The 72,089-nt window shown below is 39.6% G+C and overlaps 2 non-coding genes across 2 annotated transcripts; one reads left to right on the top strand and one right to left on the bottom strand.

The window, feature by feature from the left end:
• Positions 1-60,589: 60,589 nt before the first annotated feature.
• On the bottom strand, positions 60,590-60,697 carry LOC148577893 (small nucleolar RNA R71). Its single transcript, XR_015904245.1, has one exon. It is a non-coding gene; the product is annotated as a small nucleolar RNA R71 (small nucleolar RNA).
• An 8,548-nt stretch (positions 60,698-69,245) lies between these two features.
• On the top strand, positions 69,246-69,349 carry LOC148577892 (small nucleolar RNA R71). The gene has a single exon (XR_015903792.1). It is a non-coding gene; the product is annotated as a small nucleolar RNA R71 (small nucleolar RNA).
• The last annotated feature ends 2,740 nt before the right edge of the window (positions 69,350-72,089 follow it).

Below are 72,089 nucleotides of genomic sequence, written 5' to 3'. Positions count from 1 at the left end.
AGAAGGAGAGGCTAACGTTGGAGCCAACGTTGGCCAATCAACGTTGAAGGCAATGTTCTGGAAGAAGAAATCATGGGTGCCAACGTTGGAGGGAACATTGGTGAACCAACGTTATCTCCAACGTCCTCGAAAATGATCAATTCTTGGGCTGAAGGATTTTTGAGAGACGCGTACGCGTCAATTGTGCGTGCACGTGGAAGAAGAAAAATTTTCAATCCACGCGTAAGCATGAGCTATGCGCACGCGTGAAATGGCAAAATGGACCATCCACGCATACGCGTGACTAAGCCAATGTTGGAGGGAACATTGTTGATCAAATGCTGCCTCCAACGTCTTTAACGAGAAGCCCAGAATTTGGAATTGAGAGACTTGAATCGACGCGCACGCGTCTATGGCGCGTACACGTAGAATGGAAAATTGGCAATGCACGCGTAAGCGTGGTGTACGCGCACGCGTGGAAGGGAAAAAACACAGCCTTCACGCATATGCGTGGTATACGCGGACGCGTGGATAAGCGAGCGTTGGTGCATGATGAATGGAAAATTGATGGTGAAGAATTTCACTAATGAAATCTCGTTGCAAGTATAGTTTCTAAACCAACAAATAATCCTTTCATACAAATATTTGGTTGTCGCTAAAACAAACCCCTATAAAAATAACCGAAGTATTCAAACCTGGGGTCGTTCTCCCTAGGAATTGCAATAGAGTGTTCTTGTTATTGGTTATGAAGTATGTTCCGGGTTTTTGAGGTATTAGACAAGAAATATAAATGGCAAAGGAAATAAACTAACAACTAACAAAGCTCTTGGCAAGGTATGAGAACTAGAAGTCCTATCCTAGCTATCCTTATCAATTGTGATGAGAATTGTCCATTGCTCCCACTTAGTTAACCTCTAACTATGAAGGAAAGTCAAGTGGATGAATTAACTTGATTCCACAAGTCCTAGCCTAATCATGATGAAGACTAGCTTTAGTGGCATTCAAGTCAATTAGCAACTTCTAATTATCAATCAACAAAGGAGTTTGATAACTCAAGAGTCACCAATTACTCTACCTAGGCCAAGAAGAACAAAATCTAACTCATAACTAAAAAAGGCATTTCATCAAACACATAAAAGGCAATAAAGGTAAACAACATGAATTGCAAGAATTAAAGAGAGATCTAACTACAATGGCAAGAGATCAATAATAGAAAACCAAATCAACATGAGAAGACATGGAAATCATAAATTGCATTGAAAAAGAAATAGAGATCTACATAAGAATTCATAAAGCGAAAGGAAAATTGAAGCAAGAGAAGAAGTAGATCTAGATCTAAGAAATTAACCTAAACCTAATCCTAATTCTAGAGAGAAGAAAGAGATTCTCTCTCTAGAAACCAACTTTTCCTCCCAAAACTAAATTAAAACTAAACTAATTTGATGTAATGTCTCATGTGTGTCAATTCCTCTTCATTCCTTGGGTTAAATAGCATCAGAAATAAGTTGGATTTGGGCATGGGAAGCCCAGAATTCGCCCCCAGCGTTTTGCCTTTAAGTGAGTCACGTGTGAACACCGACGCGTACGCGTACAGCACATGTACGCATCGCTTCACAAATTGCCATCCACGCGTACGTGTCATGTGCGCGTACGCGTCCCATGCGACTCCACAATCCACGCGTGCACGTCTGCTGCGCGTGCGCGTCGTTGATCTGATCCAAAATCCTTGCTTTTTCATGATTTCTCCACTTTGCATGCTTTTGTCTCCATTTCTTTTATCCATTCCTAGCCTTTTCAACCTGAAATCACTAACAAACATATCAAGGAATCTAGTAGAATCAAAGGTGAATCAAAATTAGCAATTAAGGGCCTAAAAAGCATATTTTCACACTTAAGCACAAATTAGGAGACAACCATGAAACCATGCTATTACATTGAATAAATGTGGGTAAAAGGTCATAAAATCCCCTAAATTAAGCACAAGATAAACCCTAAAAATGGGGTTTATCAACCTCCCCATACTTAAACCATAGCATGTCCTCATGCTAAATCAAGAAGGAAACAAAGGGTATCAACATTTATTCAATGCAAACTAACTAAATGCAACCTACCTAAATGCAACTATCTAAATAAATGCAACTACTTGGTCAAAATAAATCAATTCCCAAGAGAACATATATAGGCACAAGGGCTAAGGCAATAGCAAATCTAATCTACAATTGAATTAAGTTATTAAATATTTTTATAAACTTTCAAGAGGAGATGATCATAGGTGAAAACATGTAATTGAGCAATCGAACCCTCACCGGATGTGTATACGCTCTATTCGCTCAAGTGTATAGGGTCGATCCACTCAATTCTCCTCTAATCATGCTTTCCAAGATTTGTTTTTCATCTAACAATCAACATTTATTTCATGCATGCATACAATTATCATGAGGTCTTTCTCATAGGTTGTAATGGGGCTAGGGTCAAGGTAGGATTCATATTTGATCAAGTGAGCTTGAGATTTGAATCTTTGATAAGCTTAAACTTCCCATCTAACCTATATAGCAACCTATACAATTTCAATGCTAACTTAACTACGCATTTTTCACTTTTTTACATACTCATGCATTCTTTTCTTGATCACAACTCATATTCATTGATTGTTATTGCTTCACTTTGGGGCCTTTTGTCCCCTTTTTATTGCTTTTCTTTTTTTTTCTTCTTTTTTCTTGCGTTTTTTTTCTTTTCTTATATTTTTTTTCTTTTTATTTTCTCATCATTTTTCTTTTTTCTTTTTCTTTTTACAATAAAGGATATACAAAAGTACCAATGCTTATGGTTTTATATTTAATTAACACATGAGCATGTACCCAATTCCCAAATATAGAAGTACAAAACATCCTTTTATCCTATCCAATGTTCCAAGTTTTCCCATATTTGAATGACACACACACTAGCCTAAGCTAATCAAAGATCCAAATTAAGGACATTTATTGTTTTTCGCTTTAAGGCTTGTAATGTGCTAAAATTATGAACAAGTGGGTTAATCGTAGGCTCAAAGTTGGCTAACAATGGAAGATAAAAGGTAAGCTATGGGTAAGTGAGCTAGTGAAATGATGGCCTCAATCATATAAATGCATATTTACACAAAATAATGGACATAGAAAATCAAACAAATCAAAGATTACAATCATAGAGAGAGAATAATGCACACAAGAAGGGAAAATAAGTGGTTATAAGATGTAACCACACCATTAGGCTCAAAACTCACAAGCTTGTATTTTTAGCTCAAAACATGTTCCACAATATATATATAATTCAAGCAAGTTCAATGAAAAGTTTTCACTCAAATGAATTGGAATGTCAATGCCCTATAGATAATTTTCTCGAAAAATCTCATTATTTTGACTAAGCTTATTATGTATACATATGCAAAATAAGAAAATGCAACTAAGAATCCTAAAAGACCTAAAATGAAATGCACAAGTGTTGGGATTAGAAACTTGTCACCCAAAAAGGCCGAACGGTCGGATGACCTCCCCACACTTAAAAGTTTGCACCGTCCTCGGTGCATTCAAAGATGAGCAAGGGGTACGGCGACTTGCCGGATTGATACCTTCAACTGGTAGGTCAACCGGTTGCTGCGTGTTCTTTCTTCACTTCCATTTTTGCTCGTGGTGCATCATTCATGAAAAATGTAAAGTAACACCATAAGATGAGAAAATACAAAAGCAAGGAAGCTTAACTTGTTAGAATGAGGTAAGTCACTAGAATGAAGTGAGTGATCCAATGGGTGACATGGTGAAGAGTAAGTGTGCATTCTAAGATGCATGTGGTCTAGAACACACTCTAGTATAAAACGAACTATGTCACAGTTACACAAAGAAAGTATGTACCTCACTCATTCTAATGTGCTTGAGATGCTCTAAACTTGTAGGCTACGACAACCAAACAAGTGATAAAGAAGCATGAAAGCATTCAAGCAAATATATATGGATGCGTATAATCAAGAAGCAGAATTCATTAATATAAATGCACAACATCCATCAATCGATTGCCTAACTGAAGAAAAGGGTTCAAATCACATGGTGGCCAAATCATGCAATTCGAAAGAATTACAAGCTTATAGGCAATGTAAGATGTACTTGGTATTCACAAAAGTTAAGCATGAAAAATTCAAAACCAAGTAGCAAGTTATAACCTCAACAATAGAGTTCAACAATGATAATTAACAACAATGATGTTAAACTAACATCTCATCAATAATCAAGATTAATAATCCAACACGTATTATGAAAACAAAAATTAAACAAAAAGCTAGACAACTAACTAACTAGAAAGGGTGGTTATAAATGGTGTTTGGTAGTGTTGGATGAGGTATAGGAGAAGGGAAAGAGAAAGGGAAAGAAAAGAAATAGAAAGATGAGAAGAAAAGAAGATGGATGAAATAAGGGCATCCACACGTACGCGTATGTCACGCGTCCGCGTGGATTGAGGTGAAATGGACGCGACGCGTACGCGTGTATCATGTGTGCGCGTTGATGGGTTATTTAGAGAGCGACGCGTAAGCGTCATGTACGCGTACGCGTGAGTTCACTTGTGAGAAAAGCACAAGATGCGCACAGTGTAGGCGCAACTCTCTAGAATTTGGCTTAGGGGTGGAATTGTGGCATCCATGCGTACGCGTGTATGACACGCGCGCGTGGATGGTTGAAAATTCTTTATGCACGCGTACGCGTGAGGCACGCTTACGCGTGGGTTGGTGCTCTGTTTTTCAAAATTTTTCATATTTTTGCACCAAACCAAGCATTCCAAACCTCCGAACAGCTACCAAAATACCATAAAACGTTTTTAAACATACTAAACTATCAAATAAACTCAACAATTACAACAAAACATGAAATCAAACATATTTTACCAATATGTACAAAGAGAAAATAAGAGAGATGTTACCATGGTGGGGTGTCTCCCACGTAGCACTTTTGTTTATTATCCTTAAGTTGGACTTATGGGGAGCTCTTCATCAAGGTGGCTTGTGCTTGAAGCTATCCTTGAACATCCACCAATGCTTGAGTCTCCAATAAGCTTCATTCTTCAAATTTAAAAACTCCAAGCCTTGATGGAGTTCCTCACAAGCAATGAGCTCCCAAAGATGATCCTCACGTATTCCCGGATCCCATATCTTGTTTCTGTACCCATCCTTGAATTGATCATCATTAGTCCATCCGGGTGGCAGGTAAGGTGAATTCTCAATAAAGTGACCAACAATCCTCCTAGACCCATCTAGTTGAGCGCTACTCCAACCTTTATATTTCATGTTTTATGTATCAACCCTAATGAGCCTTGATTTGCAATGCCAACCACAAAACATTTTTCGCTTACGCTTCACACCACAAAGTTCCCTAAGTTGGCCATCCATTTCAAGCAAGCCATATTCAAGTGGGACGATAAAGCTAATAGAAATGAATTTTACCTGATGACATGTCACCAAGTCATGTTTTTCTATGCTTTTTCATACAATAAATTGATGATTTGTGCTTGAATATTAAATACTTTGGTGCTTAAATGGTATATTTTTTTAATCTTTTGATTTGATAAATTTTGTAGAAAATAAGAAGAAAAAGAAGCAAAGAAGCACAAAATAAGCTAAAAAGAAAAAAAAAAGAGTTTTGGGGCACACTTTGAAGTTGGAACACACTTTGGAGCCTTAGGCCACGCTTTTAAAAGCATGGCCCATGACCAAATCAAGGAAGCTTCACAATCAGCACTCACAAAGCTCAGTTCACTAAGTGAACTGAGCTTTGCCGTACAAGAAACTTAGCTTGGAAGCAAGAATTTTCGCTAAGTTAAAACTTGGGCGTTTACAGCATGACTATGCCTCCTTCAAAGAGCCATAACTTGAGCTACAGACGTCCAATTGATGTGCTTCCAGTTGCATTAGAAAGCTGACATTCAGAGCTTTCCAACGATATATGATAGTCCATATTTGGCATAAAATTGAGGCACAAGTGAAAGGCATCTTTAAGAACCAAAAACAAGAAAAAATAAACCAAAGTGGCTTCACCAAGGCTCGAAGGGGGAGACATAAGGAAAGCAAAAATTGGAAGGACAAGGCCCATGAAAACTCAGTTCACTTTCCTAACTGAGCTTTATCGGGCTCCCACTCAAGAAAATGCAAGGAAAAGGCTCATAAAAGTGCTTCCACCAAGGTTTGAACTCAAGACCTCACACTCAAAGGTGGAGCGCTACACAAGGAATATAAAGGGAGCTCAGTTAACTTTTCCAACTGAGCACTACTCCCCCATGCACTCCAACAACGTGACACAGGCAAGGATCAAAGGGGGCAGCAACAAGGAAGGCTTGGTGCGCAAAAATTGGCACGCCACAAGCACATGGAGAGCTCAGTTCACTTTCACAACTAAGTCGTGCCCTGGGAGTGTCTCATGGCATATTCTTGGTCCAAAAATCAAATTTAATTCAATTCCTCACCAATTGAACCAAGGCCAACTAGACCCATCTCTCTTCAAATCCAAAGCAAGTAAAGCCCACATCATCACTCAAAGGCACAAGAACAAGTTAGAATAGGAATTTCATTTAATTGTAATTTGTTTTCAATTTCAAATTCATTTTCATTTTGTAAAGCCCATATAAGGCATTATTTTCATCTTTATAAAGAGGAGTTCCATTAGAGAGTATAGGGGCTGGCTCCAAGAGGGAGCAAGTAGAATAGAGAACTCACTTTTACATTCTAGCTTGAATTGGAGAATTGGGAAGGAGAATTGATCTCTCTTCTTCCTTGTTCTTCCTTCTGCACTCTCTACTCTTTTGTTTTGCATCTTGGATTGAGAATTGAAGGAATTCTGTTTCAATCTTAATCTAAGATCTCTCTCTTATTTACTTGCTGCATAATTTGAAGGAATTGTGATTTGGATCTAAATTGTCTTTACTATTTTCTTCTCTATTTTCTTCTGCAATTATTCTTCTGCTGGATCAAGGAAGGGGTTGAGATCTAGACTTGTTTTGTAGTCTCGTTGATCCCCTGAGATCTTCACTTGTCTTTTTTGGAATTTGCAATTAAGTTGAGATATCTTGCTGTTTTGAATTTTTCAAGCAATTTCCCTTTTCGGTTTAGATCTGTTGCATGTTATTGCATCTTTTACTTCTCTATTTGATTGCTATTTATACTTTCCTGTTGAATTTTTATTCTCAGCACCCAACTCAATTTACTTTCAAGCCATTTAATTCTTCTGCTACTTTTACTTTACTGCAATTTCCTTTCCTACATTCTACAATTTCACATTTCCGTTCACATTTAGCTTGATTTAATTTCCTTTATATTTACATTCTCTGCAATTTAAATTCCCAATTGCTTGATCTATTGCTTTCTTTAATTTCCAGCACCCAATCCCCTTACATTTTTTGTCATTTAAGTTTTTGCAATTTACTTTCTTGCACTTTAATATTCTGTCCAATTCAGCTTCTATACTTTAAATTTTCTTGTCATTTACTCCCTGCTGCTTCAATTGTCACTCAAATCACTCAATGTTAGCTTGACTAAACTAATCACCCACTAAAGTTGCTTGATTCATCAATCCCTGTGGGATCGAGTTCACTCTAAGTGAGTTTTACTACTTGATGCGACCCGGTACACTTGCCGGTGAGTTTTGGGTGTTTGGAATTCATTTTCCAAAAAAATCCCATCAAGTTTTTAGCGCCGTTGCCGGGGATTGATTAGATCAACAATGATTAAGTGGGTGAAAAGTCTAGATCAAGCATTTTCTTTGTTTTTGTTCTCTGTTTTAAATTGATAGCAAGGTGTTTGAGCTATTGCCTCACTAAGAAATTCTTTCTCTGTGACATGAATTTCAATTTTCATTGATGTTTACAAAATACAAATGGAGTACAACTCATCTTATGGTCAAACAAAATTTTATGGGATATTACCCACCATCATCAATCTCTAATGGTGGTTGGAAATATCACCAAGAAACTTCAAATTCTGGGCACTCTAATTCATGGAGTTATGCTTCAGAACCACAAGATGAGAAAGAAAATCATATGGGATATTTCCCTCCACCACAAGATGATTCAAGTCATTATTCCAATGGTGGGTGGGAGTATTACCAAGAAACTGCAAATTCTGAGCATTCAACTCACATGAGAGATTGTCTAACCTCACCTCCCACTTCTACATTTGAAAATTCATCATCATCTAAATATGCGTCAACACAAACTTCCACGAGCCAAAGACTCTCAAAGCTTGAGTCCATGTTCAACAGAATTGTGGAGGAACAGCAACAATCCCGGAGAGAACTGGAAATCCTTTCTCAGGAGACGGATGAGCAATTGGAGGACACAGAAAAACGCTTAGAACTACTAAGCAAGGAAAATAAAGACCAATTGATGGATGTGAAGGATAAAATGGAAGAGCAAGATGAGGAGGCTACTGCATCAAGTGAACTTTCAATGAAGAATAAGGTGGTTAAAAATGAAACTGCACTTGAGGAACATGAGCATTCACAACCCTCACAAACTTCCCTTGAATCTGTGATCGAAAAATATGAAGAGGAGATGAAGAAATCTTGGGAAGAACAACAAACCTCCTCCATAAAAGAACTATTAAGTCAAATGTTGAGTGCAAAGAAAGGAGTGGAGGAACAAAAAAGTGAGGAATTCATTCAAGAAAATTCACACTCAAGTGGGGCAGAGAAGTACATGAAGGAAGAGCTCATTGAGCCACCAATTCAAAAGGCTCTGGATAAAGACAAAACTCCAATAATCACACAGCAACCAAGTCTTGAATCCAAAGGAGTGAAGGCAACTAGCAAGAGCACTAACCCTGTCCCTGATCCAGCAAGCAAGATCAATCAAGCCATTTGCAAAAGGAAACTTTGTGAGGAAAGGCCAAGACAAGGGACAGTAGCTGAATCTTCTCCCCCCTTAAGGTCATTCCTCTTAACAAACTGGAAAAAGAGGAAGAAAGTGAAGAACAACATGCCAACAGTAGGTATAATTTCTCTTCTCTGCTTTGTTTTCTCTCTTTGCTTTGTTTAAATTCAATAAATTTGCATATGGTTACATTCTAAGTTTGGTGTTGCCTTGCAACAAATTGTTTTCAATCTTTTTGGATGATTGCATCAAATGAAAAATGAAAGTGACACACCAAGATTCTAAGTTTGGTGTGCCACTTATTTTTCTATGCAATTCATTCAAGCAACACTACTTGTCTGCATAATCATAATGCCTCTGCAGTTTTATTTTTCTCTTTTAATTTGACACTTTGTCATTCTACTTTCTTTAGTCATTTTTCTGTTTTTAAATGCTTTCATTTTAGTTTGCTTATTTACTGTGTTTGTTAATACATTACCAAGAGAGCTTTATTCATGACAGATTCTTGGCTTGGTGATTATACTTAACAAATAACAGTTTCACTTGCTTCGTTTTAATTCAAATAAATTGACATATGATTGTATTCTAAGTTTGGTGTTGCTATGCAACAAAATTTGGTTCCAATTCTTACAAGATACTTGCATTAATTCCAAGTGAAAGTGTCACACTAAGTTTGGTGTGCCACTTATCTTTTATGCAATGTATTGTGCACACCTTCTTATCTATACAATCAAAATGTCTCTGTCTCTTGTGCCTTGATTATTATCTTTAATTTTGCTTGCTTAAAACACATGTGCTACTAATATTTCATTGTATAAGACATTCATGATCCATCTTAGCCCCATAGCCATTGTTCTAATTGTTGCTTGAGGATGAACAAGCATTCTGAGTTTGGTATGGGAAGGAGAAGAATGGGAGGAAAATGACAACAATAGAGAAGATGAATTACAAGGTTGTAAAGTTCCTTTTCTTCTCATTTGTTTCCAGCACTTAAATTGCATGATTGTCTTTATCCTCTCTGTATGCATGTGTGGTATGAATAAGCATAGCTTGAATTTTGATTTGCAACATGTTGCTGTGGCATTATGACTACCAACTTGAGTTTTGTTAATTCAAAAGCAAAAAAAGCATCATGATCATAAACAAACAAGGAATTAAAGAAGAACTTAGCATGTGCATATAAGTTTTGGAAAGCTAGTATGATTAATTGTTACTCAATTGCATTGGATTTTTTTTAATTGAAGTTTTTTTTATCTAGGACATTTTGTGAAATCTTTTGAAATCATGAAAACCTTGAAAAAGCAATTGCAAATAAAGCAAGAAAAGAAAAAGGGAAAGAATGAGAAAGCTGAAGGCTCTGAGTACCAATGGCAATTTATTTGTTAAGTACTTGTGGTGTTTATGTATCAAGCCAAATGCTTGAAAACAAAACACTTAGAAGTCAAGGCTAGGCTCAAGTGTAAAAGCACTCCCTCAAAGCTCAAGGTTCTGAGCATCAATGATTAGAGAGTCAAGAAAAGAAAAGAAAAATGAGCTTAATGAAGTCTTCTAATTAAATGCTTGTGGTGCTTATGTATCAAGTGGTAATACTTGAAAACAAAGCATTTAGAATTGTAGCTTTGTTATTAACTCATGGGGCAAAGCACCCAAAAGGAGAAGCTAATAAAAAAAATATAAAAAAATCAAAAGCTTGTTTCAAGGGAAAATTATAAGGAAAAGATTTCATAAATTGAGCTAGATAGAAGCATCAATCATTTACATTTCTTTTGAGATTGTAGCATGCTTAGAAAACTAGCTTACCATGAACATTGAGTTGCTATTCTTCTTACCTTGGATTGTCAATCTTTATTGCATGATTCTTTTCTTGCTTGGGGACAAGCAAGGTTTAAGTTTGGTGTTGTGATGACATGTCACCATGTCATGTTTTTCTATGCTTTTTCATACAAGAAATTGATGATTTGTGCTTGAATATTGAATGATTTGATGCTTAAATGGTATATTTCTTTGATCTTTTGATTTGATAAACTTTGTAGAAAATAAGAAGAAAAAGAAGCAAAGAAGCACAAAATAAGCTAAAAAGAAAAAAGAGTTTTGGGGCACACTTTGAAGTTGGAACACACTTTGGAGCCTTAGGCCACGCTTTTAAAAGCATGGCCTATGACCAAATCAAGGAAGCTTCACAATCAGCACTCACAAAGCTCAGTTCACTAAGTGAACTTAGCTTTGCCGTACAAGAAACTTAGCTTGGAAGCAAGAATTTTCGCTAAGTTAAAACTTGGGCATTTACAGCATCACCATGCCTCCTTCAAAGGGCCATAACTTGAGCTACAGACGTCCAATTGATGTGCTTCTAGTTGCGTTGAAAAGCTGACATTCAGAGCTTTCCAACGATATATGATAGTCTATATTTGGCATAAAATTGAGGCACAAGTGAAAGGCATCTTTAAGGACCAAAAACAAGCAAAAATAAACCAAAGTGGCTTCACCAAGGCTCGAAGGGGGAGACATAAGGAAAGCAAAAATTGGAAGGCCAAGGCCCATGACAGCTCAGTTCACTTTCCCAACTGAGCTTTATCGGACTCCCACTCAAGAAAATGCAAGGAAAAGGCTCACAAAAGTGCTTCCACCAAGGTTTGAACTCAAGACCTCACACTCAAAGGTGGAGCGCTACACAAGGAATATAAAGGGAGCTCAGTTAACTTTTCCAACTGAGCACTACTCCCCCATGCACTCCAACAACATGACACGGGCAAGGATCAAAGGGGGCAGCAACAAGAAAGGCTTGGTGCGCACAAATTGGCACCCCACAAGCACATGGAGAGCTCAGTTCACTTTCACAACTGAGCCGTGCCCTGGGAGGGTCTCATGGCATATTCTTGGTCCAAAAATCAAATTTAATTCAATTCCTCACCAATTGAACCAAGGCCAACTAGACCCATCTCTCTTCAAATCCAAAGCAAGTAAAGCCCACATCATCACTCAAAGGCACAAGAACAAGTTAGAATAGGAATTTCATTTAATTGTAATTTGTTTTCAATTTCAAATTCATTTTCATTTTGTAAAGCCCATATAAGGCATTATTTTCATCTTTATAAAGAGGAGTTCCATTAGAGAGTATAGGGGCTGGCTCCAAGAGGGAGCAAGTAGAATAGAGAACTCACTTTTACATTCTAGCTTGAATTGGAGAATTGGGAAGGAGAATTGATCTCTCTTCTTCCTTGTTCTTCCTTCTGCACTCTCTACTCTTTTGTTTTGCATCTTGGATTGAGAATTGAAGGAATTCTGTTTCAATCTTAATCTAAGATCTCTCTCTTATTTACTTGCTGCATAATTTGAAGGAATTGTGATTTGGATCTAAATTGTCTTTACTGTTTTCTTCTCTATTTTCTTCTGCAATTATTCTTCTGCTGGATCAAGGAAGGAGTTGAGATCTAGACTTGTTTTGTAGTCTCATTGATCCCCTGAGATCTTCACTTGTCTTTTTTGGAATTTGCAATTAAGTTGAGATATCTTGCTGTTTTGAATTTTTCAAGTAATTTTCCTTTTCTGTTTAGATCTGTTGCATGTTATTACATCTTTTACTTCTCTATTTGATTGCTATTTACACTTTCCTGTTGAATTTTAATTCTCAGCACCCAACTCAATTTACTTTCAAGCCATTTAATTCTTCTGCTACTTTTACTTTACTGCAATTTCCTTTCCTGCATTCTACAATTTTACATTTCCATTCACATTTAGCTTGATTTAATTTCCTGTATATTTACATTCTCTGCAATTTAAATTCCCAGTTGCTTGATCTATTGCTTTCTTTAATTTCCAACACCCAATCCTATTTACACTTAATGCAATTTACATTTCTTGTCAATTAAGTTTTTACAATTTACTTTCTTGCACTTTAAGTTTCTGTCCAATTCAGCTTCTATACTTTAAATTTTCTTGTCATTTACTCCCTGCTGCTTCAATTGTCACTCAAATCACTCAATGTTAGCTTGACTAAACTAATCACCCACTAAAGTTGCTTGATCCATCAATCCCTATGGGATCGACCTCACTCTAAGTGATTTTTACTATTTGATACGACCCGATACACTTGCCAGTGAGTTTTGGGTGTTTGGAATTCGTTTCCAAAAAAATCCCATCATTACCCACTCAAGTGAAGGAGTAGATGACAACCTAGGAAAATAAGCTTCCAAGGGTCTTGACAAAGCGTATCCAACTCCCGTCTTTCTCTTTCTAAGGACTCCCACCTCTTCACAAGTTTTTGTAAATGTAATCCTTTGTTCAACAATTTTATCTAAGGCTTTTCCCTTACTCAAATCATAATTGGTAGGGTGAGAAAAATTTACCTCCACAACGCTTTCAAATCCACCGGGGAAAGGTTCTTCATGCTCAAAGGATTCTTCACCACTAAGACTTTATGCTTGATCTTCATCACCAAGGAAACTTAATTCTTGCTCTATCCCATCTAATTCTTCATATGGAATATGCTTTAGAGGTTGTGCACATTCCTCCTTAGCATCAAATTCAATCTCCTTGGAGGGGTTTTCTTCAACTCTAGGTTTCCATGGAGGTTCCACATCTCCTAAGTCTTCAACCACTTCTTCCTTGTCTTCATCAATCATAGGTTCCTTCATTTGTTCCAATACACAGCAACATTCCTCATTTTCTACCGGAGTTTCCGATCTCTCTTTCATGCTAGGCTCTTGAGGGTTCAAGCATTGGGAGGCTAGTCGGTTTGCTACCTCATCTAAGGCAGTCGTGAATTGTGACACCTCCCTTTGCATTTCTTCTTGCCCTTGACATAGCAAAGTGAGATAATCATCCATTGGTGCTTGGAGTGGATATGAGGGTTCATCATTTTGGAGGAAAGGTTCATAATATGAAAGGGGTTCATCATAATAAGGATGTGGTGGTGTCATGTTCTCCATTTATTCTTCTTGTTGCTCAACACACTCCAATTCATTGTTCTTAAGTTGATGTTTTACAATCTCCTTCAAACTACCCTCTTCGGTTGCTCTCCCGCAATCATCTGTGGACATGTGGTATGAGTCCCATGCATCTAACTTTTGACAGACGATTGCTTGAAGCCGATCCATGGTTTCTTTGAGAGATGGACATTGATATTCTTCCATGGAGGGTTGTGGTGGGAGATAGAATTCATCTTGAGGTTGAAAATTTATGTATATTGGAGGTGGTTCGTCTTAGAATTGTTGAGGTTGGAATGGTAGTGGTTCTATATATGACTCATATGGCTCAAAAGGTGGTTGGTATGATAGATATGGATTAGGGTCATATGAAGGTGGTTGGTGAAAAGGGGCTTGTGAGTATGGTTGAGGGCTATGTGGAGGATATGGCTGATAGGCATATGGTGGTGGTTCTTGAAAGTCACAAGGAAATTCACCATAGCCATTGGATTGATATGCATCATAGAATGGTTCTTGTTCATAGTCTATTGGTAGAGGTTGTTGCCATAAAGATTGATCATATGTATCTGGCTCCTCCCACCTTTGATTGTCCCATCCTTGGTATACATCCTCATTGAAGCTTCCAGTTCCCACAACATTGTTAGAACCAAACTCATAGCCAAAGTGAGAATTCATAGTAGCAAGAGAAAATAGAAACAAAAACTAGTAAGAATAATGAAATAAAGTCCTAAAACTAGCAAAAACTAACAAGCAATCCAAAAATAAAGCTATTCACAATATTCACATATATACAATAACCAATAATATAACACCATTGCATTTCCCTGGCAACGGTGCCATTTTGATGAATGGAAAATTGATGGTGTAGAATTTCACTAATGAAATCTCGTTGCAAGTATAGTTTCTAAACTAATAAATAATCCTTTCATACAAATATTTGGTTGTTACTAAAACAAACCCCAATAAAAATAACCGAAGTATTCAAACCCCGAGTCGTTCTCCCTAGGAATTATAATAAAGTATTCTTGTTATTGGTTATGAAGTATGTTCGGGGTTTTTGAGGTAATAGACAAGAAATATAAATGGCAAAGGAAATAAACTAACAACTAACAAAGCTCTTGGCAAGGTATAAGAACTAGAAGACCTATCCTAGCTATCCTAATCAATTGTGATGAGAATTGTCCATTGCTCACACTTTTTTAACCTCTAACTATGAAGGAAAGTCAAGTGGATGAATTAACTTGATTCCACAAGTCCTAGCCTAATCATGATGAAAGAATAGCTTTAGTGGCATTCAAGTCAATTAGAAACTTCTAATTATCAATCAACAAAGGAGTTTGATAACTCAAGAGTCACCAATTACTCTACCTAGGCCAAGAGGAACAAAATCTAACTCATAACTAAAAGAGGCATTTCATCAAACACATAAAAGGCAATAAAGGTAAACAACATGAATTGCAAGAATTAAAGAGAGATCTAACTACAGTGGCAAGAGATCAATAATAGAAAACCAAATCAACATGAGAAGACATGGAAATCATAAATTGTATTGAAAGAGAAATAGAGATCTACATAAGAATTCATAAAGCGAAAGGAAAATTGAAGCAGGAGAAGAAGTAGATCTAGATCTAAGAAATTAACCTAAACCTAATCCTAATTCTAGAGAGAAGAGAGAGCTTCTCTCTCTAGAAACCAACTTTCCCTCCCAAAAGTAAACTAAAACTAAACTAATGTGATGTAATATCTCATGTGTGTCGATTCCTCTTCATTCCTTGGGTTAAATAGCATCAGAAATGAGTTGGATTTGGGCCTGGGAAGCCCAGAATTCACCCCAGCATTTTGCCTTTATGTGAGTCACGTGCGAACACCGACACATACGCGTATAGCACATGTACGTGTCACTTGACAAATTGCCATCCACGCATACGCGTGATGTGTGTGTACGCGTCGCCATGCGACTCCACAATCCACGCGTGCGCGTCAGCTGTGCGTGCGTGTCGTTGATCTCATCCCAAATCCTTGCTTTTCCATGATTTCTCTACTTTGCATAATTTTCTCTCCATATCAAGGCATCTAGTGGAATCAAAGGTGAATCAAAATTACCAATTAAGGGCCTAAAAAGCATGTTTTCACACTTAAGAACAAATTAGCAGACAATCATGAAACCATGCTATTTCATTGAATAAATGTGGGTAAAAGGTCATAAAATCTCCTATATTAAGCACAAGATAAACCCTAAAAATGGGGTTTATTAGTGCACCAACGTTGAGTCAAACGTTGCTAGCAGCACCCTAAATTTATCTGTTATGCAACATTTGGGCTCAACGTTTTCACACAAACGTTGCCACCAACGTTAAGGCCAATTTTAATTCCAAATGGCACCATGTAAGCTTATAAACTTTTAGACAAGGTCAACATCAGTTAGAGTCATTCCTCACTGCTTCAATCAAGGCCAAGGCCCACATCCAAGTACACTGAAGATCCAATTAAAGATGAGAATAAGACTATGAATAGAAGAATGCTTGAAGATGGAAGGAGCGAGTTTGGAGAGTCTGGTTCTGGTAGAGGGCAGTAGGAATAGGAGTAGGGTAGAAACCTCTGGTAGAGAGCTTAGCTTAGAATTTCTTTTTCTTTTCTGCACTTTTACATTTCAATTGTATTAAATTTAGTTTAGCTTATGCAATTTGAATTTCTTGCAATTTTCTTCTGCAACTTTTCTTTCTGCTAATTTTACATTTCTGTTCTTATTGAGCTTGATTTACTTTTATGCAATTTAAATTTCCTGCAAGTGTTCTTAGAGCGATGATTAATTGAACCCTAACTCATTAGGGGGAAGAGCTCAATTGTAATTCATATGAATTAATTGAAATTCTTTTTCCTCTCAATTCATCTGGATAGCTAAAAAATAACTTCTGTTTTGATTGAGATCCATTCACTCTGAAAGGGGGTTTAAATCTGTTGAATTTCCATGTGAGCTTCGGAAGGGAAATCATGGAAATTAGAACAGAAGCTCTGTTTCTCACAACTCTCTTGATCAACACCATTCGGGAGAAATTGAGATCTTGAGAGTCTGTGTGGTTTATGGATGAGAGGCATGTACTTAACCTCTTCTCATGACAATTAGATCAAGGAATTTGCAATATTGATTGTCATTAGAGAGATTGGATTGTTAAGTGTTCATACCTTGGGTCGAGCTCTCTGACGCGGGATGTTTGGAGACAAAGTCAACCGACCTCTTCAGGTCAGACTATCCGACCTCTTCTCAAAGAGCTCGGCCAAGTCACCTGGAAAGCCCAAAAAAGGGCCCAACAGAGGAACACGACCCAAATCCAAAGGCAGTCCAAGCCTAAAGAGATAAGGGTGGTTCCCTTGAAGATAAGATGACCTCGTTCAAAGATAAGATAAGATAAGATAACTATCTTATCCCCAGAAAGGTCACTCCACACTACTATAAATACACTAGAGCACCCAAGTATAACTCATACACTGATTCTACTAAAAACCTGCTTAATACCCTTGCTAACTTAAGCATCGGAGTCCCTTGCAGGTACCACCACCCTCCGGTGACAAAGGATCAGCAGCATAGCCAGCCAAAAAGTCGGACACAATAGCTCCGGCCGCCACCCACCCGCCGGACACGTCATCTCCGACCAGTACAGAAGATCTCGTCCGAGATCGACCTACAATTTCAGGTAACCCTCGGAACATTGGCGCCGTTGCCGGGGACTTGGAAGTCATCCCATCAACATGGCGAACAACCTTCATAACGACCGCGACTCTGATCTAGAAGATTGGACGCCGCACAAAAATGCGGATACTACACCAAAAGATACTCCTCAACCTAACAAAGACAAGAATTCGCCAAACGAGGAAGCTTTGGAAGCACTTCAAGACCGCCTAAAACAACTCAAAAAAGAGGTGGAGCATCAACGAGAAGCTGAGAAAGACCTACGAAGGGAAGTTAGGCGACGCCGTGAGTTAGAAGACAAGCTCCTGAAACTGGAAGCAGATCTCAAGGCCAAAACTACTCGATCCAATTACGAAGATGGCTCCCGTAATGACCAAGACCCATTCACCAAAGAAATCATGAGGACCAAAATACCAAAAGACTTCAAACTTCCCAACATGACTTTATAAGATGGCACAGTAGATCCCAGCCATCATCTCAGTAATTTCAGAAGCAGAATGCACCTCAGGGACGCCTCAGGTGCGGTTCACTGCAAAGCCTTCTCAACCACTTTAACAAAGACAGCAATTAAATGGTTCGACAATCTGCCCCCAAGGTCCATCTCAAGCTTCGACGACTTAGCCAAAAGGTTTTTGGCTAGATTCTCCATCCAAAAAGACAAAGCTAAGAACGCCCCAAGTCTATTAGGAATCAAGCAAGGAGATAGGGAAAGTCTCCGCAGCAACATGGAAAGATTCAACAAAGCATCTCTGGACATACAAAGTCTACCAACAGAGGCCGCCATTATGGGTCTCACCAATGGCTTACGAGAGGGACCTTTTAGCCACTCTATATAAAAAAACATCCCACATCTCTGAACAAAGTGCAAGAACGAGCAGAGAAGTACATCAACATGGAAGAAAACTCTCGACTAGGAGAGACCTCAAAACTCAAATTCTCCTACTCCTCCCGAGATAAGGATAAAGAGTCCAAGAAAAAAGAAGATCAGGATGGAGAAAAAATCAATAAATACCACAATTACACCCCTCTTCGGGTATCTCTCGTAGATGTCTACTGAGAAGTATGCCATACTGAAAATATACCCCCAGCTCGACCACTCAAAAGCAAAAAAGGAGGAGGAAATCGGGGTGAATATTGCGAATACCATCGAATCTATGGACATTCTACCAACGAATGTTTCGACTTAAGGAATGTCATAGAGAAACTGGTATGGGAGGGAAAATTAGACCGGTACTTGGCCAGCAGAGCTGATGAACCCAGAAAAAGAAAAAGGGACGAAGATGTCGGACGAACCAAATGACCACCCCGTACACCAGAGAGACATGTCCACATGATACACGGAGGATTTGCGGGAGGAGGGATCTCCAAATCATCTCGCAAAAGATATCTTAAAGAAGTGTATCATGTCGAGGGAAAGGAAGAAGCACCCGACATCATCATAATTATTTTTACCAAAGAGGATGCTGCTGGTATCATCTCAGGACATGACGATCCCATAGTCATCACTATCATATTGGCCAACACAAATCTCTACCATACACTGGTAGACTAAGGAAGCTCGGCCGACATCTTGTTCAAAACTGCCTTCGACAAACTCATCCTGGAAGAAAAAGAACTCAGAGCATATCCGAACAGCCTATTCGGGCTGGGAGACACCCCAATCCAACCACTGGGGTACATCTCACAACACACGACCTTTGGAAAAGGAAACCAGTCAAGGACACTCAAAATAGACTACATCGTGGTCGACGTGAGTTCAGCCTATAATGCCTTAATAGGTCGAACAACACTAAATCAGCTCGGCGCAGTAGTCTCGACTCCACATCTATGCATGAAGTTTCCAACCACAGAAGGAATAGCGAGAAGAAAAGCATACCAGAAGACCGCACGCCGCTGTTATAACAAAAGTCTGAACCTCAGAGGCAGAGGAGAAGAATTCCACACCATCGAACTCGGTGGAGTTCAAGGGCGGGAAGAACTCCGTCTACAACCCAAAGGCGAAGTAGAAAAAGTCCAGATCGGAGATGTTCCTGACAAAACAACCAATATTGGCACAATTCTAAAAGGAGACATAAAAGAGTCACTCATACAGTTCTTAAGAGACAATGTCGACCTCTTTGCATGGAAAGCCACAGACATGCCGGGCATAGACCCAAAGTTAATGTGCCACAAGCTGGCAGTTTACCTAGGATCTCGGCCAATACAGTAGAGACGTAAAAAGCTCGGACCAGAACGATCCCAAGCTGTGGAAGAACAGGTACAAACTCTACTGGAGCAGGATTTATAAGCGAAGTCAAGTATCCACTATGGCTAGCTAATGTCGTCTTGGTGAAAAAATCAAATGGGAAGTGGCAGATGTGCACCGACTACACTGATCTCAACAAAGCCTACCCAAAGGATCTATATCCACTCCCAAGTATCGACGCTCTGGTGGATGCCTCCTCTGGATACAAATACCTTTCATTTATAGATACCTACTCAGGATACAATCAAATCCCGATGTACCCACCTGATCAAGAAAAAACTTCATTCTTAACCCCAAAAGCAAACTACTACTACTTCGTCATGCCTTTCGTACTCAAAAACGCAGGAGCTACTTATCAAAGATTAATGAATAAGGTCTTTCCAGACCACATCGGAAAAATCATCAGAAAAAAGTCCTCTGGGCCGGATTTTATTGGCCAACTCTACAAAAAGAAGCCACAGAGTTCGTAAAGACATGTCCACCATGTCAGAAACATGCCAACTTTCACATCGTCCCGCCAGAGGAACTCATCAACGTAACCTTACTTTGGCCATTCGCAAAATGGGGACTCGACCTTCTCGGACCTTTCCCTCAGGGATCAGGACAAGTCAAATTCCTCATAGTGGGGGTAGACTATTTCACAAAATAGATCGAGGCAAAATCCCTAGCTAACGCCACTGCTCAAAGAAGTCGAAAATTTCTATATAGAAACATTGTCACAAGGTTTGGGGTCCCATACTCCATAACCACAGACAATGGTACCCAATTCACAGATGCAGGCTTTAGAAAGTTAGTGGCCGACTTAAACATAAAACACCAATTCACCTCTATAGAACATCCCCAGGCAAATGGACAAGCCGAAGCTGACAACAAAGTCATATTGGCTGGGCTAAAACGGAGATTACAGGATGCAAAGGGAGCTTGGGCTGAAGAGCTCCCACAAGTCCTATGGGCATATCGGACAACACCACATTCCACCACAAAGGAATCACCTTTCCGATTAGCCTACGAAACAGAGGCAATGATCCCAGTGGAGGTCGAAGAAGGGTCGCACAGAGTGATCCACTACAATGAAGAAGCCAACTCCCAACTTCAAAGGGAAGAGCTCGACCTACTTTTAGAAATCTGAGAAAAAGCTTGGATCAAGGATGAGGAATTAAAACGTCAAATGGCTTCAAGATACAATTGAAAGATAGTACCACGAGGATTTGCCGAGAACGACCTCATCCTAATCCGAAATGATATCGGAACAACTTGACCTAGAGAAGGAAAGCTGGCAGCAAACTGGAAAGGACCCTACCGAGTCATAGAAGTACTTGGAAAGGGCTACTACAGACTGTCCGAACTAGAAGGATGAGAACTTCCCAGTTCATGGCACGCCTGCAACCTACGAAGGTATTATAGTTAGAGGTAATAAGGATCTTAGGATAAGGTGCGCTCTTTTTCTTGAAAAGGTTTTTTAATGAGGCACCAAGCCAAGATTCGTAAAATACCTAACTTAGAGGAGTACAAATCCCACATGTATATATTTGCATATTTTCAATAAAGTTTTTTAGATTTTCTACAAATCCTTTATCAAGACACATTAATCTGAAACGCAAAAAATTCATCTCCCGATTATAAAGCTACAGATCGGCAGAAAGTAAAAATCAAATTCACTGCACGATCACGATAAAGACCAACAAAGATGAAAATTAAATTCATCAAAAGGTCGACCAACAGGGATCAAACCCAATTTCTACAAAATCGGTAAAGATGAAAAGGCGACAAAAATAGAATAATGCAAGAAGTTACCGAAAGTGATCCATAGAAAGGACCTGACGAGGTCTTAATAAAAATGGGTTGCTAAAAATAACTTAAAGGCCGGCCGACATAGAAGAAGTCGGACCAGTCGACCATAAAAACCAAAGTTATATAAAGTAAATCCCTGGAAAGAAGCCTGGCCAGCCCTAAAAAAGAGGATTGCTAGAAATAACTTAGAAGGGCCAGACATGATGAAGTCGGCCCCAGAACAAAAAGTTATAAAAAGTAATCCCTAAAAGAGACCTGACAAAGGTCCAAAAAGAGGATTACTAAAATAACTTAGAAGGGCCCGACATGATGAAGTCGGCCCCAGAACAAAAAGTTATAAAAAGTAATCCCTAAAATAGACCTGACAAAGGTCCAAAAAGAGGATTACTAAAATAACCTAGAAGGGCCCGACATGATGAAGTCGGCCCTAGAACAAAAAGTTATAAAAAGTAATCCCTAAAAGAGACCTGAAAAAGGTCCAAAAAGAGGATTACTAAAATAACTTAGAAGGGCCCGACATGATGAAGTCGGCCCTAGAACAAAAAGTTATAAAAAGTAATCCCTGAAAGAGACCTGACAAAGGTCCAAAAAAGAGGATTACTAAAATAACATAGAAGGGCCCGACATGATGAAGTCGGCCCAGAACATAAAGATATAAAAGTAATCCCTAAAAGAGATCTGACAAAAGATACAAAAATGGATAGCTAGAAATAACTCAGAAGAGACCGACGCAACAAAGTTGACTCGGCAAGCTACCAAAAGTTATAATCCATAGGAAAAGACCTACCGAGGTCCATGCGAAAGCAAAAACATGACCAAGTCTAAGAAGTCGGATGCTATAAGGGACCCAAGTAAGACCCAGAAAGCCATGACCTCACAAAAATCAAATTACTGACATCATATCAGAGAGCGCAAAGAAGACTAGTCGCACAAAGCTAGCTTCAACCCAGATGGAAAACAAAACACAAAGGCAATCGAAAGAGATTGGACAACAAGACTCCAACACTCTCAAAATTCCCTAAGTTTTCAAAAAAATGCAGAAAAGCATATCTCAAAGAGAAACAAGGTTGTTATAAGAGGCCACCTAAAGTCGACCCCAAAGGACTTGAAAAGCTACCTCTTTTTAAAAGTTGCTAAAAAAGTAACTAAAAGTATCCAGAAATTAAGAGTATAAACTACAAAATAAAAAGATTTCGAGGCCCACAGGCCGAGCAATACACAAATACATCCAAAACAATCAAAGAGAATCCATAGACTTCCCAGCAACTGCATCCCGAGGGGAAGGAGAACGAGTCTGAAGAGGCACCGCATCTACTGTCGCATCAGCTCGGTTCAGGATCTGACAGTCAGGATCCGACTCGGGAGGACCATCTGCATGAGTTGAAGAAGTCGGCGCAACAGAGACTTTGGCGGTAGGCACAAGAGGGGGCTCGATATCGTCATCATCATCTGGATCATCAGGGACAAATTTACCGTCTTTCACAATGTTGTCCAAGCTGAAGAGTGTAAGGTCAAGCTCGGGCACAAGAACTCGAACTTGCTCCTTCAAATTCTCATAAGCAGCAGTAACACTGCCTACAAGATGACCTTGAAGTTCAGCATAATCATCTCAGACAGACTCCAATCCCTAAGATCCATCATCTCCCTATATAGCTCTCCTTATGCTTCAACGCTGTGTCCTCAGCCAACTTTGCAGAAGCCGCCAAAGCAACAGCTCTAGTCTTTTCACCCTCCAACTCTTTCTCCAACATGGCCACTTTCACCTCGAGCTCCTCCTTTAAACCCTTAATCCGGTCAAAGTCTGATTTGGCCTCCTCCATAAAGGCTTTTGTTGCATGAATAGGAAGATCTTGGGTGGTTCGATACAGAGCTGCCCCCATGTGTGCCATCTTGATGCTGCTCTGGGTAATGAAATCCAAATGACAAAGAAGGGAAACATCGTTAGTAGGAACGACACCATAGGGACCAATCTGCTGGTCGACAAACCCAACAGCGTCAAAGTCAGGAGCTTCTAGATTGAAGGGCTCAACAATCTGAGGTCTTTTTGAAGGGGGAATAGCTGTAGGAGAGGAGGCAGCGACAGAAGCCTGGGGAGGATCAAGCACATGAAGTTGAGGGGTGGGGATCATCCTTCTCGGGCCAGGAGAGCTCGGTATGGGCTGCTTGGGAGGAACACGAGAAGACCCTTCCCCAGCCACTTTGGCCGAGATGTTTTGGGCCGCAGTAGTCTTCCTCACCTTTTTAAAGGCTTTCATAGAGTCATTATTTTTGGCCATCTCTGAAAAAGAAAATCAACCACAAAAGCAAGTTACAAGCTGCTAAAAGAAGGAAGTAAAGTAAAAAAAGAAAACATATCAATCAATACCCAACGCAGTTCGGACAAGGGATGGGTCCCCCAAAAATTTCTTAGTGTCAAGATGGAGAGGATCCCCCCAAATATCCTCCAACACATTTACAAAGGTCTGCTCGACTTCGTCAAGCATCTCCCACGTATATCGAAACACCACTACATTCTGTTGCCAACACAAGGGGAAGGCAGGTTCATCATTCGCTTCTAGAAAAAATGGTCGAGCTCCCTCAACCGCTCGGACCTTAAAAAAGTAATTCTTAAAGTCCCTAAAGGACTCATCATACATGGCAAAAACTTTATGTCCCTGGGCAGATCTAAAGGAAATCCAAGAGGCTTTCTTTTTGGAAGAAATCCCGGGCTTAGTTAAAACAAAAAGGTAAAGGAAGAGAGTCTGAGAAGGTGTGTCATCCAACTCTTTGCAAAGCAGCTGAAAGATCTTGATAAAACCCCAGAAGTTCGGATGGAGCTGGGATGGAGCTACGTTACACGACCACAACAAATCGGCCTCAAAGGAAGTGAAAGGAAAAGTAATATTCAACTGGCTGAAAAAATAGTCATAAGCATAAAAGAAAGGGCACTCCCCCCGGGTCAAAGTAGGAAAGCAAACCCTCTCCTCAGAATCAGGCGCTACCAATTCATAGTTCTTTTCCTGATCTCTACTCTTACAGAGACGGTGATGTTTCCTAAGCTCTACACAAAACTCAGCATTCACCACGGAAACACACATTAACACAAGGGAGTCCAACTAGTCGGACATCACCTCAGGAACCTTAGAAGACGTCTCAACAATATTTTGGCGAGAAGACATAGCCAACTAGTCCTACAAACAAGAAAAAGAAAATGGATTGCTAACCAAAAATAGCTCGGGCAAAATCAGAATAACTCGGACAAACATGACGTAAGAGCAATACAAACAGCAAAAGGAAAACCCCAAGACACATGCCAAGGTCTAGGGGCATCTTTTGGAAGCAGAGAAAAAGTAAGGAAGACTCAGAAAAGGGCCATGAAGCTATAAAGATACACCCCAAAACCTTCAGCAAAGAAAATCCCCTTCCAGACAAACAACAACACGAGAAGAAAATCAAAGCTATCCCAACAAGATGAACCTTCTTTCAATTAACATTCTGAAAAGAAAGCTACAAGCCAAATAAGCCACCTCTCAAACTACAGTTTCAGTCTATAAGCAAAAGAACTACTAAACAACAAAAGATGCCAGGTGGAAATCATCAAAGACGCAAACCTTTTTTCAGAATCAAAACAAGCCATTATCCCAAAAGCTACAGAATCAACAAATACAGAAGCGAACAACAAACATGCAAAGCCCTAAAAAGCTTCAACCATCGGGAGAAATGCCAAGAGTATACATAAGGTCAAAAAGGAAGCCAAAAAAACACATCACAGAGACAAACATGCACAAAGAATACGAAAAGGTTCAAGCTTTCCAACATACATTCAAGCAAAATCAAAACTTTACCATAGAAATAAGAACGACGGAAAGAAGAACCTACCTGGAAAAAGGAGAGAGCTTCGAAAAAATTGAAGATGGAGAATCGCCTTTCGAGAAAAGAAAAGCACCGACAAACACCAAAGGGCATCGCAAAGAGAAATGCAAAAGCCTCAGGCAAAACAGAAAGACAGAAAGAAAAGGGGGGAAGTTACAGCAAGCAAGAAACGGAAAAGAAAAAACCGTTTTTGTGTGTAAAATTCAAAAATAGGCAAAGGAAACGGAGCATTAAAAGAGTTAATGAGGTTGTTAAACCCTCGCACGTTCCCAGGACAAAGAGTGCGAATGGGAAGCGCGCGCTTTCAAAAAGAGAAGGAGAAATTCTTCACATTCAAAAGCTTCAGTAAAGTCGACAAAATACTCGAGTTCGGCTTCACTAGAGACTCGACCTCAAAAGGAAGACCACACTCGAGCAGGGGCACTGTTCATACCCTGGGTCGAGCTCTCCGACCCGGGATGTTTGGAGATAAAGTCAACCAACCTCTTTAGGTTAGACTATCCGACCTCTTCTCAAAGAGCTCGGCCAAGTCACCTGGAAAGCCCAAAAAAGGGCCCAACAGAGGAACACGACCCAAATCCAAAGGCAGTCCAAGCTTATAGAGATAAGGGTGGTTCCCTTGAAGATAAGATGACCTCGTTCAAAGATAAGATAAGATAAGATAACTATCTTATCCCCAGAAAGGTCACTCCACACTACTATAAATACACTGGAGCACCCAAGTATAACTCATACTCTGATTCTACTAAAAACCTGCTTAATACCATTGCTAACTTAAGCATCAGAGTCCCTTGCAGGTACCACCACCCTCCGGTGACAAAGGATCAGCAGCATAGCCAGCCAACAAGTCGGACACGACAGCTCTGGCCGCCACCCACCAGCCGGACACGTCATCTCCGACCAGTACAAAAGATCTCGTTCGAGATCGACCTACAGTTTCAGGTAACCCTCGGAACACTAAGGAATTGGGATCCAATCAATTTCAATCTGCCTTAGATCTATTCATATGATTCAGAAGGAAGTTGAGACCCATTTAATTCATTGTGAATTATGATATCTCTAATCCCTGATGAGTCTTTCTTTCTAATAATTGTCCTTGAATTCATTTCAGTTGCTTGATTTTCTGCTCTCTTTAATTTCCCTACACCCAAAGGCCTTTACATTTGATGCAATTTAAGTTTCCTATCATTTAAGTTTCTGTCAATTTACACTAAAGTTGTTTGATCCATCAATCCTCGTGGGATCGACCTCACTCACGTGAGTTTTACTACTTGATGCGACCCGGTATACTTGCCGGTAAGTTTGTGTGGAATCGAATTTTTCCTCATCACCCTCCAATCCCTCTTGTTGTTCAGTATTTTCATCATGAACTTAGCATATAAAGGCATTTGCTCAAGAGCGTCTGCAAAGGGGATTTTGATCTCCAGCTTCTTAAAAGCTTCTAAGAATTTGGCAAATCGCCTATCCTTTTCTGCTTTGTGGAGTTGTTGAGGGTATGGTAACTTGGCCTTGTACTCATCAATCTTGGTTGATGAAGGCTGAGTACGTTGTGTCTTGGAAGGGGGGTTACTAGCTTTCTTAGGAAGGTTGTTATCAGTATGTGACTGGCCTCCCTTGCTTGGGTGTTCAACGCCCATATTGCTGCCACCTTCCTGGCATTCAATGCCTGGGCTACTATTCCCTTTTGGGCGTTCAACGCCCTTATTGTTGTCCTCAATTGGGCGTTCAATGCCAGGGATGGATACCCCTTCTTGGCATTGAACGCCAATGACATTCCTCTTTGGGCATTCAATGCCCTCGGAGAGGTCTTGGACATCAGTCTAATGTTTCTCTGTTAGCTTTTCTTTCTTGTTGTACTGAGTTTCGGTGTGTTAGAATTTCCCACTCCTCAGTTGAATAGCATGGCATTCCTCTGTTATCTGCTTAGATAACTGCTGACTTGTTTGACTTAGCTGGGCTTCTACATTCCTGTTAGAAGCCTGAGTTTTTCGCAAAGCCTCTTGCAGTTCCAATAGTTGCTAGGCAAGGGCGTGCAATTGCTGAGTCAATGGGCCATCCTGTTCTGGAGGGTTAGGTTCAGTAGATACTGCCTTAAGCTTTCCTTTTATAGAGGTCTCAGTACTTGAATACAGATGTTGATTAGTGGAAACTGTCTCAATAAGCTATTGAGCCTCTCCAATGGTCTTTCTCATATGTATGGAACCACTAGCAGAGTGGTCTAAAGACATTCTAGCCATGTCTGAAAGTCCATAGTAGAAGATGTCTAACTGTACTCATTCTGAAAAGAGATTCTTTATCTCCTTGTTTGAAGCCTTGGATGTCCAGCCTTAGCTGGGTCATCTTTCTTGGAGGGAAGTATTGGTTTAAAAACTTGTCTACTAACTGTTTCCATGTTTTTAAGCTAGCTTTAGGCTGGTTATCCAACCACCTCTTTTCTTGGTCCTTTATAGCAAAAGGAAAGAGCAATAGTCTGTAGACATCTTGGTCTACTCCCTCATTGTGTACTATGTTAGCAATCTTTAAGAAATCTGCCAGGAATTCCGTAGGTTCTTCCTAGAGAAGCCCAGAATACTAGCAGTTTTGCTGCACTAGAGTAATAAGTTGAGGGTTGAGTTCAAAGCTACTTGCTCTGATGTGAGGTATGCTATCACTTCTTCCATAGAAGTCAGCAGTGGGATTTGTATAAGATCCCAGAGTTCTTCTGAACTCTTCATTTCCATTTGGGTTCAGAATTAAGAAAGGTAGAAGAAGAGAAAGAAGGATGAAGATAGAAGGAATATGAGAAGAAATAGAAGTAGAAAAGATGAACAAGAATTAAAATATTTTGTTTTTATTTTATTTATTTATTAATTTCGAAAATTAAAGTTGATTAATTAAAAGGAATTGAAAATTAATTATTGAAATTCAAAAAAGAAGGGAGAGAAAGAGAAGAAGTGTTTTCGAAAATTAGGAGAGAGAAGGATTAGTTAGGAAGGTTTGAAAGAGAAGAGAGATAAGATAAGTAACTAATTAAGAAAAGAATTGAATTTAAGATTTGAAATTTGAAAATTTAAATTTAAATTTTTGAAACTTGAAATAGAAATTTGAATTTGAAATTTGAATTTGAAATTTTAAATTTTGAAATTTTAAAGTTTTGAATTTTGAAAAAGTCACTAAGATAAAGATTTGAAAAAGAGTTGAATTTTTGAAAATGCTTAATTTTGAAATTTAAAAAAAGATAAGATAAGATTTTGAAAAAGATATAATTTTTTATTTTGAAAAGATTTGATTTTTTAATTTTTAAAACTAAGATAAGATAAGATAAAAAATTTTGAAATTAAAATCTGAATTTTTAATTATGATTTTTGAAAATATGACTAAAATAAAAATAGAAAAGATATTTTTTTATTTTTGAATTTAATGAGGAGAGAAAAAACAAGTAAAAGACACAAAATTTAAAATTTTTAGATCTAACACTGATGACAAGTCATCTTAGCCTAGTTTCACTAGCCTTTTTCTTTAGTTTTCAATTTAATTATGCACTTTCTTGAGCTACAAGTAAGCTAATTTGGGTAGATTTTCATGCTTCCTTTGATTGAATCAACCATGTATGAATTCATGCTATTTCATGAGGTTTTATACTATAATTGTCACATATTATGAAAGAATGAATATCTCATGATTTTAAGCATAGCTTTGATGTGTTTGGTTGATTAATGATAGGTGAAGAAAGCTTGGAGAAAGGTTGAAGCAAGAAGGAATAGCTAGGAGTAAAGAGAAGACAATGGAATAAGTGAAATTGAACCAGGAAGCAAAAAGCTGGACCTAAAGTTAGCCTCAAACTTTTGCACAAACTTTTGGGTGAAAAGTTAGCCCCAACGTTAGCCCCTAACTTTTAGGCTAACGTTGGAACTTGAAAATCACTTTCTGGGTACCAAAAGTTTGCGCCAACGTTAGCCCCTAACTTTGAGGCTAACGTTGGCACATGAAAATCACCCCTGGGCACCAAAAGTTTGCGCCAACGTTAGCCCCTAACTTTGAGGCTAACGTTGGCATGAGAAAAACACTCCCTGGGCACCAAAAGTTTGCGCCAACGTTAGCCCCTAACTTTTGGGCTAACGTTGGCACATGAAAAACACAAAGGAGGAGTAAAAGTTTGCGCCAACGTTAGCCCCTAACTTTTGGGCTAACGTTGGCGCCATGAGTGTGCAAGGGGTATACTTCCAACAAGAATAACTTGAGCTACAGAGCTCCAAATGAGGTGATTCAAAAAGCAATGGAAAGTAGGAATCGAGAGCTTTCCAAGCATATATAGCACTGCATGATGGACACTAAAATTGAGGGAGAAAACTGCCCCACAATGAGCATAAACGAACATAGTGGCAACCTGCAGTGAGGCCAACTGACCTCTGCACTTTCGACGGAGTATAACTCGAGCTGTAGAGCTCCAAATGATGTGCTCCCAACGGCATTGGAAAGTAGACATCCAGGGCTTTCCAACAATGTATAATAGTATGGGGTGGACAATATGTTTGAGCCTCCAGAACTGGCGTTTTCGACCACGTTTGAGGCAAACGTCGCCTCAAACGCTGCACACCAGAGCCAGCAACCTTGTCCTCTTCAAATGAGCATAACTTGAGTTGTAGATGTCCAATTGAGGTGATTCCAATTGGGTTAGAAAGCTGACATTCAGAGCTTTCCAACCATATATAATAGTCTATAGTTGGCATGAAATTGGTAAAGTTGATAAGAGGACAAAGTAGCACCCCATACATGCACACAAGGGGGCCAACGTTGGAGCAAAAGTTTGACCCCTAACTTTTGCCCCAACGTTGGTATCAGCAAAACAAGGGTGCTGATGTGAAAAGTTGGAGCAAAAGTTAGACCCTAACTTTTACTCCAACTTTTACTCAAGCTTTCATGATTCCAACCCGGTTCAATTCGGTTCTCTCTCCAACTCCAAGAGCAATCAACCAAGGCCTCTATCAACCGAATTCCATCAAGAGCAAGGGCCCATTATCATCACTCAAAGGCACAAGAGATAGTTAGAATAGAAATTTCATTTTAATTGTAATTTGTTTTGAATTTCATTTTCATTTTGTAAAAATGCCTATATAAGGCATCATTCTCATTTTAGAAAGTAAGCCCGAATAGAGAGAATAGGAGGCGAGCTCTACTAGGGAGCATTAGGAATATAGAACTCTCTCTCTTTAGTTTTCATTTTCTGTTTTGAATCTTGAATTGAGATTGGAAGGAATTCTATTTTCACTCTCTATTTTCCAACTTCTCTTTACTTCTTCTGCAATATTTTTAATTCTCTGCAACTTTTCTCTAGCGGATCAAGGAAGGAATTGAGATCTAGACTTGTTTTCTAGTCTCATTGATTTCCTGAGATCTTCAACTTCTCATCTAGATTTTGCAATTGAGCTGCATTTCATTTTCTGTTCGGTTCCTCAATTAAATTTACATTAAGCCTGCTGCAAATCTCATTTACTTTCCTGCACGTATGTTCCTCTGCATTTTACATTTGAGCCACTGTGATCTGAATTTACTTTTCATGCAATTTTGATTACCTTGCAATTGTTCTAAGCTTTGATTTACTGCTTTCATTTAATTTCCCTGCACCCAGTCCCCTTTACTTTCTTGCAATTTAAGATTCTTGCAATTTACATTTCTTGCCCCTTAAGTTACTTGCCAATTTATATTCTGCAACTTTAAATTCATTGTCCTTTACTTCCTGTTGGTTACAATTTCACCCAATCTCACTTAAATGATAGCTTGACTAAACTAATCACCCACTAAAGTTGCTTGATCCATCAATCCCTGTGGGATCGACCTCACTCCCGTGAGTTTTATTACTTGATGCGACCCGGTGCACTTGCCGGTTAGTTTTGGATGTTTTGGAGAAATTCGTTTTTCTGCGAAAATATCCCATCAAACACACCCTATTATGCGAAAGTTTAAAGAAAAACACCAAGGGACACCAAACTTAAAAATTTTTAAGATAAAAAAAAGAAACACAAGGACACTTTGAAGATTAAAAAGAACACTAAGAACAAAACTCAAGAAACTCAAAGAACACAAGAACATATAAAGGACACCAAACTTAAAATTTTTAGAAAACCAAAACACAATTTTCGAAAATTAAAAGAAAAACAACAAGAAGACACCAAACTTAAAGACTTGACACAAGATTTAACCAAAGAAACTATTTTTGAAAATTTTTTGAACGAAAGATTCAAAGAGAACGAATATTTAACCAAGAACAAACACAAAAGACTCAAACCAAAAACAAAGATTAAACAAAGAAAAGAAAAATATTTGAAAAATATTTTTGATTTTTTTCAAAAAATAGAGAAGAAAAAAATAAAAATAAAAGACTTAAATAAAATAAAAATTACCTGATCTAGGGAACAAGATAATCCTTCAGTTTGTCCAAACTCGAACAATCCCCGGCAACGGCGCCAAAAACTTCGTGCACGAATCCCCACACTTTTGTACAGCTGTACCAGCAAGTGCACTGGGTCATCCAAGTAATACCTGAGCGAGTCAGGGTCGATCCCACGAGGATTGTGGTTTGAAGCAAGCTATAGTTATCTTGCAGGTCTTAGTCAGGAGAAATCAAGAAGTTGTTGGATTGATGCAAGGACAATCAGTAATAGGAATATGGTTAAGGATTGGAGTTGCCTTGTCTTTCTAAATTAACTCTGTCTTCTTTGCTTGTGAGTGATTTCTTCTATGGCAGGCTGTATGTAATTGGTGCACGAATTGTGAATCACACTTTTCACAACGCGTACCACTAACCAGCAAGTGCACTGGGTCGTCCAAGTAATACCTTACGTGAGTAAGGGTCGAATCCCACGGAGATTGTTGGTTTGAAGCAATCTATGGTTATCTTGTAAATCTTAGTCAAGAAGTCAATTATGTTTATCAGTTGAATTGCGAATAACCAAGAGAGCATAAATTAAAAGTTACTTGTTGTGCAGTAATGGAGAATATGTTGGAGTTTTGGAGATGCTTTGTCTTCTGAATCGCTGCTTTCCTCTGTCTTCTGATTCACGCACGCACGTCCTCCTATGGCAAGCTGTGTTGGTGGATCACCGTTGTCAATGGCTACCTTCCATCCTTCCAGTGAAAACTACGCTCACGCGCTCTGTCACAGCACGGCTAATCACCGGTTGGTTCTCGATCCGGTTGGAATAGGATTTACTATCCTTTTGCGTCTGTCACTAACGCCCAGCCTTCAGGAGTTTGAAGCTCGTCACAGTCGTTCAATCCTTGAATCCTACTCGGAATACCACAGACAAGGTTTAGACTTTCCGGATTCTCATGAATGCCGCCATCAGTTCTAGCTTATACCACGGAGATTCTGATTAAGAGATCTCAGAGATACTCATTCAATCGGATATAGAACGGAGGTGGTTGTCAGGCACACGTTCATGGTTTGAGGAAGGTGATGAATGTCACAGATCATCACCTTCATCACAGTTAAGCGCGAATGAACATCTTAGATAGGAACAAGCGTGTTTGAATGGAAAACAAAAATACTTGCATTAATTCATCGATACACAGCAGAGCTCCTCACCCCCAACAATGGGGTTTAGAGACTCATGCCATCAGATAATACAAGGGTTTTATCCAAAATGTCATGAGATCCAAAATAAGTGTCTAAAAGTTGTTTAAATACTAAACTAGTAGCCTAGGTTTACAAAAAATAAGTGGACTATGATGGATGATGCAGAGATCCACTTCTGGGGCCCACTTGGTGTGTGCTGGGGCTGAGATTTAAGTAAGTCACGTGCAGAGGCCATTTGTGGAGTTGAACGCCAGTTTTTGTGCCAGTTTGGGCGTTCAACTCCAGCTTTTGATCCTTTTCTGGCGCTGGACGCCAGAATTGGACAGAGAACTGGCGTTTAACGCCAGTTTACGTCGTCTATCCTTGTGAAAAGTATGGACTATTATATATTGCTGGAAAGCCCTGGATGTCTAATTTCCAACGCAATTGGAAGCATGCCATTTTGAGTTCTGTAGCTCCAGAAAATCCACTTTGAGTGTAGGGAGGTCAGAATCCAACAGCATCAGCAGTCCTTTTTCAGCCTGAATCAGATTTTTGCTCAGCTCCTTCAATTTCAGCCAGAAAAATACCTGAAATTACAGAAAAACACACAACTCATAGTAAAGTCCAGAAATATAAATTTTTCCTAAAAACTAATGAAAATAGACTATAAACTAACTAGAACATACCCAAAACTATATGAAATTAACCCCAAAAAGCGTATAAAATATCCGCTCATCACAACACCAAACTTAAACTGTTGCTTGTCCTCAAGCAACTAGACAAATAAAATAGAAGACTAATAGGTTGAGAAGCAATAATATCTCAGAGTTTTTGAGTGAAGCTCAGATTCTAATTAGATGAGCGGGACTAGTAGCTTTTTGCTTCTGAACAGTTTTGGCATCTCACTTTATCCATTGAAGCTCACAGTGATTGGCATCTATAGGAACTCAGAATTCAGATAGTGTTATTGATTCTCTTAGTTCAGTGTGATGATTCTTGAACACAGCTTTTTTATGAGTCTTGGCCGTGGCCCTAAGCACTTTGTTTTCCAGTATTACCACCAGATACATAAATGCCACAGACACATAACTGGGTGAACCTTTTAAGATTGTGACTCAGCTTTGCTAAAGTCCCCAATTAGAGGTGTCCAGAGTTCTTAAGCACACTCTTCTTTTTGCCTTGGACCTTGACTTTAACCGCTCAGTCTCAAGTTTTCACTTGACACCTACACGCCACAAGCACATGGTTAGGGACAGCTTGGTTTAGCCGCTTAGACCAGGATTTTATTCCTTTAGGCCCTCCTATCCACTGATGCTCAAAGCCTTGGGATCCTTTTTATTTGCCCTTGCCTTTTGGTTTTAAGGGTTATTGGCTTTTTGCTCTTGCCTCTTGGTTTTAAGAGCTTTTGGCTTTTTCTGCTTGCTTTTTCTTGTTCTTTCTATTTTTTTTTTCGTCTATATATTTTTTTCTGCAAGCTTTGTCCTTTGCTGCTTTTTCTTGCTTCAAGAATCATTTTTATGATTTTTCAGATTATCAATAACATGTCTCATGTTCATCATTCTTTCAAGAGCCAACATATTTAACAGTCTTAAACAACAAATTCAAAAGACATATGCACTGTTCAAGCATTCATTCAGAAGACAGAAAGCATTGCCACCACATTTAACTAATTAGAATTTCTCTTATTAAAATCGAAATTTTATTGCCTCTTATTCAAAAGATCTACTACTTTATTCATGTTTGCTGATGATGAGAAAAATAAACTATAGCTTAATTGGAGATAAAATTAAAATAGATACTAATTACTACTATATGACTCCTAAGGTAAACTTCTATAAGGACACTGTCACAGAGTTAAGGCAGAAATTGGAAATTAACAACCTTTATTCTAGGGGAACGGGGGTTCCTCTGATCCTTGGGGTGCTTGGTCCTACAAGAGAAGACTTTTGGCGCTTCAATTCCCTTAAGTCACGCCCCTGCTCCTCTTGTTCTTTAAACATATAGGTCAGCATTTGACTGTGTTCCTTCTGTTCTTTTATTATTTGCTCCATAGCTTCCCGTATCTTGGTAACGGACGTCTCAAGAGACTCCCAGTATTCAGATTGAGGGATCTCTGGGAGGAATTCCTGTGCTCTCTTCTTGATGGGATCCTCCTGTGCTTGTTGTTTTTCCATTGATGCTTTGGTGATTGGCTTTTCAATTAGGATATATTCAGTTATTCCCATCCTTACTCCAACGTCTTTGCAGAGCAGAGAAATCACGCTTGGATAAGCCAACCTGGCCTCTTTGGAATTTTTGTTAGCAATTTTGTAGAGTTCAGTTGAAATCAGCTGATGAACCTCCACTTCCTTCCCCATCATGATGCAATGGATCATCACTGCTCTTTTAACTGTGACTTCAGAACGGTTGCTAGTGGGCAACAGAGAACGCCCAATGAAGTCCAGCCATCCTCTGGCGACTGGTTTGAGATCCTCTCTCTTGAGTTGATTTGGGACACCCTTTGTGTTGGTGGTCCACCTGGCTCCAGGGATACATATGTCCTCTAGAATCTTATCCAGGTCAATGTCTGCTCTCATCATCCTCCTGTTGAAGGAGTCTGGATCATCCTTTAGCTGAGGTAGCTTTAAGATCTCTCTGATCTTGTCAGGGGTGGTATGAACAATCTTCCCTCTGACCATGGTCCGAAATTCATAGAAGGCAGTTCCAGATAGTTTTTGCTTGTCAGTCTGCCACATATTAGCATAGAACTCCTGGACCATGTTCCTTCCTACTTTCGTTTCAGGATTAGCTAGGACTTCCCAGTTCCTGATTTGAATTTGCTCCTGGATCTCCGGATATTCATCTTCTTTCAGATCGAATCTAATTTTCGGGATCACTGATCTCAGACCCATTACTTTAAGATAATGGTCTGAATGTTCTTTAGATAAGAACTTCCCTTGATTCTAAAGTGGTTTTGGAACGCTCTCTTTCTTGCCTCTTGGAGTGGGTTGTTTTCCTTTAGGAGCCATGATCTTAGTGATCTCGGATAAACACACCAAACTTAGAGGTTTGCTTGTCCTCAAGCAAAAGAAAAGAAAGGAGAGGGATAGAAGGAGAGCTAGGTGCAATTGTTGATGGAGGAGGAGGGAGGCCGAACCCAAATTTAAAGGGATGGGGGGTGGGTTTTCGAAAAATTGGAAAAGATAAGATAAAAAGATTGAGTTGAAAAAGATAAGATAGAAGATATAGTTTAATTTTGAAAAGATATGATAGATTTTTGAAAAAGATAAATCTGAATTTTGAAAAAGATAATATGGAGATTTGAAAAAGATATGGATTAGTTGAAAAGATTTTTGAGTGAAAAAGATAGATTTGTTTTCAGAAAAGTTTTGAAAAGAGTTTGGATTGAATTTGGAAAGAGGGATTTTTAGAAATTAAGGATTTTAGAAATCAGGGTTCTTAACATGTTCATGTAAAAATCATGCCTTGAAACATAAAATTTGAAATTAAAATGGAAGTACGTGTGGAAAAATGAATTTGGCTCCTCCCTACTGTCTTGGCGTTTGAACGCCCAAACACTGCCTGTTTTGGGTGTTCAGCGCCCAAATGCTGCTCTCCTGGGCGTTCAACGCCCAGCTGCTGCCATTACTGGCGTTCAACGCCCAGTGGGTGCCCCTTTCTGGCGTTGAACGCCGAGATTGCTACCATCACTGGCGTTCAACGCCCAGTGAATGCCCATTTTGAGCGTTGAACGCCCAAAATATACTTTTACTGGCGTTTTCTTGCCAGTGAGCTCTTTTTCTCTGTTTTGTGTGCCGAGGTCTTCTGTAAATGATTATTTACCTTGTTGCCAATGAACTCTATATAAACAAATAAGAATAAAAATAGAAATAGGGCAAAATGCTTAGAGGATTGTTGCCCCATGGCTGGGTTGCCTCCCAGCAAGCGCTTCTTTATTGTCTTTAGCTGGACCTTGCTGAGCTTTTAATCTAGCTTCAGCCTTGAGCATTCTTGCTCAATGTTGCCTTCAAGATAATGCTTGATTCTCTGTGCATTGACAATGAACTTCTTATCAGAATCAATATCTTGAAGCTCCACATAACCATATGGTGACACACTTGTAATCACGTATGGTCCCCTCCACCGGGATTTCAGTTTCCTGGGGAATAGCCTGAGTCTAGAGTTAAACAACAGGACCTTCTGTCCTGGTTCAAAGATTCTAGATGACAGCTTTCTGTCATGCCATTTTTTTTATTTTTCTTTATAAAGCTTGGCATTTTCGAAAGCTGTGAATCTGAATTCCTCTAGCTCATTTAGCTGGAGCAATCATTTTTCTTCTGCTAATTTGGCATCAAAGTTTAGGAATCTGGTTGCCCAGTAGGCCTTATGTTCCAGTTCCACGGGCAGGTGACATGCCTTACCATACACGAGTTGGTATGGAGAGGTCCCTATAGGGGTCTTGAATGCTGTCCTGTAAGCCCACAGAGCATCATCCAGGCTCCGTGCCCAATCCTTTCTACGGGTATTTACTGTCCGTTCCAGGATTCTCTTTAATTCTCTGTTAGAGACTTCAGCTTGCCCATTGGTTTGTGGGTGATATGGAGTGGCCACCTTGTGGCGAATTCCATACCGAACCATGGCAGAGTAAAGCTGTTTATTGCAGAAGTGAGTGCCTCCATCACTGATTAGTACTCTAGGGACACCAAACCTGCTAAAGATATGTTTCTGGAGGAACTTCAGCACTGTTTTAGTATCATTGGTGGGTGTGGCAATAGCCTCAACCCATTTTGATACATAGTTAACTGCCACCAGAATATAAGTGTTTGAGTATGATGGTGGGAAAGGTCCCATGAAGTCAATTCCCCATACGTCAAACAACTCAATTTCCAAGATTCCTTGTTGGGGCATGGCGTAACCATGAGGCAGGTTACCAGCTCTTTGGCAACTATCACAATTACGTGCAAACTCTCGGGAATTTTTATAGAGTGTGGGCCAATAGAAGCCACATTGGAGGACCTTGGTGGCTGTTCGCTCACCTCCGAAATGGCCTCCATATTGAGATCCGTGGCAATGCCACAGGATCCTCTGTGCTTCTTCTCTAGGCACACACCTATGGATAATTCTGTCTGCACATCTCTTAAAGAGATAAGGTTCATCCCACAAGTAGTACTTTGCATCAGTAATTAATTTCTTCTTTTGTATCCTGTTGTACTCCTTGGGTATGAACCTTGCAGCTTTATAGTTTGCAATATCGGCAAACCATGGTGCTTTCTGAATGGCGAATAAATGCTCATCAGGAAACGTCTCATAGATCTCAAGAGAAGGGAGGACGTCCCTTCCACTGGCTCTATCCGGGACAGATGATCAGCCACTTGGTTCTCTGTCCCTTTTCTGTCTCTTATTTCTATATCAAACTCTTGCAGAAGCAATACCCATCTGATGAGCCTGGGTTTTGAATCCTTCTTTGTGAGTAGATATTTAAGAGCAGCATGATCAGTATACACAATCACTTTTGATCCTACTAAGTATGATCTGAACTTGTCAATGGCGTAAACCACTGCAAGTAGTTCTTTTTCTGTGGTTGTGTAATTTTTCTGGGCATCATTTAGAATGCGACTGGCATAATAAATGACATGCAGAAGCTTGTTATGCCTCTGTCCCAATACTGCACCAATGGCATGATCACTGGCATCACACATTAGCTCAAATGGTAATGTCCAGTCTGGTGCAGAAATGACTGGTGCTGTGACCAGCTTAGCTTTCAGCGTTTCAAACGCCTGCAGGCACTTTGTGTCAAACACAAATGGCGTGTCAGCAGCTAGCAGATTGCTTAGAGGTTTTGCGATTTTTGAAAAATCCTTTATAAACCTCCTATAGAATCCTGCATGCCCCAGAAAGCTTCTGATTGCCTTAACATTGGCAGGTGGTGGTAATTTTTCAATTACCTCTATTTTTGCTTGATCCACCTCTATTCCCTTGTTTGAGATTTTATGCCCAAGAACAATTCCTTCAGTCACCATGAAGTGACACTTTTCCCAGTTTAAAACTAGGTTGGTTTCTTGGCATCTTTTCAGAACAAGTTTCAGGTGATCAAGACAGGAGCTGAATGAGTCTCCATATACTGAGAAGTCATCCATGAAGACTTCCAGAAAATTTTCCACCATGTCAGAGAAAATAGAGAGCATGCATCTCTGGAAGGTTGCAGGCGCATTACATAGCCCAAATGGCATCCTTCTATAAGCAAACACCCCGGATGGACATGTGAATGTTGTTTTCTCTTGATCCTGGAGATCTACTGCAATCTGGTTATAACCTGAGTAGCCATCCAAAAAGTAGTAATAATCATGACCTGCTAGTCTTTCTAGCATCTGGTCTATGAATGGTAAAGGAAAATGATCCTTTCTGGTGGCTGTATTGAGCCTTCTGTAGTCAATACACATGCGCCACCCTGTAACTGTTCTTGTAGGAACCAGTTCATTTTTTTTCATTATGAATCACTGTCATGCCTCCCTTTTTGGGACGACTTGAACACGGCTCACCCAGGGGCTATCAGAAATAGGATAAATAATCCCAGCCTCTAGTAACTTGGTGACCTCTTTCTGCACCACTTCCTTCATGGCTGGATTTAGCCGCCTCTGTGGTTGAACCACTGGTTTGGCATTATCCTCCAATAGGATTTTGTGCATGCATCTAGCTGGGCTTATGCCCTTAAGGTCACCTATGGACCACCCAAGAGCTGTCTTGTGTGTCCTTAGCACTTGAATAAGTGCTTCCTCTTCCTGTGAATTTAAAGCAGAGCTTATGATCACTGGAAAAGTGTCACCTTCTCCCAGAAATGCATATTTCAAGGATGGTGGTAGTGGCTTGAGCTCGGGTTTAGGAGGTTTTTCCTCTTTCAGAAGAAAGTTCAGAGGCTCTTTCATGTCTCCTGAATCCTCCAAATCAGGCTGAACATCTTTAAAGATGTCTTCCAACTCTGATTCGAGACTCTCAGCCATGTTGATCTCTTCTACCAAAGAGTCAATAAGATCAACTTTCATGCAGTCTGTTGATGTGTCTGGATGCTGCATGGCTTTGACAGCGTTCAACTTGAACTCATCATTGTTGACTCTCAGGGTTATTTCTCCCTGTTGGACGTCAATGAGGGATCGTCCAGTTGCTATGAAGGGTCTTCCTAGAATGAGAGTAGCACTCTTGTGCTCTTCCATTTCCAGCACAACAAATTCAGTGGGAAAGGCGAATGGCCCAACTCTGACAATCATGTCCTCAATCACGCCTGATGAGTATTTAGTGGAACCATCAGCAAGTTGGAGACATATCCGGGTTGGTTTAACTTCTTCAGTTAAGCCAAGCTTCCTGATAGTGGATGCAGGTATTAAGTTGATGCTTGCCCCAAGATCGCATAAAGCTGTCTTGGTGCAATTATCTTCTAATATGCATGGTATCAGAAAGCTCCCAGGGTCTTTAAGCTTTTCAGGAAAGCTCTTCAGAATGACTGCACTGCATTCTTCAGTGAGGAGAACTCTTTCTGTTTCTCTCCAATCCTTCTTATAACTCAAGATCTCTTTCATGAACTTGGCATAAGAAGGTATTTGCTCAAGTGCTTCTGCAAATGGAATCTTTATTTCAAGAGTCCTGAGGTAATCTGCAAAGCGAGCAAATTGCTTATCCTGCTCTTCTTTCTGGAGTTTTTGAGGATAAGGTATCTTGGCTTTATATTCTTCAACCTTAGTTGCTGCAGGTTTATTGCCTACAGAAGTGGTTGAAGAAGCCTTTTTAGAGGGGTTGTTATCAGCATTTGTGTGTGTCTGATCCTTCACTGGCACTTGAGTGCCAGAGTTAGAAGCTGGAGTGAAACTGGACGCCAGCTCCTTGTCTGCTCCTGGCGTCTGAACGCCAGAACTGTGCCCTTTTTGGGCGTTCAGCGACAGATCCTGCCCATTTTGGGCATTCAACGCCAGATCCTTGCCCATTTCTGGCGTTGAACGCCAGTCCTGCTGTATCTCTGGCGTTGAACGCCAGTTTTGGCCATGGTCTGGGCGTTCAGCGCCAGCCTTCCACCAGTTTTCTGGCGTTTTACCGCCAGAATTATTTTTTCCTGGGCTCTTACTGTCCTCAGGTGAATTTTGGGTGGTTTGCTCATTTCTTAGCTTTTTGCTGCCTTGAGGTGGGGTATTTAATGTTTTCCCACTTCTTTGTTGAACTGCTTGGCATTCCTCTGCTATTTGCTTTGACAGATGCTGCTTTGTTTGCTTAAACTGTTCGTCCATATGTATATTAGCCATCCTTGTCTCTTGTAACCTGTCTTTAAATTCGGCTAGCTGCTTTGTTAGAAAGTCCAATTGCTGATTGAATTCAGCAGCTTGTTTTACAGGACTGAGTTCAGCAGTTACTGTTTTAACCTCTTCATTCATGGAAGGGTTGCTGCTTAGGTACAGATGCTGATTCCTGGCAACTGTATCAATGAGCTCTTGAGCCTCTTCAATTGTCTTTCTCATGTGGATAGATCCACCAGCTGAGTAATCTAGAGACATCTGAGCTCCTTCTGCAAGCCCATAGTAGAAGATGTCTAACTGAACCCACTCTGAAAACATTTCAGAGGGGCATTTTCGTAGCATCTCTCTGTATCTCTCCCAGGCATCATAAAGAGATTCATTATCTCCTTGTTTAAAGCCTTGGATGTCCAGCCTTAGCTGTGTCATCCTTTTTGGAGGGAAATATTGATTCAGGAATTTTTCTGTCAGCTGTTTCCATGTCCTTATGCTGGCCTTAGGTTGGTTATTTAACCACCTCTTAGCTTGATCTTTTACAGCAAATGGAAACAGTAATAGTCTGTAGACATCCTGATCTATTTCCTTATCATGTATTGTGTCAGCAATTTGTAAAAACTGTGCCAGAAACTCTGTAGGTTTTTCTTGTGGAAGACCGGAATACTGGCAACTTTGCTGCACCATGATAATGAGCTGAGGATTCAACTCAAAGCTACTGACTCCAATGGAGGGTATGCAGATACTACTCCCATATGAAGCAGTAGAGGGGTTAGAATATGACCCCAGAGTCCTCTTGGACTGTTCATTTCCACTTAGATCCATGATGGAGAAAGGGGGATCATGTAAAATAGGAAAAATATTTTTATTTATTTATTTATATATTTATTTCGAAAATGAAATAAATTAAAATAGAATAAATAAAAATTGAGTGAAGATTTTCGAAAAACTGAGGAGAGAGAAAGTGGTTAGGAAGTTTTGAAAAGGATATGATGATTTTGAAAAAAAAAAGTTTTAAATTTTGAAATAAAAAATCTGGATTTTGGAAATATATTTCGAAAATTTGTTTTTAAAAAAAGAGAGAAAAGATATTTTTTATTTTTAAGAGGAAAGAGAAAAATAATAAGATAGCACAAGATTTTAAAATTTTTAGATCTAATGCTCCCTATTTTTGAAAATTTTGGAGGGAAAACACCAAGGAACACCAAACTTAAAAATTTTAAGATCAAGTCACAAGGAAAACTCAAGAACACGAAGAAAGAACACCAAACTTAAAATTTTTAGAAAACCAAACCAAAATTTTCGAAAATTTTAAGGAAAATCAACAAGAAAACACAAAACTTAAAGTTTGGCACAGGATCTAATAGAGAAATTATTTTTGAAAACTATATATATATATATATATATATTTTTTTTTTTTAAAAAAGAAAATAAGGATTCTAAAATTTTAACACGACAATAATAAGAGACTCTAAACAAAAAAGGAAATTTTTCCTAATCTAAGCAACAAAATAATCCGTCAGTTGTTCAAACACGAACAATCCCCGACAACGGCGCCAAAAACTTGGTGCACGAATTGTGAATCACACTTTTCACAACGCGTACCACTAACCAGCAAGTGCACTGGGTCGTCCAAGTAATACCTTACGTGAGTAAGGGTCGAATCCCACGGAGATTGTTGGTTTGAAGCAATCTATGGTTATCTTGTAAATCTTAGTCAGGAAGTCAATTATGTTTATCAGTTGAATTGCGAATAACCAAGAGAGCATAAATTAAAGGTTACTTGTTGTGCAGTAATGGAGAATATGTTGGAGTTTTGGAGATGCTTTGTCTTCTGAATCTCTGCTTTCCTCTGTCTTCTGATTCACGCACGCACGTCCTCCTATGGCAAGCTGTGTGTTGGTGGATCACCGTTGTCAATGGCTACCTTCCATCCTTCCAGTGAAAACTACGCTCACACGCTCTGTCACAGCACGGCTAATCACCGGTTGGTTCTCGATCCGGTTGGAATAGGATTTACTATCTTTTTGCGTCTGTCACTAACGCCCAGCCTTCAGGAGTTTGAAGCTCGTCACAGTCGTTCAATCCTTGAATCCTACTCAGAATACCACAGACAAGGTTTAGACTTTCCGGATTCTCATGAACGCCGCCATCTGTTCTAGCTTATACCACGGAGATTCTGATTAAGAGATCTCAAAGATACTCATTCAATCGGATATAGAACGGAGGTGGTTGTCAGGCACACATTCATGGTTTGAGGAAGGTGATGAATGTCACAGATCATCACCTTCATCACAGTTAAGCGCGAATGAACATCTTAGATAGGAACAAGCGTGTTTGAATGGAAAACAGAAATACTTGCATTAATTCATCGAGACACAGCAGAGCTCCTCACCCCCAACAATGGGGTTTAGAGACTCATGCCGTCAGAGAATACAAGGGTTTTATCCAAAATGTCATGAGATCCAAAATAAGTCTCTAAAAGTTGTTTAAATACTAAACTAGTAGCCTAGGTTTACAAAAAATAAGTGGACTATGATGGATGATGCAGAGATCCACTTCTGGGGCCCACTTGGTGTGTGCTGGGGCTGAGATTTAAGTAAGTCACGTGAAGAGGCCATTTGTGGAGTTGAACGCCAGTTTTTGTGCCAGTTTGGGCGTTCAACTCCAGCTTTTGATCCTTTTCTGGCGCTGGACGCCAGAATTGGGCAGAGAACTGGCGTTGAATGCCAGTTTACGTCATCTATCCTTGAGCAAAGTATGGACTATTATATATTGCTGGAAAGCCTTGGATGTCAACTTTCCAACGCAATTGGAAGCATGCCATTTCGAGTTCTGTAGCTCCAGAAAATCCACTTTGAATGCAGGGAGGTCAGAATCCAACAACATCAGCAGTCCTTTTTCAGCCTGAATCAGATTTTTGCTCAGCTCCTTCAATTTCAGCCAGAAAAATACCTGAAATTACAGAAAAACACACAACTCATAGTAAAGTCCAGAAATATAAATTTTTCCTAAAAACTAATGAAAATAGACTATAAACTAACTAGAACATACCCAAAACTATATGAAATTAACCCCAAAAAGCGTATAAAATATCCGCTCATCAGTAATCAATGCCATGGGCCGTGGTCATCAATATCCTCTGCTCTAGGTCAAACGCCATTGGCCGTGGTCATCCAATCTGACGGAGGGTGAAGCTCTAGCAGTTCATTCTCCTGGCGATCCTACTCAAAATGCCATAGACAATGTCGAATCGTTCGGATCAGAGAACGTTGCTTATATGGGTTCTAGCCTCTACCAGAGAGACTCTAATCTCCTCAAAAATCAGCTGAACTGGTGTCTCGAGAAGTCCCCAACGAAGTCGTGGATTAGCCGTCTGAGAGATGCATAATCAAGCTGGCGGTTCGCGCTTTCCAGTCACGTATTCACACGAACCCAGGTAGACACGGGTGGTTGTCAGGCGCAGGGTCCTAGTATGATGAACAGAGCTGATTGTCACTGGTCATCCTATTCACCATATTGAAGAACGAGTATACATATTATAAATAGATTAAACACGGATCGAAGAGAAACAGTAATCCTTTTATTAATTTATAGGACTCAGCAGGGCTCCTCCTCTCAACCTAGGAGGTTTAGAAACTCATAGTGAAAGAAAAATACAATGTAAAACATGAATATAATACGTAAAGTGGCCGAAGATCCTTAACAAGGAGTGATCTTCTACTATAAATACTAAACTAATGACTAGTAAGGGTAAAACATTCTTTTTATTACTAAAACCCACTTCTGGGACTACTTGGTGAGTGTTTGGGCTGAGCTTTGATGAGATCCACGTGCTATGAGGCCTCTAGGGTGTTGAACGCTTGCTAGGGGTCCTCTTTGGGTGTTTGGACGCTGGTCTCTACTTTTTGGGCGTTGGACGCTTGAAAGAGGGCAGAAGGCTGGCGTTGGATGTCAGTTTTGGGCCTTCTAATCTGAAGCAAAGCATGGACTATTATACATTTCTGGAAAGCTCTGGAAGTCAGATTTCTATAGTCATTGAGAACGCTCCATTTGGACTTCTGTAGCTCTAGAAAATTGCTTCCGAATGCAAGGAGGTCAGATCCGGACAGCATCTGCAGTGATTTCTCTGTCTCTGAATCAGACTTTTGCTCCAGCTCCTCAATTTTAGCCAGAAATTACCTGAAATTATACAAAAATACACAAACTCAAAGTAGAATAAAAAATGTGAATTTAACACTAAAACCTATAAAAACTTAATACAAACTAAAAAAAACATACTGAAAACTATATAAAAATGATGCAAAAAAGAGTATAAAATATCCGCTCATCAATATGATGGGTACTGCTCCTACAAGAGTTTGACATAGAGATCAGAGATAGGAAAGGATCAGAAAATCAAGTGACTGACCACTTATCCCGGATTGAACTTGTAGCAGGGACGTCCCATCCCACTACTGATATATCTGATACCTTTCTAGATGAACAACTCTTTGCAATCCAAAGAGCACCATGGTACATAGACCTTGCGAATTATACAGTCATAAAGTTCATCCCAAAGAAGTACAATAGGCAGCAAGCTCGAAAAATCATCCATGATGCCAAGTACTACTTGTGGAATGAACCATTTCTCTTCAAGAGGTGCTCGGATAGTATAATCCGCCGTTGCGTTCCTGAAGAAGAAATACAGGAAATCCTATGGCACTGCCACGGCTCAGACTATGAAGGTTATTTTAGAGGTGAGCGAACCGCCACCAAGGTCCTTCAGAGCGGCTTCTACTAGCCAACGCTCTTCAAGGACTCCCAGGAGTTTTTTTGTAACTGTGACAGTTGTCAATGGGCTGGAAACCTCCCCCAAAAACTCGAAATGCCTCAACAGGGGATCTTGGAGGTTAAGCTGTTTGATGTGTGGGGGATTGACTTCATGGGTCCTTTTCCACCCTCATATTCAAACACATACATCCTCGTAGCAATTGACTATGTATCTAAATGGTTTGAAGAAATCGCATCACCTACTAATGATACTCGAGTGGTGATGAAGTTTCTCCAGAAATCTATTTTCAGCAGATTCAGTGTCCTGAGGACACAGATTAGTGATGGAGGCAGCCACTTTTGTAACAAGCAGCTTGACACAATCCTACAACGTTATGGTGTTCGCCACAAAGTGGCCACCCCTTACCGTGGACAGACGAATGGACAAGCTGAAGTTTCCAATAGGAAGCTCAAAAGAATCCTGGAGAGAACAGTGAGCGCCTCCCGGAAGGATTGGGCATAGAAGCTTGATGACGCTCTTTGGGCGTATAGAACAACTTTCAAGACCCCTATTGGAATGTCACCTTACCAACTAGTTTATGGCAAGGCATGTCATTTGCCAGTGGAGCTGGAACACAGAGCCTACTGGGCCACCAGTTTCCTCAACTTTGATGCTCAAGCTACAGGAGAAAAGAGGGTGCAACAGCTAAATGAGTTGGATGAATTCTGATATGCTGTATTTGAGAATGCTAGAATCTACAAGGAAAGGGCGAGAAAATGGCATGATAAGAAGATATCTTCCAGATTCTTCGAGCCTAGCCAGAAGGTTTTGCTCTTTAATTCGAAACTCAAGCTATTCCTTGGGAAGCTCAAGTCAAGATGGATGGGACCATATGTAGTCATTAAGGTGTCACCTTATGGTCATATAGAACTCCGATGCAAACACTCAGATGACAGATTCACTGTCAATGGACATAGAGTCAAACATTACCTAGGGGATAACATTGAGGAAAAGGGCCCCACTCTGCAGCTAACCTGACAGTAGTAACGTCAAGCTAGTGACGGTAAAGAAGCGCTTGTTGGGAGGCAATCCAACCATGAGTAGAGGACTCTTATTTTTATTTTTTTTATCTCCATTTGCTTTCATTTTAGTTGATTTCCATAGTTTTCATTTGTTTTTTAATGTTTGTAATCATGTGCAGTACTTAGAACAGAGACAAAGACATTTGAAGAGGGAAACAGAACACCCAGGGGAGAGCCCCTTGCTAGCATTAAATGCCAGACAAGCATGAAGGAGCATACACTGGAATTGATTGCCGATAATGGAGGGAACTGGGCGTTCAATGCCCACCAAGGAGTACTTTCTGACGTTGAATACCAGAACAGGGAGGAGCTGGGCATTGAACGCCAAGTCCAGGGGAATGGAACCTCGAGTTTTAAAGCCTCTCAGCCCGTAGGTCCCACCCATTCTTCCCTCCCATCTTTTCTTTGCTTGGAGACAAGCAAACTTTTTAAGTTTGGTGTTGCAGAGCAAGCTCTGGGTCTATGTTATCATCAATAGTACCAAAGGAAGGTGAATCATCTGCATGGAAGATTAGCAGCCACCATAACTGAGGTGGTTAAGTTTCATTATCCCTTTCTTTATCTTATTTCCTATTTTATATTTCTAGTGCGTGATTGGTGCACAAAATTGTTACTCTCTTACAATTTCGCACACATGACCAGCAAGTGCACTGGGTCGTCCAAGTAATACCTTACGTGAGTAAGGGTCGAATCCCACGGAGATTGTTGGTTTGAAGCAATCTATGGTTATCTTGTAAATCTTAGTCAGGAAGTCAATTATGTTTATCAGTTGAATTGCAAATAAACAATAGAGCATGGATTAAAGGTTACTTGTTATGCAGTAATGGAGAATATGTTGGAGTTTTGGAGATGCTTTGTCTTCTGAATCTCTGCTTTCCTTTGTCTTCTTGTTCACGCACGCATGTCCTCCTATGGCAAGCTGTGTGTTGGTGGATCACTGTTGTCAATGGCTACCTTCCATCCTCCCAGTGAAAACTACGCTCACGCGCTCTGTCACAGCACGGCTAATCACCGGTTGGTTCTCGATCCGGTTGGAATAGGATTTACTATCCTTTTGCGTCTGTCACTAACGCCCAGCCTTCAGGAGTTTGAAGCTCGTCACAGTCATTCAATCCTTGAATCCTACTCGGAATACCACAGACAAGGTTTAGACTTTCCGGATTCTCATGAATGTTGCCATCAGTTCTAGCTTATACCACGGAGATTCTGATTAAGGAATCTAAGAGATACTCATTCAATCGTATATAGAACGGAGGTGGTTGTCAGGCACACGTTCATGATTTGAGGAAGGTGATGAGTGTCACAGCTCATCACCTCCATCACAGTTAAGCGCGAATGAACATCTTAGATAGGAACAAGCGTGTTTGAATGGAAAACAGAAATACTTGCATTAATTCATCGAGACACAGCAGAGCTCCTCACCCCCAACAATGGGGTTTAGAGACTCATGCCGTCAGAGAATACAAAGTTTAGATCTGAAATGTCATGAGATACAAAATAAGTCTCTAAAAGATGTTTAAATACTAAACCAGTAGCCTAGGGTTACAAAATATGAGTGGACTATGATGGATGATGCAGAGATCCACTTCTGGGGCCCACTTGGTGTGCTGGGGCCCACTTGGTGTGTGCTGGGGCTGAGACTTTAAGCAATTCACGTGCGGAGGCCATTTGTGGAGTTGAACGCCAGTTTTTATGCCAGTTTGGGCGTTCAACTCCAGTTTTTGATCCTTTTCTGGCGCTGGACGCCAGAATTGGGCAGAGAACTGGCGTTGAACGCCAGTTTACGTCGTCTATCCTTGTGCAAAGTATGGACTATTATATATTGCTGGAAAGCCCTGGATGTCTACTTTCCAATGCAATTACAAGCATGCCATTTCGAGTTCTGTAGCTCCAGAAAATCCACTTTGAGTGCAGGGAGGTCAGAATCCAACAGCATCAACAGTCCTTTTTCAGCCTGAATCAGATTTTTGCTCAGCTCCTTCAATTTCAGCCAGAAAATTACCTGAAATTACAGAAAAACACACAACTCATAGTAAAGTCCAGAAATATGAATTTTTCCTAAAAACTACTAGAAATAGACTAAAAACTAACAAAAACATACTCTAAACTATATGAAATTATCCCCAAAAAGCGTATAAAATATCCGCTCATCACAACACCAAACTTAAACTGTTGCTTGTCCTCAAGCAACTAGACAAATAAAATAGAAGACTAATAAGTTGAGAAGCAATAATATCTCAGAGTTTTTTGAGTGAAGCTCAGATTCTAATTAGATGAGCGGGACTAGTAGCTTTTTGCTTCTGAACAGTTTTGGCATCTCACTTTATCCATTGAACCTCAGAGTGATTGGCATCTATAGGAACTCAGAATTCAAATAGTGTTATTGATTCTCTTAGTTCAGTGTGATGATTCTTGAACACAGCTTCTTTATGAGTCTTGGCCGTTGCCCTAAGCACTTTGTTTTCCAGTATTACTACCGGATACATAAATGCCACAGACACATAATTGGGTGAACCTTTTAGATTGTGACTCAGCTTTGCTAAAGTCCCCAATTAGAGGTGTCCAGAGTTCTTAAGCACACTCTTCTTTTTGCTTTGGACCTTGACTTTAACCGCTCAGTCTCAAGTTTTCACTTGACACCTTCACGCCACAAGCACATGGTTAGGGACAGCTTGATTTAGCCGCTTAGGCCAGGATTTTATTCCTTTTTGGCCCTCCTATCCACTGATGCTCAAAGCCTTGGGATCCTTTTTATTACCCTTGCCTTTTGGTTTTAAGGGCTTTGGCTTTTTGCTCTTGCCTTTTGGTTTTAAGAGCTTTGGCTTTTTCTGCTTGCTTTCTCTTTTTTCTTTCTCTTTTTTTTTTTTTTGCAAGCTTTGTTCTTTGCTGCTTTTTCTTGCTTCAAGAATCATTTTTATGATTTTTCAGATTCTCAATAACATGTCTCATGTTCATCATTCTTTCAAGAGCCAACATATTTAACAGTCTTAAACAACAAATTGTGATCTCCAGGCTCGAACAAATCCTGGTAATGGCTCCAAAGCTTGGTGCTCTGATCTTAATTCATGATTGTCACAACTTCGATACAACTAACCAGCAAGTGCACTGGGTCGTCCAAGTAATACCTTACGTGAGTAAGGGTCGAATCCCACGGAGATTGTTGGTATGAAGCAAGCTATGGTCACCTTGCAAATCTCAGTCAGGCGGATTTAAACATGATATTTTATTAGATTCAAATAAACAATAAAAGGGATAGAGATACTTATGTAGATTCATTGGCAGGAATATCAGATAAGCGAATGGAGACGCTTTTCGTTCCTCTGAACCTCTGCTTTCCTGCTATCTTCATCCAATCTGTCTTACTCCTTTCCATGGCTGGCTTTATGTGATACATCACTACTGTCAATGGCTACTTTCGGTCATCTCTCGGGAAAATGATCCAATGCCCTGTCACGGCACGGCTAATCGTCTGGAGGCATCACCCTTGTCAATGGCTTCATCTTATCCTCTCAGTGAATAATATGCTCACGCACCCTGTCACGGCACGGCTATTCATCTGTCGGTTCTCGATCATGCTGGAATAGGATTTACTATCCTTTTGCGTCTGTCACTAACGCCCTGCAATCGTGAGTTAGGAGCTCGTCACAGTCATTCAATCATTGAATCCTACTCGGAATACCACAGACAAGGTTTAGACCTTCCGGATTCTCTTGAATGCCGCCATCATTCTAGCTTACGCCACGAAAATTCTGGTTAGGAGATCTAAGAGATATTCATTCTAGCTTATTTCATGTAGAACGGAAGTGTTTGTCAGGCACGCGTTCATAAGGGAGAAGGATGATGAGCGTCACACATAATCATCACGTTCTTGGGTGCGAATGGATATCTTAGAAGCGAAATAAGAAGAATTGAATAGAAAACAGTAGTACTTTGCATTAATCTTTGAGGAACAGCAGAGCTCCACACCTTAATCTATGGAGTGTAGAACTCTACCGTTGAAAATACATAAGTGAAAGGTCCAGGCATGGCCGAATGGCCAGCCCCTCTGATCTAAGAACCAGGCGTCCAAAGATGTCTAATACAATAGTAAGAGGTCCTATTTATAATAAACTAGCTACTAGGGTTTACATGAGTAAGTATTTGATGTATAAATCCACTTCCGGGGCCCACTTGGTGTGTGTTTGGGCTGAGCTTAAGTGTTACACGTGCAGAGGCCATTTGTGGAGTTGAACGCCAGTTTCTGTGCCAGTTTGGGCGTTCAACTCTGGTTTTGGATCCTTTTCTGGCGCTGGACGCCAGATTTGGGCAGAAGGCTGGCGTTGAACGCCAGTTTACGTCGTCAATTATTGGCCAAAGTATGGACTATTATATATTGCTGGAAAGCCCTGGATGTCTACTTTCCAACGCAATTGGAAGCACGCCATTTCGAGTTCTGTAGCTCCAGAAAATCCACTTTGAGTGCAGGGAGGTCAGAATCCAACAGCATCAGCAGTCCTTTTTCAACCTCTGAATCTGATTTCTGCTCAAGTCCCTCAATTTCAGCCAGAAAATACCTGAAATCACAGAAAAACACACAAACTCATAGTAAAGTCCAGAAATATGAATTTAACATAAAAACTAATGAAAACATCCCTAAAAGTAACTAGATCCTACTAAAAACATACTAAAAACAATGTCAAAAAGCGTATAAATTATCCGCTCATCAGTGATCATGTTTCGTATTTTGTTCTTTCCTAGTTTGTCTTGTCTTAAGCTATAAAATATCCTATGTATCTCTCACCATGCTTAAAAGAAAAATTTATTTGAAAAAGAATAGTGAGATACATAAATTTTGAAAAAGAATAATAAGATTAGTCCAACTATTTTTATGTGGTGGCCTTGCATTTACTTTCTGAATGTATAAATTAACAGTGCATATTTGATGTTGGAGTTAAGTATTATTGGTGATCTGAAAGAATGATGAAGAAAGGGAAGTATTATTGGTGATCTGAAAATTCCAAAATATTGATTCTTGAAGCAAGAAAAAGCAGCGAAAAAAAAATGAAAAAGCAAAATAAAAAGCTCGAAAAGAAAAATCAAAAGATCAAGATCCAAGGCTTTGAGCATCAATGGTTAGGAGGGTCAAAACAAAAAAAAAATTTTGGCCTCAAAAGTTCAAATGAGCTGCTTCCCTTGACTAAATGCTTGTGGTGTGAAGGTATCAAGAGAAAAGCTTGAGACTGAGCAGTTAAAGTCGTGATCTCAAAAGTAAAAGAGTACGCCTAAGAACTCTGGACACCATTGTCTGGGACATAAAGCAAAGCTAAAGTCGAATCCAAGGGTTCCCCCTAGTTAAGTATCTATGGCATTTATGTATCCGGTGGTAATATGGGAAAACAAAATGCTTAGGGTCACGGCTAGACTAGAAAAGAAGTTGTGTTCAAGAATCAAGAAAAGCTAAACTAAGAGAATCAATAATATCATCCAGATTCGAGTTCCAAGGGATGTCAATACTTTTGAGCTTCAAAGGAAAGTGAGATTCCAAAATTGTTTAAAAGCAAATAGCTATTAGCCCCATTCAGTAGTTGGAACAGAGATTCATTGACAACCCTAAGACTTATTGTATTCTTCTCTTCCATTGTTCCTATTGTGTTTTTAGTTGCTTGAGGACAAGCAAAAGTTTAAGTTTGGTGTTGTGATGAGTGGATATTTTATACGCTTTTTGGCAATGTTTTCTTAGAATTTTTAGTAGATTTCATTAAGTTTTAATGTGTTTTAATAGGTTTTAGTGAAAAATTTACTTTTTGGATGCTACTATGAGTTTTGGTATTTTTCTTGTGATTTCAGGTAATTTCTGGGCGAAAACTGCAAGTTTTGGCAAAGTCAGATTCAGAGGCAAAGAAAGGCTAGCAGATGCTATCAGATCCTGACCTCCGTGCATTCCAACGAGCATATCTTGAGCTAAAGAGATCCAAATGAGGCGCTCTTAACGGTGTTGGAAAACTAACTTCCAGGGTTTTCCAGGGCCAACTCCCAAAACGGGCGTTGAATGCCCAAATCATCCCTTGCCCGTCGTTCAATGCACCAAAATGAGCAAGCTTGGTGTTGAACGCCCAAAATGGACCAAATCTGGCGTTCAACGCCCGAAGAGGAGTCCAAGCACGTGAATTCACCCCAAGCTCAACCCAAACACTCACCAAGTGGGCATAGGAAGAGGATTTTCACACCAGGAGTCCAGTTTATCTTATTTTTGTAAGCCTTAGTCATTAGATTAGTATATATAGACAAGAGTTCACCCTTGTTAGGAACTATTGACCCTTTACACGTTTCATATTTCTTTTCTGCAAAGCATAAGTCACTAAACCTCCTAGGTTAAGTTTAGGAGCTCTGCTAATTCTTATGGATTAATAATATTAATGTTTCTATTTCAATCTATGTTTGATTCCATTCTAAGATGCATTTTTTGTTCTTCAATCCTTATGAATCTGGGGTGGAACTAGCATATGACCCCTTGTTCTACATGAGTTCTTGCGAGTCTCGAGAGGGATAGCAGTGAACTACAAGCTTGAGATTACATCTCTTAGACGGCTAATCTACAATCTCGTTAGGGACATGGGAACATCTGTTCAGCCGAGGTCTAGGGCGATTAGGACCTTTATGGTATAAGCTAGAATCATAAAGCTTCATTCTCCGATCTGGAAGATCTGACCTTGTCTGTGGCATTTTGAGTAGGATCATCAGAGATTGAATTGCTAGATCTTCACCCTCGTTCAGATTGAATGTCCATTAGCGTGGCAGTTGATCTGGATCGGAGGAGATTAATGAGCATTAGCGTGGCGTTAATCACTTACAGCTTGCTGGTGCATGAATCCCATGCTTCGTACAGCTGAACCAGCAAATGCACTGGGTTGTCCAAGTAATACCTGAGTGAGTCAGGGTCGATCCCACAAGGATAGTGATTTGAAGCAAGCTATGGTTGTCTTCCAGGTCTTAGTCAGGCGAATCAAGAAGTTGTTGGATTTATGAGATCTAAACTAGGTTAACATGAAAGGAATAAAAGTGTATAAAATTCTTTGTAAATTAAATTATAATCAGGGATAGGAAGATGGTTAAGGCTTGGAGTTGCTTTGTCCTTCTGAATTAACTCTGGTCTTACTATCTTCTTCAATTGTGAATGATTTCTTCAATGGCAAGTTATATGTGATCAACGGCTTTCTTGAGAGGTCGTCAATGCTCCTCCAGATCTGAACACCAGGGTTAGTGCGCATCCAGTCTGATTGAGGCTGAAGCTCCTGCAGTCCATTCTCCTTAATGATCCTACTCAAAGCGCCACAGACAAGGTCAGATCTTCCGGATCAGAGAATGCTGCTCCTTTGGGTTCTAGCCTCTACCACAGAGACCCTAATCTCCCCATACCTTGGCTGAACTGGTGTCTCGAGAAGTCCCCAATGAAGTCGTGGACTAGCCATCTAAGTAGCGGTTCGATGTTTTCCAGTCACGTATTCACACGAACCTAAGTAGACACGGGTGGTTGTCAGGCATGCTGTCTTAATATGATGAACGGAGCTGATTGTCACAGATCATCCCATTCATCATATTGAAGAACGAATATACATCTTAGAATTAAATCAAACACAGATTGAAGAGAAACAGTAATACTTTTATTAATTCATAGAACTCAGCAGGGCTCCTCCCCTCAACCTAGGAGGTTTAAAAACTCATACTGATAGGAAATACAATAATAGAATTTGAATTATGCTGGAAGAGATGGCAGAAGTTCCTAAACAAGGGTGATCTTCTCCTTTAAATACTAAACTAATGACTAGTAAGGGTAAAATAGTCTTTTTAGTGATAAAATCAACTTCTGGGGCCCACTTGGTGAGTGTTTGGGCTGAGATTTGATGAGATTCACGTGCTAGGAGGCCTCTAGGGTGTTGAACGCTGGCTAGGAGGTCCTCTTTGGGCGTTTGGACGCTGGTCTCTTCTCCTTGGGCGCTGGACGACTTAAAAGGGGCAGGAGGCTGGCGTTGGATGCCAGTTTTGGGCCTTCTAATCTGAAGCTAAGTTTAGACTATTATATATTGCTGGAAATCTCTTGATGTCCATTTTCCATAGCCATTGAGAATGCTCCATTTGGACTTCTGTAGCTCCAGAAAAGCTCTTCCGAGTGCAAGGAGGTCAGATCCGAACAGCATCTGCAGTTCTTTCTCTGTCTCTGAGTCAGACTTTTGCTCTAGCTCCTCAATTTCAGCCAGAAAATATCTGAAATTGCATAAAAACACCCAAACTCAAAGTAAAATCCAAAAATGTGAATTTAACACTAAATCCTGTGAAAATTAAATAAAAAGTAAACAAAACATGCTAAAAACTATATGAAAATGATGCCAAAAAGCCTATAAAATATCCGCTCATCACTTGCCATGATATGAATCATTCATAATTGGAATAGACAGTAAGAAAGGTTAATCCCGAAAGATAAGAAATCTCCGAAGCCTTAACTGATTTCTCCCTATTGTTTCTTCGCTATTTCTTTACTGCTTTCTTATTTATTTTATGCGCATTCAACAACAACCAATCAACTTTCTATTCGCCTGACTAAGATCTGTAGGATAACCACTGCTTGCTCAGTCCAACTGTCCTCGTGGGATCGACCTTCACTCACCTGAGATATTACTTGAATGACCCGGTGCACTTGCCGGTTAAGCTGTGCGGAGTTCTAAATTTTGCGCACCACACTCTATGTTCTTTCGTGCCAACAAATTGTCCCTTTAAAACTTGTTATTTTATTCAAAAATACAAGTTTTAATATTCCGCGTTCCAAGTACATGCAACCTTTTCAAATTCTTAGAATTTGAAAGGATAATTACGCATCATTTAAAATGACGCGCGCTTTTCTGGGAATACATAACGTTCCTTGGGCTTTAATGTGTCATTTCTTCAATAGGGTACTCCTCACTCCATCATTACTTTTTCAATCATATCATCCCTAATTTTTTAAAAACTTGTGCTTCCAAAACCCTAATCTCTTTCCTCTCTGAACGACACATCTTCCATGGCTTCCCAGTCCATGCCTCACTCAAGTTCAAAGTCGGCTATTACCGCCGCTTCTTCTTCATCAGCAACCATGGCTGTTGCTCCTCGTTCTCACGAAGATGGTGATAAAGTCATTCTCCTTCCTCCGTTAGTGACTGAAGTGGTGCAGTTCCACAGTGAAGATGGAGCCTTGAGAGCCCCAAACCAAATGCAAAGACCTCTGATCTCCGGTGCCACCACATATTCCTGCCAGTTTTAGTTAATGAAGTATTACATTCTTTATTAGGCCCTTTAACAATCCAAGAACAAATTGATTCTATTTCTTCTTTCTTTCCATTACCCCCAAAGCATTTGTCATTGATTTTCTGCAAGAATATCAAGGCTTCATACTTTTCAGGCCGAGTCTTTAAAACTACTCCCCCTAGGGATTTGAGTCTCCTTTTTTTTTACCTGGATGCCTCGACTTGTGGTGTGGGAAAATCGTCATTCACACTTTTTACAACTCTGCACAACTAACCAACAAGTGCACTAGGTCGTCCAAGTAATACCTTACGTGAGTAAAGGTCGATCCCATAGAGACTGTAGGCTTGAAGCAAGCTATGGTCATATTGTAAATCTTAGTCAGGCGGATTCAAATGGTTATGAGTATTGATAATTAAATGATAAATAAACATAAAATAAAATAAAGTTACTTATGTAATTCATTGGTGAAAATTTCAGATAAGCGTTTGGAGATGCTTTGTTGCTTCTGAACCTCTTCTTTCCTATTTCCTTCTTTCAACCATGTGTGCTCCCTTCCATGGCAAGCTGTATGATCCTCTCGGATGAAAAATACCAGGTACGATCTCTGCACGGATAATCAACTGTCGGATTTCTCGTCTCGGATGAAAAATACCATGTACAGCTACCGCACGGCTAATCATCTGTCGGTTCCCACTAGCGTCGGAATAGGACCCTTGTCCTTTTGCATACTGTCACTGTGTCCAACATTCGCAGGTTTGAAGCTCGTCACAGTCATCCCTTCCCAGATCCTACTCGGAATACCACAAACAAGGTTTAGACTTTTCGGATCCCAGGAATGCTGCCAATTGGTTTTAGCCTATACCACAAAGATACTAATCTCACAGACTCGGTCCGTGTATTAGATATCCAAGAGATACGCACTCAAGCTATCGCCCAATGACTACGTTGAGCTCAAATAGAACGGAAGTGGTTGTCAGGCACGCGTTCATAGAGTTGAGAATAATGATGAGTGTCACAGATCATATCATTCTCCAGATTGAATTATGAGTGAGTATCTTAAAAATAGAATCAAGCGTGATTGAATAGAAAAACAATAGTACTTGCATTAATTCATGAAGAACAGCAGAGCTCCACACCTTAATCTATGGGGTGTAGAAACTCCACCGTAGAAAATACATAAGTGAAAATAGTTTAGGCATGGCCGTGAGGCCAGCCTCCAAAACGTGAACAATGGTCTCAGCTCTAAATACGAATACAATAGTAAAAGTGCTATTTATACTAAACTAGTTACTAGGGTTTACAGAAAATAAGTAACTAAGCGTAGATAGTGCATAAATCCACTTCTGGGGCCCACTTGGTGTGTGCTTGGGCTGAGCATTGAAGCTTTCACGTGCATAGGCCATTCTTGGAGTTAAACGCCACCTTGGGTGCCAGTTTGGGCGTTTAACTCCAATTCTGGTGCCAGTTCTGGCGTTTTACGCCAGAAAGTTTTAGGCTGGCTTTTAGCGCCAGTTTGGGCCATCAAATATCAGGCAAAGTATGAACTATTATATATTTCCGGAAAGCCCAAGATGTCTACTTTCAAACGCAATTGAGAACGTGCCAATTGGTTTTTTGTAGCTCCAGAAAATCAACTTCGAGTGCAGAAGGGTCAGAATCCAACAGCATCTGTAGTCCTTTTTCAGCCTCTGAATCAGATTTTTGCTCAGGTCCCTCAATTTCAGCCAGAAAATACCTGAAATCATAGAAAAACACACAAACTCATAGTAAATTCCATAAATGTGATTTTTGAATAAAAACTAATAAAAATATAAAAAAAAGTAGCTAAATCATATTAAAAACTATGTAAAAATAATGCCAAAAAGGGTATAAATTATCCGCTCATCACAACACCAAACTTAAATTGTTGCTTGTCCCCAAGTAACTAAAAACAAAATAGGATAAAAAGATAAGAATATACAATAAATCTCAAATATCAATGAAGCTCAGTTCCAATTAGATGAGCGGGACTTAGTAGCTTTTTGCTTCTGAACAGTTTTGGCATCTCACTTTATCCTTTGAAGTTCAGAATGATTGGCATCCATAGGAACTCAGAATTCAGATAGTGTTATTGATTCTCTTAGTTCAGTATGTTGATTCTTGAACACAACTACTTTATGAGTCTTGGCCATGACCCTAAGGATTTTGTTTTCCAGTATTACCACCGGTTACATAAATGCCACAGACACATAACTGGGTGAACCTTTTCAGATTGTGACTCAGCTTTGCTAGAGTCCCCAGTTAGAGGTGTCCAGAGCTCTTAAGCACACTCTTTTTGCTTTGGCCACAACTTTAACCACTCAGTCTCAAGCTTTTCACTTGACACCTTCACGGCACAAGCACATGGTTAGGGACAGCTTGGTTTAGCCGCTTAGGCCAGGATTTCATTCCTTTGTGCCCTCCTATTCATTAATGCTCAAAGCCTTAGATCCTTTTTTACCCTTCCCTTTCGGTTTAAAGGGTTATTGACTTTTTCTGCTTGCTTTTTCTTTTTTTTTTCTTTTTCCTTCTTTTTTTTGCCACTTTTTTCTTTTCTTCTTTTTTTTTTCTGCAAGCTTTTCACTGCTTTTTCTTGCTTCAAGAATCAATTTTATGATTTTTCAGATTATCAATAATATTTTTCAAAAGCCAACAATTTTAACATTCATAAACAACAGTATCAAAAATATGCACTGTTCAAGCATTCATTCAGAAAACAAAAGTATTGCCACAACATCAAAATAATTAGATTATTTTCAAGATAGATTTCGAAATTCATGTACTTCTTTTTCTTTTTCAGAAAACATTTTTCATTTAAGAAAGGTGAAGGATTCATAGGACATTCATAGCTTTAAGACATAGACACTAGACACTAATGATCATGTAATAAAGACACAAACATAGATAAAACATAAAGCATGGAAATCGAAAGACAAGAAAATAAGAACAAGGAAACTAAAGAACGGGTCCACCTTAGTAATGGCGGCTAGTTCTTCCTCTTGAAGATCTTATGGAGTGCTTGAGCTCCTCTATGTCTCTTCCTTGTCTTTGTTGCTCCTCTGTCATGGCCTTTTGGTCCTCTCTGATTTCATTGAGGATAATGGAGTGCTCTTGGTGCTCTATCCTTAGTTGCCCCATGTTGGAACTCAGTTCTCCTAAAGAAGTGTTAAGTTGCTCCCAATAGTTGTGTGGAAGAAAGTGCATCCCTTGAGGTATCTCAGGGATTTCTTGATGAGGAATTTCCTCATGCTCTTGTTGAGGTCCATGAGTGTGCTCTCTTGTTTGATCCATCCTCTTTTTAGTGATGGGTTTGTCCTCTTCAATGAGGATGTCTTCCTTTATGACAATTCCAGCTGAATTGCATAGGTTACAGATGAAATGAGGGAAGGCTAACCTTGCCAAAGTGGAGGGCTTGTCCGCCACCTTGTAGAGTTCTAGAGGTATGATCTCATGAACTTCTACTTCCTCACCAATCATGATACTATGGATCATGATGGCCCGGTCTACAGTAACTTTTGACTGGTTGCTAGTAGAAATGACAGAGCGTTTGATGAACTCCAACCATCTCCTAGCCACGAGTTTGAGGTCAGGCCTTCTCAATGGAACCGTCTTGTCTCTTGAGTCTCTCTTCCATTGAGCTCCTTCCACACAGATGTCCATGAGGACTTGGTCCAACCTTTGATCAAAGTTGACTCTTCTAGTGAAAGGGTGATGATCTCCTTGCATTATTGGCAAGTTGAATGCCAATCTCTATACTGTGACATAGAGGATTCCATACTTTCTTCTTTTCTCTTTCATATGAGCAGGAGCAAAGACAAAGGCATTCTTGTTGAAGCTGATCCTGAACTTGAAAGGACCTTGAAGAGAAAGCAAAGAGAAGCTAAAGCACAGCTCTCTGGAGAGGACCTAATAGAAATTTTCAAACAAGAAGAAGACATGGCAGCCGAAAATAACAACAATGCCAACAATGCAAGGAAGGTGCTTGGTGACTTTACTGCACCTACTCCCGACTTCTATGGGAGAGGCATCTCTATCCCTGCCATTGGAGCAAACAACTTTGAGCTTAAGCCTCAACTAGTTTCTCTGATGCAACAGAATTGCAAATTTCATGGATTTCCATTGGAAGATCGTCATCAATTTTTGGCTGAATTTTTGTAAATCTGTGACACTGTCAAGACCAGTGGGGTTGATCCCGAGGTCTACAAGCTTATGCTTTTTCCCTTTGCTGTAAGAGATAGAGCTAGAATATGGTTGGATTCACAACCTAAGGAAAGCCTGAACTCTTGGGAAAAGCTGGTCAGTGCTTTTCTGGCCAAATTCTTTCCATCTCAAAAATTGAGTAAGCTTAGAGTGGAAGTCCAGACCTTCAGACAGAAGGAAGGTGAATCCCTCTATGAAGCTTGGGAAAGATACAAGCAATTGATGAGAAGGTGTCCTTCTGACATGCTTTCAAAAAGGAGCATCATAGGTATCTTCTATGATGGTCTATCTGAACTGTCCAAGATGTCATTGGACAGCTCTGCTGGAGGATCTCTTCATCTGAAGAAGCTCAGGAGCTCATTGAAATGGTTGCAAATAACCAATTCATGTACACTTCTGAAGGAATCTTGTGAATAATGGGACAAATCAGAAGAAAGGAGTTCTTGAGATTGATACTCTGAATGTCATATTGGCTCAGAACAAAATATTGACTCAGCAAGTCAATATGATTTCTCAGAGTCTGTCTGGAATGCAAGCAGCAACAGGCAGTACAAAAAAAGCTTCATCTGAAGATGAAGCTTATGATCCTGAGAACCCAGCAATGGAAGAGGTGAATTACATGGGAGAACCCTATGGAAACACCTATAATCCTTCATGGAGATATCATCCAAATCTCTCATGGAAGGACCAACAGAGGCCTCAACAAGGCTTTAATAACAGTAATGGTAGAAGAAATAGGTTTAGCAATAGCAAGCCTTTTCCATCATCTTCATAGCAACAGACAGAGAATTCTAAGCAGAGCCAATCTGATTTAGCAACCATAATCTCTGATTTAACTAAGACCACTCAAAGTTTCATGACTAAAACAAGGTCCTCTATTAGAAATTTGGAGGCACAAGTGGGTCAGCTAAGTAAGAAAGTTACTGAACTCCCTCCTAGTACTCTCCCAAGCAATACAGAAGATAACCCAAAGAGAGAATGCAAGGCCATAAACATGTCTCACATGGCCAAATGCATAGAGGAGGGAAAGGCAGTGATTTCTACTGAGGAAGACCTCAATGGACGTCCACTAGCCTCCAAGGAGTTCCCTAATGAGGAACCATGGAAATATGAGGCTCGTACAGATACCATAGAGATTCCATTGAGTTTACTTCTGCCATTCATGAGCTCTGATGAGTATTCTTCCTTTGAAGAGGATGAAGATGTTACTGAAGAGCAAGTTGCTAAGTACCTTAGAGCAATCATGAAACTAAATGCCAAGTTATTTGGTAATTAGACTTGGGAGGATGAACCCCCCTTGCTCACCAAAGAACTGGATGACTTGACTAGGCAGAGATTACCTCAGAAGAGACAGAATCCTATAAAGTTCTCAATACCTTGTACCATAGGCACCATGACCTTTGAGAAGGTTCTGTGTGACCTGGGGTCAAGTATAATCCTCATGCCACTCTCTGTGATGGAGAAACTAAGGATCCTTGAGGTACAAGCTGCAAGAATCTCACTAGAGATAGCAGACAATTCACGGAAACAGGCTTATGCACTTGTAGGGGATGTCTTAGTAAAGGTTGAAGGCCACTACATCCCTGCTAATTTCAAAATCCTAGACACTGGGAAGTGTATGGATGAATCCATCATCCTTGGCAGACCCTTCCTAGCCACAGCAAAAGCTGTGATTGATGTTGATAGAGTAGAATTGGTCCTTCACATGAATGAGGACTCCCTTGTGTTTAAAGCTCTAGGATCTCCCTCTGTAACCATTGAAAGGAAGCATGAAAAGCTTCTCTCAATGAAGAGTCAAATAGAGCCCCCACATTCAAACTCTAAGTTTGGTGTTGGGAGGCTATCATCATGCTCTGAGTATCTGTGAGGCTCCATGAGAGCCCACTGTCAAGCTATTGACATTAAAGAAGAGCTTGTTGGGAGGAAACCCAATTTTATTTAATTATATCTATTTATTTTTCATTATTATTTTATGTTTTTTGTAGGTTGATGATCATGTGAAGCCACAAAAACAACTGAAAAAGCAAAAACAAAATGAAAAACAGTATTAAAAATAGCACATCCTGGAGGAAAAGCTTACTGGCGTTTAAACGCCAGTAAGGGTAGCAGAATGGGCGTTTAACGCTAGAAATGGGCACCAGACTGGCGTTTAACGCCAAAAATGGGCACAGAGCTGGCGTTTAACGCCAGAAAAGGGAGAAAAGCTGGCGTTTAAACGATAGAAAGGGAGAAAAGCTGGTGTTAAACGCCATAAATGGGCAGCAACCTGGCGTTTAACGCCAGGATTGGCAATCAAGGGGGCGTTTACACACCAACATGGTGCATGGATGAGAAATCCTTGATACCTCAGGATCTGTGGACCCTACAGGATCCCTACCTACCTCATCTCTCTCTCTCTTCTTCACACCTTCCCAAAACACGCTTTCCCATAATACCCTTCACCAATCAACCCACATCCATCCATCATTAAACCCCACCTACCTCACTATTCAAATTCAAACCATTTCCCTCCCAAAACCCTCCCCTACATAGCCGAACCCCCTCTCCCCCTTACTCTATAAATACCCCTACTCACCACCTTCATTTTCACACAACATACACACCACTACCCCCTTGGCCAAACCACTAAACCCCCTCTATCTCCTCTATTTCCTCTTATTCTACTTTCTTCTTTCTTCTTTTGCTCGAGGATGAGCAAACCTTCTAATTTTGGTGTGGGAAAAGCTAAAGCTTTTTGTTTTTCCATAACCAATTATGGCACCTAAGGCCGGAGAAACCTCTAGAAAGAGGAAAGGGAAGGCAAAAGCTTCCACCTCCGAGTCATGGGAGATGGAGAGATTCATCTCAAAGGTCCATCAAAACCACTTCTATGAAGTTGTGGCCAAGAAGAAGGTGATCCCTGAAGTCCCTTTCAAGCTCAAAAAGGGTGAATATCCGGAGATCCGACATGAGATTCGAAGAAGAGGTTGGGAAATTCTCACCAACCCCATTCAATAAGTCGGGATCTTAATGGTTCAAGAGTTTTATGCCAATGCATGGATCACCAAGAACCATGATCAAAGTGTGAACCCGGACCCAAAGAATTGGCTTACAATGGTCCGGGGGAAATGCTTAGATTTCAGTCTGAAAAATGTAAGGTTGCCATTCAACTTACCTATGATGCAAGGAGATGCACGCCCCGATACTAGAAGGGTCAACTTTGATCAAAGGTTGGACCAAGTCCTCATAGACATTTGTGAAGAGGGCGCTCAATGGAAGAGAGAGTCAAGAGGGAAGCCGATTCAACTAAGAAGGCATGACCTCAAGCCCGTGGCTAGGAGAAGGTTGGAGTTCATCCAACGCTCTATTATTCCTACTAGCAACCGGTCTAAAGTTACTATAGACCGGGCTATCATGATCCATAGCATCATGATTGGAGAGGAAGTAGAAGTTCATGAGGTTATATCCCTAGAACTTTACAAGGTGGCGGACAAGTCCTCTACTTTGGCAAGGTTAGCCTTCCCTCATCTCATTTGTCACCTCTGCAATTCAGCTGGAATTGACATAGAGGAAGACATCCTCATTGATGAGGACAAGCCCATCACTAAGAAAAGGATGGAGCAAACAAGAGAGCCCACTCATGGACAAGAGCATGAGAAAATTCCTCATCTTGAAATCCCTGAGATGCCTCAAGGGATGCACTTTCCTCCACAAAATTATTGGGAGCAAATCAACACCTCCCTAGGAGAATTGAGTTCCAACATGGGACAACTAAGGGTGGAGCACCAAGAGCATTCCATCCTCCTCCATGAAATTAGAAAAGACCAAAGAATCATGAGGGAGGAGCAACAAAGGCAAGGAAGAGACATTGAGGAGCTCAAGCACTCCATAAGATCTTTAAGAGGAAGAACAAGCCGCCATCACTAAGGTGGACCCGTTCTTTAATTTCCTTGTTCTTATTTCTCTATTTTTTGAAAATTATTCTTTATGTTTTATTTATGTTTGTGTCTTATTACATGATCACTAGTGTTTAAGTGTCTATGCCTTAAAGCTATGAATGTCCTATGAATCCATCACCTTTCTTAAAATAAAAAATGATCTAAAAACAAAAGAACAAGAAGTACATGATTTCGAATTCATCCTTGAAACTAGTTTAATTATTTTGATGTGGTGGCAATACTTTTGTTTTCTGAATGAATGCTTGAACAGTGCATATTTTTGATATTGTTGTTTATGAATGTTAAAATTGTTGGCTCTTGAAAGAATAATAAAAAAGGAGAAATGGTATTGATGATCTAAAAAATCATAAAATTGATTCTTGAAGCAAGAAAAAGCAGTGAAAAAGAAGAAGCTTGCGAAAAAAAAAGAAAAAAAGAAAAATGGAGAAAAGAAAAAGAAAGAAAAAGAAAAAGCAAGCAGAAAAAGCCAGTAACCCTTTAAACCAAAAGGCAAGGGTAAAAAGGATCTAAGGCTTTGAGCATCAGTGGATAGGAGGGCCCAAAGGAATAAAATCCTAGCCTAAGCGGCTAAACCAAGCTGTCCCTAACCATGTGCTTGTGGCGTGAAGGTGTCAAGTGAAAAGCTTGAGACTGAGCAGTTAAAGTTGTGGTCCAAAGCAAAAAGAGTGTGCTTAAGAGCTCTGGACACCTCTAATTGGGGACTCTAGCAAAGTTGAGTCACAGTCTGAAAAGGTTCACCAAGTTATGTGTCTGTGGCATTTATGTATCCGGTGGTAATACTGGAAAACAAAATGCTTAGGGTCACGGCCAAGACTCATAAAGTAACTGTGTTCAAGAATCAACAATACTGAACTAGGAGAATCAATAACACTATCTAAATTCTGAGTTCCTATAGATGCCAATCATTCTAAACTTCAAAGGATAAAGTGAGATGCTAAAACTGTTCAGAGGCAAAAAGCTACTAGTCCCGCTCATCTAATTGGAGCTAAGTTTCATTGATATTTTGGAATTTATAGTATATTCTCTTCTTTTTATCCTATTTGATTTTCAGTTGCTTGGGGACAAGCAACAACTTAAGTTTGGTGTTGTGATGAGCGGATAATTTATACGCTTTTTGGCATTGTTTTTAGGTAGTTTTTAGTATGTTTTAATTACTTTTTAGTATATTTTTATTAGTTTTTATTCAAAATTCACATTTTTGGACTTACTATTAATTTGTGTGTTTTTCTATGATTTCAAGTATTTTCTGGCTGAAATTGAGGGACCTGAGCAAAAATCTGATTCAGAGGCTGAAAAAGGACTGCAGATGCTGTTGGATTCTGACCTCCCTGTACTCAAAGTGGATTTTCTCGAGCTACAGAAGCTCAATTGGCGCGCTCTCAATTGCGTTAGAAAGTAGACATCATAGGCTTTCCAGAAATATATAATAGTTCATACTTTTCCCGAGCTTTGATGGCCCAAACTGGCGTTCCAAGTCAGCATAAAAATTCTAGCGTCAAAACGCCAGAACTGGCATAAAAGCTGGAGTTAAACGCCCAAACTGGCACAAAAGCTGGCGTTTAACTCCAAGAAAAGTCTCTATATGTGAAAGCGTCAATGCTCAGCCCAAGCACACACTAAGTGGGCCCGGAAGTGGATTTCTGTATCATTTACTCATTTCTGTAAACCCTAGGTTACTAGTTCATTATAAATAGGACCTTTTGCTATCATCTTTTCATCTTTGGAACGTTTAGACCTTAGACAATGGAGGTTGGCCTCATGGCCATGCCTAGACCTTTCACTAATGTATTTTCAACGGTGGAGTTTCTACACCCCATAGATTAAGGTGTGGAGCTCTACTGTTCCTCAAGAATTAATGCAAAGTACTATTGTTTTTCTGTTCAACTCAAGCCTATTTCTTCTCTAAGATATTCATTCGCACACAAGAACATGATGAATGTGATGATTATGTGACACCTATCACCATTCTCACCTATGAACGTGTGCCTGACAACCACTTCCGTTCTACATGCAAACAAGCTTGAATGTGTATCTCTTGGGTTTCTAATCTAAGATTAAAACCTTCGTGGTATAGGCTGGAATTATTGGCCGCCATTCCTGAGATCCGGAAAGTCTAAACCTTGTCTGTGGTATTCCGAGTAGGATCTGGGAAGGGATGACTGTGACGAGCTTCAAACTCGCGAGTGTTGGCCGTAGTGACAGACGCAAAAGGATCAATGGATCCTATTCCAACATGATCGAGAACCAACAGATAATTAGCCGTGCAGTGACAGCGCATTTGGACCATTTTCACAGAGAGGACAGATGATAGTCGTTGACAACGGTGATCCCCCAACATACAGCTTGCCATCGAAAGGAGTATGAATGATTGAATGAAGAAAGTAAGAAAGCAGAGATTCAGAAGGAGCAAAGCATCTCCATACGCTTATCTGAAATTCTCACCAATGAATTACATAAGTATTTCTATCCTATTTTATATTTTATTTATATTTAATTATCAAAATCCCATAACCATTTGAATCTGCCTGACTGAGATTTACAAGATGACCATAGCTTGCTTCAAGCCGACAATCTCCGTGGGATCGACCCTTACTCACGTAAGGTTTATTACTTGGACGACCCAGTGCACTTGCTGGTTAGTTGTGCGGAGTTGTGACAAAGAGTTGAGATTACATTCGTGCGTACCAAGTTTTTGGCGCCATTTTAGAGATCACAATTTCGTGCACTAGTCCACAGATCCTGAGGTGTCAAGGAATTTTGCTCCCTGTACCATCTTGGCGTTTAAACGCCCTCTCTATGCCAATTCTGGCATTGAACGCCAGCTCTGCTACCTTTCCTGGCGTTAAACGCCAGTCTGCTGCCCCTTTCTGGTGTTTAACTCCGGCCAGACACTAGACACCCTTTTCTGGCATTAAACGCCAGTCTGCCTATCATTTCTGGCGTTTAACGCCCAGAATGCTGCCAGACTGGGCGTTAAACACCCATTCTGCTATCCTTACTGGCGTTTAAACGCAAGTAAGCCTATCCTCCAGGGTGTGCTATTTTTGATGCTATTTTTTATTCCGCTTTAATTCTGCAGTTGTTTTTATGACTTCACATGATCATCTACCTAAATAAAACATAAAATAGCAATGGAAAACAAATAAATATAATTAAATAACATTGGATTGCCTCCCAATAAGCGCTTCTTTAATGTCAATAGCTTGACAGTGAGCTCTTAGAGAGCTTCACAGAGACTCAGAGCTTAATGGTGGCCTCCCAACACCAAACTTTGAAGTTGAGTGTGGGGGCTCTGTTTAACTCTGTATTGAGAGAAGCTTTTCGTGCTTCCTCTCCATGGTTACAGAATAAGATCCTTGAGCTTTAAACACAAGGTAGTCCTCATTCAATTGAAGGACCAACTCTCCTCTGTCCACGTCAATCACAGCTCCTGCTGTGGCTAGGAAGGGTCTTCCAAGGATAATGGATTCATCCTCCTCTTTCCCAGTGTCTAGGATTATGAAATCAGGATGGATGTACAAGCCTTCCACCTTCATTAAGACATCCTTTACAAGTCCATAAGCCTGTTTCCTTGATTTGTCTGCCAATTCTAGTGAGAATCTTGCAGCTTGTACCTCAAAGATCCCTAGTTTCTCCATTACAGAGAGTGGCATGAGGTTTATTCTTGATCCCAGGTCACACAGAGCCTTCTTAAAGGTCATGGTGCCTATGGTACAAGGTATTAAGAACTTTCCGGGATTCGGTTTCTTCTGAGGTAACTTTATTTGCCCCAAAGCATTCAGTTCATTGATGAGCAATGGAGGTTCATCCTCCCAAGTCTTATTTCCAAATAACTTGGCATTCAGCTTCATGATTGCGCCTAAATACTGAGCAACTTGCTCTTCAATAATATCTTCATCCTCTTCAGAGAAAGAATACTCATCAGAGCTCATGAATGGCATCAGTAAGTTCAGTGGAATCTCTATGGTCTTTGTATGAGCCTCAGATTTCTGTGGTTCCTCGTTAGGGAACTCCTTAGTGGCCAGTAGACGTCCATGGAGGTCTTCCTCACTAGAAATCACTGTCTCTTCTCCCTCTACAGGTTCGGCCATGTTGGACATATTGATGGCCTTGCACTCTCTCTTTGGATTCTCTTCTGTATTGCTTGGGAGAGTACTAGGAGGGATTTTAGTAACTCTTTTACTCAGCTGACCCACTTGTGGCTCCAAATTTCTGATGGAGGACCTTGTTTCAGTCATGAAATTGAGAGTGGTCTTAGATAGATCAGAGACTATGGTTGCTAAGTCAGAGAGGCTCTGCTTAAAATTCTCTGTATGTTGCTCAGAGGATGATGGAAAAGGCTTGCTATTGCCGAACCTATTCCTGACCATTATTATTATTGAAGCCTTATTGAGGCTTCTGTTGGTCCTTCCATGAGAAATTAGGATTATTCCTCCATGAAGGATTATAGGTGTTTCCATAGGATTCTCCCATGTAATTCACCTCTTCAATTGCAGGATTCTCAAGGTCACAAGCTTTTCCTTCAGGGGAGGTTTCTTTAGTACTGCCTGATGCAGCTTGCATTCCAGTCAGATTCTGAAATCATATTGACTTGCTGAGTCAATATTTTATTCTGAGCTAATATGGCATTCAGAGTATCAATCTCAAGAACTCCTTTCTTCTGAGTCATCCCATTATTCACAGGATTTCTTTCAGAAATATACATGAACTGGTTATATGTAACCATTTCAATGAGTTCCTGGGCTTCTACAGGCATCTTCTTCAGATAAAGAGATCCACCAGCATAGTGATCTAATGACATCTTGGATAATTCAGACAGACCATCATAGAATATACATAGGATGCTCCATTCTGATAGCATGTCAGAAGGACACCTTCTGATCAATTGCTTGTATCTTTCCCAAGCTTCATAGAGGGATTCACCTTCCTTCTGTCTGAAGATTTGGACTTCCACTCTAAGCTTGCTCATCTTTTGAGGTGGAAAGAATTTGGCCAAGAAAGCATTGACCAACTTTTCCCAAGAGTTCAGGCTTTCCATAGGTTGTGAGTCCAACCATATCCTAGGTCTGTCTCTTACAGCAAAGGGGAAAAGCATAAGTTTGTAGACCTCAGGATTAACCCCATTGGTCTTAACAGTATCACAGATCTGCAAGAATTCAGCTAAGAACTGATGAGGATCTTCCAATGGAAGTCCATGAAACTTGCAATTCTACTGCATTAGAGAAACTAATTGAGGCTTAAGGTCAAAATTATTTGCTCCAATTGCAGGAATTGAGATACTTCTTCTAGAGAAGTCAGAAGTTGGTGCAGTAAAGTCACCAAGCATCTTCCTTGCATCTCCACTATTGTTGTTGTTTTCGGCTGCCATGTCTTCTTCTTTTTCGAAAATTCCTATTAGGTCCTCTCTAGAGTGTTGTGCTTTAGCTTCTCTTAGCTTCCTCTTTAGAGCCCTTTCAGGTTCAGGATCAGCTTCAACAAGAATGTTCTTATCCTTGTTCCTGCTCATATGAAAAAGAAGAGAACAGAAAAAAAAGAGGAATCCTCTGTCACAGTATATAGATTCCTTTATTTGAGTAGAAGAATAGAAGAATGAGGTAGAGATAGAATGGGAAGAATACGAACACAGAGAGAGGGAGAGGGTTCGAATTATAAGAAGAAGAGAAGTGTAAGTAAATAAATAAAATAAATAGAAGGAGATGAGAGAGAGAAGAATTTCGAATTTTAAAAAGAGGGAGAAGGAAAATATTTTTATTTTATTTAATTAATTAAGTTAGAATTCGAATTTATTAAAAGAATAAAATTAAAATTTAAAATAATTAGTTAATTAAAAAGAATTTTGAAAAAGTTATTAGTGGTTTTTGAAAATTAGAGAGAGAAAAGTAGTTAGATGGTTTTGAAAAAGATAAAAAATAGTAAACTTTGTAAACTTAAAACAAACAAATCAAGTGGTTAATTGAAAAAGATTTGAAAATCAATTTTGAAAAGATAAGAAGTTAGAGAAAGATTTTGACATTAAGTTTTGAAAACGATATGATTGAAATTTATTTTAAAAAAGATTTGATTTTTAAAATTAAAGTTGATGACTTAACTAACAAGAAACTAAAAGATATGATTTTAGAATTTAAAGATTGAACCTTTCTTAATAGGCAAGCAACAACTTGAAATTTTTTTACTCAAAACATTAAATGTTAGCAATAATTTCGAAAATATGAAATAAAAATAAGAAAAAGATTTGTAAAATTAATTTTGGAGGATTTTCGAAAAACATGAAAGAAAAATGAAAAAGATTTGAAAAGATAGAATTTTTAAATTGAAATTTTGACTTGACTAACAAGAAACAACTAAAATTTAAAACTTTTGACTAAATCAAACCAAAATTTTGAAATTTATGAGTAAAATAAGGGAAATATATTTTTTTTTTGAATTTTTAATGAGGAGAGAGAAAAAAACAAAATGAAACAAAACATAAAAATTTAAGATCAAAACAAACAATGCATGCAAGAACACTTTGAATGTCAAGATGAACATCAAGAACACTTTGAAGATCATGATGAATATCAAGAACATATTTTTGAAAATTTTTAAGAAAAGAAAGACATGCAAGACACCAAACTTAAAAATTTTTAATGTTTAGACACTATGAATTTGAAAATGTATATGAAAAACAAGAAACGACACAAAACAAGAAAATGTAAAGATCAAACAAAGAAAATCATCAAGAACAACTTGAAGATCAAAGAAGAACACAATGCATATATTTTCGAAAATTTAAGAAAAATTAAAACATGCAATTGACACCAAACTTAAAATTTGACACAAGACTCAAACAAGAAACATAAATTTTTTTGTTTTTATGATTTTATTAATTTTTTTGTATATTTTTCGAAAATTTTTTTTTTGGAAAAATAAATAAAGAGATACAAAATTTTTAATAAGAATTCCAGGAATCATGCAATGTTAGTCTAAAGCTACGGTCCAAAAGAATTAGACATGGCCAAATGGCCAGCCAAGCTTTAGCAGAGCATTACATACAACAACCAAATTGATGGGTACCAAAAGGCTCCTGGAAAGATAAGTGGAAACCTCAGTCCAAAAGATTAGACATGGCTTAACAGCCAGCCAGGCTTCAACATATCTTATGAAACTCTAGAATTCATTCTTAAAAATTCTGAAGAACAAAATTTTTTGAATTTTTCGAAAACTAAAAATTTTTTTTGTGTTTTTTTTGAAAATAAAAAAAATAAAAAGCTTAAACATAAAATAAAATTACCTAATCTAAGCAACAAGATGAACCGTCAGTTGTCCAAACTCGAACAATCTCCGGCAACGGTGCCAAAAACTTTGTGTGGGAAATCGTGATTCACACTTTTCACAACTCCGCACAACTAACCAGCAAGTGCACTGGGTCGTCCAAGTAATACCTTACGTGAGTAAGGGTCGATCCCACGGAGACTATCGGCTTGAAGCAAGCTATGGTTATCTTGTAAATCTTAGTCAGGCAAATTCAAATGGTTGAGTATTGATAATTAAAAGTTAAATAAACATAAAATAAAATAAAGTTACTTATGTAATTCATTGGTGAGAATTTTAGATAAGCGTTTGGAGATGCTTTGTTGCTTCTGAACCTCTGCTTTCCTATTGCCTTCTTCCAACCATGCATGCTCCCTTTCATGGCAAGCTGTATGATCCTCTCGGATGAAAAA

This window comes from Arachis ipaensis, chromosome B1 (genome assembly GCF_059453495.1).
Source record: "Arachis ipaensis isolate K30076 ecotype BB chromosome B1, ASM5945349v1, whole genome shotgun sequence".
NCBI lineage: Eukaryota > Viridiplantae > Streptophyta > Magnoliopsida > Fabales > Fabaceae > Arachis > Arachis ipaensis.
Note: the sequence above shows the minus strand (reverse complement) of the source record. Positions and strands in the feature narration are given on the sequence as shown.